The sequence below is a fragment of the Chiloscyllium punctatum genome, chromosome 45 (assembly GCF_047496795.1).
Source record: "Chiloscyllium punctatum isolate Juve2018m chromosome 45, sChiPun1.3, whole genome shotgun sequence".
In the NCBI taxonomy this organism is placed as follows: domain Eukaryota; kingdom Metazoa; phylum Chordata; class Chondrichthyes; order Orectolobiformes; family Hemiscylliidae; genus Chiloscyllium; species Chiloscyllium punctatum.
The window spans coordinates 26,047,631-26,119,719 of record NC_092783.1 but is presented as its reverse complement, the minus strand read 5'-3'; the positions used below and the strand labels follow the sequence as shown (position 1 = coordinate 26,119,719).

General features: G+C 45.1%; 1 protein-coding gene across 1 annotated transcript; it reads right to left on the bottom strand.

The window, feature by feature from the left end:
- Positions 1 to 25,404: 25,404 nt before the first annotated feature.
- On the bottom strand, positions 25,405 to 53,028 carry LOC140467245 (uncharacterized). The gene is made up of 5 exons (XM_072563481.1): positions 52,922 to 53,028; positions 48,568 to 48,654; positions 47,409 to 48,482; positions 41,878 to 42,582; positions 25,405 to 28,173 (listed from the first exon to the last, which is right to left on the bottom strand). The coding sequence occupies exons 3-5, from the start codon at positions 48,459 to 48,461 to the stop codon at positions 27,712 to 27,714; spliced, it is 2,220 nt and encodes a 739-aa protein (XP_072419582.1). The 5' UTR covers positions 48,462 to 48,482; positions 48,568 to 48,654; positions 52,922 to 53,028; the 3' UTR covers positions 25,405 to 27,711.
- Between the last annotated feature and the right edge of the window lie 19,061 nt (positions 53,029 to 72,089).

The window sequence follows — 72,089 nt, the reverse complement described above, 5'->3', positions numbered from 1 at the left end:
ACTTGCAAGCTTACACCGTTTGTCCAATTGTCTCTCGTTTTAACATTCCTAATCCTCTATCTTATCACTAATCTTTGCCACATTTGTATTTTCTTTCAATTTGCTATTTAACATAGGAGAAAGTGAGGACTGCAGATGCTGGAGATCAGAGCTTAAAATGTGTTGCTGGGAAAGTGCAGCAGGTCAGGCAGCATCCAAGGAGCAGGAGAATTGACATTTTGGGCATAAGCCCTTCAGGAATGAGGGGGGTGTGCCAAGCAGGCTAAGATAAAAGGTAGGGAGGGGGGACTTGGGGGAGGGGTGTTGGGAATACGATAGGTGGAAGGAGGTTAAGGGTGAGGGTGATAGGCCGGAGAGGTCGGGAAGAAGATTGCAGGTCAAGAAGGCAGTGCGGAGTCTGAGGGTTGGGACTGAGATAAGGTGGGGGGAGGGGAAATGAGGAAGCTGGAGAAATCTGCATTCATCCCTTGTGTTGGAGGGTTCCTAGGCGGAAGATGAGGCACTCTTCCTCCAGGTGTAGTGTTGCTGTGGTCTGGCGATGGAGGTGGCCAAGGATCTGCATGTCCTTGGCGGAGGGGGAGTTGAAGTGTTCAGCCATGGGGCGGTTGGGTTGGTTGGTGCGGGTGTCCCAGAGGTGTTCTCTGAAATGTTCCACAAGTAGGTGGCCTGTCTCCCCAATGTATAGGAGGCCACATTGGGTGCAGCAGATGCAGTAAATGGTGTGTGTGGAGGTGCAGGTGAATTTTGTGATGGATATGAAAGGATCCTTTGGGGGAGAGAAGTGAAGTGTGGGCGCTAGTTTTGCATTTCTTGCGGTTGCAGGAGAAGGTGCCGGGAGTGGAGGTTGGGTTGGGGGGTGGGTCTGACGAGGGAGTGGTTGTTCCGGATGGATATGGAAGGATCCCTTGGGGCCTTTTTAACATACCTGATTAATGTTTATCCACTTTAATCCTTTTTACACTACTATATCTTTATAAATTAAACTTCTTCCATTGTTGCTCCTAAACCCCTTCAGTCTACCACCACCAGGTCTCCCCCTCATTCTTTGCCCTTATTTAAGTTGAGCACAGCTGTTTCTGACCCATATTTCTCCCCCTCAAACTGAATGCTAGATCAGTGGTATGATCACTTTCCCTAAGGAATTTTTTGAGGTTATTCATTAAACTTTCCTTGTTAAATGTCACCAGATCAAAAATAGCCTGATTGCTGGTTAGATCTCGTTTTAATTTGAGGAAATTGTCTCAAATATTCTTAGTTTATTCCTTATGTTACCTCTGCTAATTTTGACTCTATGAATCTGAAAGTCATCCATGATTTAATCTATTGCTTTTGTTAATGCCGTCTAACTCCTGACTTTGGTCCTACTGTAAAGTTGCTGTAGGAGGATCTAAAGATTACTCGTTCTGCCTTTTTATTTTAACCCTCCTAAAATTATACCATGCAGTGTGATATGGAGGGGAATTTGAGTGGTTGTTTGCCATGGGTTTGCTGCTGTTGTGCTTCTAGGTAATGTGTTGAGGTGCTAGTCAAATAAGCCTTTCCATGTTTTTAGTGCACCTTGTAGATTGGACACAGCCTTCACAGTACTTCTGGAAGGACTGCATATTCATATAGGGAATGAGGTGCTAGTCAAAAAGGCTGTTTTGAGTTGGATCATGTTGCTGGAACTGTTGGTATTTTGTGCAGGTCAGGTTATCCTACTTTGTCTGTTGACCTTGGGAATTATGCAGGTGAGCTACATGTTTTCAACCTTGGCAGTGCTTACAGGCTTGGTCTGGTTCAGTTCCTGGTCAAGGGTAACCCTGGGGAAATCTGACTAAGAGAATGCCATTGTGAAGAGTTGGTTACACTGGTTTGGTTTGGCATTTGTGTGGTATCTCTTTTATCACTGTCAAAGGCTTACATAACATGTTTACAGTTCAGATAATGAAACCGAACCACACTTCTACAGGAACTAAAAATAGCTTCTGACCTGCATGGAAGGCTATTGAAGAAGCTGAAGTCTGAGACTGGGTTTCCTGTCCTGTGAATGGTCAGGTGCTGAGATGGTTGGCCTTCAAACCACCGCTTCCTGGTGGAGAATTTATTCCCCGATTCCTATCTTAGGTTACTGGTCTCAACTGATCATGCACCTTTTTTGCAATAAGTCAAGATTAGAGTAGAGTAGTGCTGGAAAAGCACAGGTCAGGCAGCATCATAGGAGCAGAAAGTCAACGTTTTGGGCAAAAGCCCTTCATCAGGAATGAGCCTGAAGAAAACATCAGTCTGAGTCAATCTGGGTTCAAAGACCGTTTATTACACAAGGAAACACCAGAGCTCCAAGGAGAGACACCAACTGCACAATGGTCAGCTGCAAGTCTTGTGAGCACAAATCAAGAAACTTTTATACATCTTGTGATACAATAGGTCTGTGAGGTTATTGTCTCTGTAACAAGGTTTGCTTATGGCAATCATTGCAGAATCATAGTTTCAAATACAGTCTTTCAGTTCAAGCGCAGGCTTTGTTAATTTCTGCTTGGTCATTATCAGTTTTTGTGCCTGCACGGAAGTCCATTGCTGTAGTAATGGTTGCTAATCGCTTTTCCTGAGAAGGGCAGTTACAAGTGTCCTTTCTGTTGGCTTTCTGTATTGAGTCTGCATCAAGCTGTTAGCATTCTCTACAAGAGGTGTTGCCTAGACCCAGACACTTCAATGGGCAGTGTTCGTTACTCATGTATTCTCTTTCCCCCAGCCACCTTAAACTAATCAAATGGGTTGTGCATTGTGCTGGCATTCTGGTGGCCCCAGGCAGTGTCTAATTCTGTTCTACTGTTTCTCTCCATATTGTGATCTGAAGGCCATCTTGTCAAGTTGGTCAGCTGATGGCTCAGTGGCATGTGTGTGGTCACCCTGCCCTGTGCCATCTCCCTCTTCACCCCTCCTCCCCTCCCCTCCCCTCCCACTCCTTGTCGTGAAGGAGGTGACTTTGGAGATCACCGGCTGACCACCCAATTTACATGTAGAGGTAGGTAATCTCTAGGAGCTCCCCCTCCATAGGGGTATCATGGAGGGCCAATTTCACTGGAGGGCTTGTCTGTGGTGACACTTACTGCTGGTACAGTTCTTGTCAGTAGCGCCTTAGCAGAGCTTTAAACACCTGAGGCGTCCACAGAATACCAGCATGAGTGCAATGAAGAGAACTGTCCTGTGCCAAATAGGGTCCCCAAGATTTACCTAGCAACCAGTTTAGCCAGCTGTCTGTAATTGTGGTTCCCTGTCACAGTCTATTGCTCTGATATTCTTGATGGCTTCTGTAATGTTATAGGAGGCATCAATATCATGGGTACTTTAATTGTCACCAATAATTGTACAAGCTCTCTTTTTCCCCCCCCCCCCTTGCTGTGCTAACTGATAATCTCCTGCATAACGTGTCTGCTGTGTGCAGGGTCTGAGTTCAGCCAGCTCTGTATTAGTTGCTTCCAGAGCGTTTGTGGTACTGTTGCCAAGGAGAGTCAGGTCTCACAAGATAATTTCAGTTTTTAGTGCTGACCACCCCAGAGATAGAGATCCCAGAAATCCATATCCCAGTGATGACCCCAAAGTGATAGGGGCCGACCAGTCAGCACAGAACTCCTGACTGATGGAGCGGGTCACTATCCTTCTCCGAATATGTCCCCTGTTGGGGCATGGTACAGTTAGGGGTGCAATTGTCCCTACGGCGAACAGGTCTGGGGGGTCTGTTGCACATTTTCCCCTTAACTACTCATTGCCACTGAGTAACAGGCATTGTCCTGTCCTTGTTTGTCTGTCCACCCATGTCTCCCCTGATCCCCCTGAGCTGGTAATTATTGAATGGGTACATCCATATGGCTGAGCTGACATGGGTGTCGTTGCACTGACCACATACTGTCTGCTGACTGTCACATTCAAGCATACCTGCTCAATGCAGGTACAGGTAAACTGTCCCCTGGTGACCGTGCAGCACTGATAAGTGCACAGTGTCTGGGCACATGAGTTGTGTTTGGGAACCAGAGCATAAACTCATCCCCATCTCTCTCCTGTGAGCCAGTGGGTAGTTACTGGGTTTTAAATGGGTCTTCCTTTCCCTAGGCTGGGGAGGTGGGGGGCGTGCCCCTCTGGGCTGGTGGTCCTGCCCAGCTTCACACTTGTCCTGGTGGTGATTGGAGGGGCTGCTTGTATTTCCCTATCTGCCCCTTGCTACTGAGGTGTCTACTGTATACAGGTCACAAAGGGTCCACACCGGGATGGCCACAAATAGGGCTCCCACTGATCGCACCAGTGGGTAGCAGACAGCTCTGTCCCCATGCTGGCTTCGGTGGGTTTTATAGAAGAGATTACCCTCCAATCCAAACGTGCTCCTGACAGCTGTGACACCTAAATACAATGAAATACAGGTAGGTATGTACATCTTACAGTTAAAATAGAGTTAACAGGTAAAGTCTCTTGCTCCCGTTGAAAGGTGCAGTCATGCCTTGTTCTGTTCTGTTGTGTTTTTGGTATTCCCCCCGGGATGACCATCTTGTCCCTCTTTGCTTGCCCCTGGGGAATGGTCAATGACATTAGTTTGGTCACAGAGTCTTTAAATAGTTGGGCCCAATACTTCCATGTGCCTGTTCCTTTATTGTCCAGGTGTGCCCATTTATTACCACATCGTATGGTCCACTCCATTTTGGGGCAGAGCCTGGTTTGTTGGGCAATACTGGCACCAGGACACAGCTTCCTGCTGCTGGGACCTCAGAAGATTCCGAGTTTCCCTGCCTTGTCCTTTGTCCTGTTTCAGTTAAATTTCTACATCCCTTTCGATTGGGCGCTTAATTCTTATACAAAATTTGGCAGTGTGTCGTTTAGTGGACCCACATCGGTGCCACCTGTGATTATTGTCTCTGACAATTACATTGCTCACCCAGGAGTCATTAATTCAGATGGTGTTAGCCTGATTTGTGATGGCTCTTAATCTCATTGGCTGAGGTGCTGGCAGCTATACTAATGTTCTGCCTGAAGCTTGCATTGCCTTAGCTAAAGTATTTTGAGCGTTCTAATCTTTCTCTCCACCATCCCTGAGCTCTGGGGGTGATTGGGGATGTGGAATTTTTGTTCAATGCTGAGCAATTGGCAGACAGCCTTCATGACCTTGCCTGTAAAATGTGTCCCTTGGCCTGAGTCAATCTGGAGAGGTCCCCCCCACCACCACCACCCCACCCAGGGATTACCACCTGCTAATATTCTGGCTGCAGTGGTCACAGTGCAGCTTTTGGTTGGGAATTGGTCTATGATGACCAGGGGAAGGTGGTAGTGGCCCTGTAAAATCCATCTGGAGGCGTTCCCAGGGTCCCCAAGGTCTGGGCTGGTGTCCCATCCTAACTTTTATGGGTCTCCCTGGGTTATGTTGTGCACAAACCATGCATCTGTAGCAGTACGTGGCCATTTCTCTTCCCATTCCCTTCCACCACCCCTCTCTCCCGCAGCTTGCTATCATGGCCTCTCTACCTGGATGGGAGAGCCCATGGTGTAGTTTGAGCAATGTGTTCTGTGTACACACTGGTGCTACCACCCTGTCTGCTCCCCTCCAGACACCATCCTCCCCTTTTGCCTCCTGCAGTTTTCATGGTTCGTTCTCTTCCTGCTGGGTGTCCTCCTGCAGCTGCTGAATTTGGATAGCATCTTTCGCTAATTCAACAGTTGCCATTGCAGTCTTGTTAATGGTTTCTCCGAGAGCTTTCTGAGCAGCTCAGCCAGCTGCCCGGTTTCCTTTGAATTGTCACCAACTTGAACGGTCTTTTGCTGGCTCTTTTTGATGGGCTGTTATTTTTATTACTGCAGCCTCTTGGCTGTTCACTGGCATGCAATAGGATTGGAATTCTTAATAGGGCTGATAGGGGCTCCCCCTGTGGTGGTGAACCCTCTTTTACCCCATGCCACCATGAAGTCATGGACGACACTGAAGGCATATTGACTGTCTGTAATATATTCAGTTTTTTCCTTTTGCTAGTTCCAGTTTTGGTGAGTGCAGTTCAGCTGCCTGTGGGACTGACTTCCATCAATCCTTCTCGACAGAAGTTAGCAACAGTTATCATTTGCCACAGCCTGTCCTGTTCTGGGTGACCCTGCTACATATTTTCGTGACCCATCCACCAAGAGGGTCTCCTCGGCTGTGTCTAGGGGGATCTTTTTACTTGACCCCTATCCTCATCCCCATCTATATCCCCAAAACTGTGCAGTTTCCCCTGTCTAGAATTCCCTAAGCTGGGTTTTCTCCTGTATCCCTGACGATTACCATGGATTGACTTGGGGGTAAAAGAACTGCCTCCCACTTTGCCCTTCTCATATTGGAGCTGGCCCTCAGTTTCCCTGTGTTTAGCATCTTCACCAAGGTGTGTTTAGTGTGGAGGATGATGTTCCCTGTCATTACTATGGGCTCACTAACCCTAACAGCCCAAGCAGCACAATCTAAGGCTGCTACGCACCTGAGCAACCCAGTGACACTGGCCCTTCTGTCATTTAATACCCTATAAGCCTTCTCCTACCATGGTCTTATGATCACTGCGGAGTAAAGCCCCTCCCTCATTATTACAGTGGATGTGGAAATCCTTGCTGGGATCTGGCAGCCCGAGCCCAGGGACCGATATGAGTCGAGTTTTAAGCTGACTATTCCTCCTCCCTGTTCTGGCCCCCAGGTTACAGGTTCCAAGGTGGGCTTGCCTCCTTTAGTCTCTGGATTGGTTCAGCCAATTTTGTGAACTCTGGTATAAAGTTTCTGCTGTAGTTGAATAGCCCCGTGACCTTTCTGACCCCCCCGACAGTGACAGGTCGTGGCATCAGTTGGATTGCTGCCTTGTGGTCATTGGGCATTTCCCTGGGATATGAGGTGTCCCAGGTAGAAGTCTTGTCTTTTGCCAAATTGTACCTTTGTGGGGCTGACCTTTAACCCTACGGTTGCCAATGCTTGAAATACTAGCCCTAAAGCTTCCTGGTGTCTGACCTGGACTCTGAGGCAATTAGGATATCACCTACATATTGGAGGGTAGTGCTACCCTCTGGTAAATCTACTCTCTTTCGGATGTTGCTCCTCACCCTGTGGGGAAAAACAGGTGGGGCTGTTGTGGAAGGAGAGTCCACATGTATTGTCTGCCCCTTACTACGAAAGCAAATTCGTTCTGGGACTCGGGGTGTAACGGAATAGACCAGAAGCCATTGGCTATGTCTAAAACAGTACAAACCTTATGTTCAGGGGCCATGCCATTTAAAATGGTGGCTACAATGGGATGCAATTTGGGGCTGACCTTATTTAGTCCTGTATAATCAATGGTCAGCCTGTAGCTCCCATCAGGCTTTATTACTGGCCAGGTTGGGCAATTAAATTGTACTTGTGGTTTCTCTCAGGATTCCCTGTTTCACTCGTCCTTTCATTATCTTGTTCTGCTTGGGGTTTTATTGGGTATTGCTGATGGGGCTTGCACTCCAGTCCAGGAACCCTTATGGGGTCTATGTTAACTAGACCTGTATCTAACATTGTTTCTGCCCATGTTCAGGGGATGGAGGTGCAGATGGCTCCAAATCTCTCCCCACCCCCTTTTCAAGTTTCCAGTCCCGACTGGGGACAGTTGCCACTTTGGGAAACTTACAAGATACTTTGAAATTATTAATCTGTCTTCCAACCGTCCTGTCTGGGCCAAATCAATTTCCCTTTGCACAATTGATTAGAGCATTATATTCGTTCATGAGGCCATTGCCCAATATGGTGCCCTCGTTATTTTTGGCATACATAGAATCTCATGGGGATGTGTATGATTATTTCTAAGAGGCTAGTTTTGCTGAGGTAAGCTGGTGTTTTATCCTCTCCTACCCCAGTTAAATCCATCATTTAGTTTGTGTGGGGTAAGGGTAGGTTTGTGATGGATACAGCAGCTGCTGTGTCCACTGGCATCTCTCATTTCCTCCCTCCTATTACTGTGGCTATGTAAATTCTCCCCCCTCCTTTTACCCTCATGGGGGCAGCTGGTTGTCAGCTCTGCTGACCTGGACTCCTGCGGTTCCTCAGTATTCCAGGTAGTGTTTAGGGGTACCCCATGCTTTTCCCAGCACGCTGCTTCTGTGTCCTGTTCTTTTGCAGTGGCTGTGTTATTTTACATTATTCCCTGGTCTATCTCCTGCTCGTGGGACCTGACACTGTCCCTGCCGGCCACAGCTGTGGTAAGATTGCTCTATTCTACTCCCCTCCATTCCGATAGATCTTTTCTTTACTGCGGGAGCTTCTGCATCCTGCATCCCACTAGCCCACTTGACTAGGTCGTCATAATCCTGGGACACTATTCCTCCCATTTTCAGGATGGCTTGGTGGGCACGGGAGAGCCCATCTTTTAAAAGCTTGGATGGATGCCTGATCCCCCTGATCTGGGTTTGCTTGCCCTGAGCATTCCTGATAGGCCCTAAATAATCATTCCCCATGTTCGGAAGCTTCTTCCCCTTTAAGTTGCTTCCTGGTCATGATCCTGCCCCAGTCTGGGAGCATTTCCTAGCACCTTCGGGATTCCCTCTAAAGTCAGTGAAGGGGACCTGCTGGGCATCTATCTGCTGTGACAGTGACAGCAAGTTTCCACCATCCTCCCCTAAAGTCTTCAGCTGCTGTGGCATCGGGTCTGCCAACTACCTGCCTGCACTTGTCTGCTGGGCCAGCTGCCTGGACCAGCTGGTGTATGCCCCTCGGGTGTAGTTGATGCCCTACCCATACACTATCCAGCTCTTCCCAAAACCTGGTGTTTGCACTCCAGGACTGTAATGTACCCAGGGAGGCCATAATCTGCTGCCTGTCCCCTGGGGTGAAGGGTTTATAATTCACTTTAGGCTGAGACCCTGTGCCTCCTCTGGTAACGGGCGCCAAGTGATACTCTGCACAGTTTGCCCAACAGAGGGAGCAGTTGGCTTCTGGACAGTTTCTGAGGAGGGGAGACCATCCACTTCTCTCTCCCTCCCCCTCTGCCTCCGCGCCCCCCCCCCCCACCCCCACCCCCTCTAAGGTAAATTTGACATTTTTTATTCTGCCCTCCAGTTCTCTAACTTGCTCCTGGTCCTTTCTCCACCTACTGGAGGCACTCACTTGTTCAGTTAGGCCAGGTAATTGGTGTACTAACATTACCCAATCTTTTTTAATTTTATTCCATTTTCTGATTCTATATCCACTCTGTTTTGCTAATGTCTGGGATGGGTCCCAACCCCCCTCGCCTTGTGCTTCTCAATAAGGGGACCTGCAGTATCCCCCTTTGAACTCTGACCTGCCATTTAACAGATTGTGTACTCCGGATACCACGCCAATGATACTGTCCCAGCACAGTCCGTACGGCCATAGCAGCCTCCTAGAAAGATGTGCTGTCTGCTGGTGGGACCTCGCTACCCTCCTGGCCACCTCTACTAGTTGGTACCAACCGGTTGGCTTGGATTGGAATGTTGGCTCGATGGGGTGTGCTCTCTACAGGGACGACTCTACCCTCCCGGCCACCACTACTGACCAAACGATAGGCCCAGAGCTTACCTTTAGCCTGGTGTGCTCTCTACCGGTGGGACTCTACGCTCCTGGCCCCTGCCACTATTCAAGCTCTGTCGTTTTACTATGGGCTGACAGGGTATCATGGTTACTCAACCTCCACGCTCCCCATCTTGGTAACGTGCGCTCCACTGAGGTTTAGCTCTTGGTCAGTGATCAGCTCCTCCTCTTCACATTGGAAGTTACAAGTACAGATAGCACCCAACATTTAACCTGAACTCTGCGTTGTTTACCCTTCGAGTCCAATGTTACCTGACTTTGCCACTTTTTTGCTTCACAGCTCCTCGTGCCCTTGGCATCTCAATTCCCACTTCAAATCCCAATCTTGTTGGGGGAGGGGCTACCCATCACAGTTTAGGGCAGAGCTTTTGAGACAGGCAGTACCTTTGTCCTCTCCTGTTTCAGCATGAGCAGATTTTTACAGCAGTTGATAGTTAATTTTCTTTTCTCCACGGACATGCACTTTAAAAAAAATTTAACTCCGTACTGTAGCAAATCAGACTTTACAATCAATATTGGTTTTAAACTGTATCCTTGGCCTGGTCTGACTCTTCCTGTTTGCAGGTACAAATTGGTTCTTAACCTGGCTCCCAGGGCACCTGTAATAAGATCCCTGCTCACTGCGCCAACTGTTGTGCGGAGACTCGCCAGCCTCTGAGTCAGAATCGGGGTTCAATGATAGTCTATTATATAAGGAAATACTGGAGGTCAGGGGAGAGAGAGACATGAACAGCACAGTGGACAGCTGCGAGTCTTCTCTCGACCCTGAGCATATATCAAACTTTTAGTACATCTTATGATACAATAGATCAGTGAGATTATTGTCTTTGCCATTAACTAACCATGTTACAATCATTGTAGAATCATAGTTTCAATACAGTCTTTGTCAGTTCCAGTGCAGCCTTTTTTAATTTCTGTGTAGTCATTCAGTTTTAGTGTAGACGTTGTCAGTTTCAATGTCTGCACAGAAATCCATTGCTGTAGTAATTGGCGCTAATAGCTCTTCCTAAGAAGGACAATTACTGCAGCCCTGGCTATTAGCATTTTGTGTTGAGTCTGTATCAAGCTGTTAGCACCTCTACAAGAGGTGTTGGCTGGACCCAGACACTTCGGACAGTGTACATTACTCACGGTCGTCTTATTTACTCTTTCCCCCACCCGCCTTAAACTAATTAACTGGATTGTGAGTGCATTGTGCTGCCATTCTGGTGGCCCCAGGCAGTATCTATATCCATGCTTCAGGCTCACTGCCTTTATTCCTGATGAAGGGCTTTTGCCCGAAACGTCGATTTTGCTGCTCGTTGGAAGCTGCCTGAACTGCTGTGCTCTTCCAGCACCACTAATCCAGTATCTGTATCTGCTCTGCTGTTTCTCTCCATAGAACATAGAAGAATACAGCGCAGTACAGGCCCTTTGGCCCTCGATGTTGCGCCGATCCAAGCCCACCTAACCTACACTAGCCCACTATCCTCCATATGCCTATCCAATGCCCGTTTAAATGCCCATAAAGAGGGAGAGACAACCACTGCTACTGGCAGGGCATTCCATGAACTCACTACTCGCTGAGTAAAGAATCTACCCCTAACATCTGTCCAATACCTACCACCCCTTAATTTGAAGCTATGTCCTCTCATAATAGCTGACTCCATACGTGGAAAAAGGTTCTCATGGTCAACCCTATCTAAACCCCTAATCATCTTGTACACCTCTATCAAATCTCCCCTAAACCACCTCTTCTCCAATGAAAACAGCCCCAAGTGCCTCAGCCTTTCCTCATACGATCTTCCTACCATACCAGGACTCCTCTGCACCCGTTCCAGTGCCTCCACATCCTTCCTATAGTATGGCGACCAAAACTGCACACAATACTCCAGATGCGGCCGCACCAGAGTCTTATACAACTGCAACGTTACCTCAGGACTCCGGAACTCAACTCAATAAAAGCCAGTATGCTTCACCGCACTATTTACCTGGGTGGCAACTTTCAGAGATCCCTCTGCTCATCCACACTACCAAGTATCCGACCATTAGCCCAGTACCCCATCTTTTTGTTACTCATACTAAAGTGAATCACCTCACACTTGCCCACATTGAACTCCATTTGCCACCTTTCTGCCCAGCTCTGCAGCTTATCTATATCCCGCTATAACCTGACACTTCCTTCCTTCCTCACTATCAACAACGCCACCGACTTTCGTATAATCCGCAAACTTTCTCACCCAACCTTGTAACCCCTCCTCCAGGTCATTTATAAAAATGACAAAAAGCAATGGTCCCAAAACAGCTCCTTGCGGAACACCGCTAGTAACTGCACTCCAAGATGAACCTTTACCATCAACTACTACCCTGTCTTCCAGCCAGCCAATTCCTAATCCAAACCTCCAACTCACCCTCAATGCCATACCTCCGTATTTTTTTTTTTTGCAGTAGCCTACCATGGGGAACCTTATCAAACGCCTTACTAAAATCCATATACACCACATCTACCACTTTACCCTTGTCCACCTCCTTAGTCACCTTCTCAAAGAATTCAATAAGGTTTGTGGGGCACTCCCTTCACAAAACCATGCTGACTATCCTTGATCACATTATTTCTATCCAGATGTTCATAAATCCTATCCCTTACAATTCTCTAAGACTTTGCCCACAACAGAAGTGAGACTCACCAGTCTATAGTTACTAGGGTTATCTCTACACTCCTTCTTGAACAAGGGAACCACATTTGCTAACCTCCAGTCTTCTGGCACGATTCCTGTAGACGAGGACATAAAAATCAAGGCCAATGGCTCTGCAATCTCCTCCCCTGCTTCCCAGAGAATCCTAGGATAAATGCCATCAGGCCCATGGGACTTATCTATTTTCACCCTTTCCAGAATTTCCAACACCTCTTCCCTACGTACCTCAAAGCCATCCATTCTAATTAATTGTGACTCAGTATTCACATCGGCAACAATGTCCTGTTCCTGAGTGAATACTGACGAAAAGTATTCATTCAGTGTCTCCCCAATCTCTTCAGCCTCCACATGCAACTTCCCACTACTATCCTTGACTGGACCTATTCCTACCCTAGTCATTCTTTTATTCCTGACATACCTATAGGAAGCCTTTGGGTTTTCCCTAATCCTACCAGCTAAGGACTTTTCATGTCCCATCCTTGCTGCTCTTAGCACTCTCTTCAGATCCTTCCTGGCTACCTTAAACTCTCAATCGCCCCAATTGAACCTTCACGCCTCATCTTTACATAGGCCGCCCTCTTCCCTTTAACAAGGGATTCCAATTCCTTATTAAACCACAGCTTTCTCTCACAACCCTTTCCTCCCTGCCTGACAGGTACATACTTATCAAGGACATTCAATAGTTGCTCCTTGAACAAGCTCCACATATCAATTGCGCCCTTGCCTTGAAGCCTACTTTTCCAAGCCACGCATCCTAAGTCGTGCCTCACCGCATCATAATTTCCCTGCCCCCAGCTATAACTCTTGCCCTGCAGTGCACACTGATCCCTCTCCATCACTAGAGTAAAAGTCATTGTTCCCCAAAGTGCTCACCTACCTCCAATTCTAACACCTGGCCTGGTTCGTTACCCAGAACCAAATCCAGTATGGCCTCACATCTTGTTGGCCTGTCTACATATTGTCAGGAAACCCTCCTGCACACATTGGACAAACACCGACCCATCGAACAAACTCTAGCTATAGCATTCCCAGTCAATATCAGGAAAGTTAAAGACCCCCATAACAACCACTCTATTACTTTCAATCTTCTCCTGAATCATCCTCGCACTCCTTCCTTCTACGTCTCTCTGACTATTAGGAGGCCTGTAGAAAACTCCTAACAGGGTGACCTCACCTTTCCTATTCCTTACCTCCGATGGAGAGTCTTCATCCATTGTCCTTTCCACCGCTGTAATACTATCTTTGACAAGCAATGCCATACCTCCCCCACTTTTACCCCCACCTCTGACCCTACTAAAACACCTAAACCCTGGAACCTCCAACAGCCAATCCTGTCCCTGTTCTACCCATCTCTCCGTAAAAGCCACAATGTTGAATCCCAGGTACCAACCCACGCTGCAAGTTCACCTACCTTATTTTGTATACTTCTTGCATTGAAGTATACACACTTCAAGCCACTTTCCTGTTTACAGGCACCCTCCCTTTGAGATTGATGCCATGTTCCTAACCTCCCTACACTCCAGGTCCTGCACCCTAAAGCTACAGTCTAGGTTCCCATGCCCCGCAGTGTTAGTTTAACCTCTTTCCCACCCCCTCACCCCCACCAAGAGCACTAGCAAACCTCCCCCCAAGGATACTGGTGCCCCTCAGGTTCAGGTGTAGACCATTGTCAGGTATAGACCATATTGTGATCCGGTGGCTATCTTGTGTGTCAAGTTGGCCTGTTAATGGCTAAGTGGCCATCTTGTGTCCATGTGCCTATTGTCACCCTGCCCCATGCCATCTCCCTTTTTACACATCCTTGCACCCTGCTTCCTGTAAGACTCTATTCCATTTTCCCTGTTGCATATTTCTAGCTAGGCCAACTTTGATAAGGGAGGCTCGAATGTCCTCCATCTTCCTGAACTGAGGTTTTCTCAGCACTGTTGAGTCCTCTCTCAACCGCTATAGGGTTCTCCTTGTCCTTGCCTACCATCACACCATCACACCAGCATCCACATAAGATCAGCTGTTGTTTCTGCTATCTCCAGCAAGATGTCACCATTAGACACTTATTCCATTCCCCTTCCCTCGCCTTCCACAGCAACTGGGCCCTCTTGGGCACCCTGGTCCACTTTGCTCCCAGCAAACCCATCCAACCCCATGGCTGAAGGTGTAAATCTGCCCATTACCACCTCCCTCTGCATCCAAGGGCCCAAAATACCTTCCAGGTGAAGCATCACTTTACCTGCACTTCTCTCAATCTAGTCTACTGCACTAAGTACTCTCCATGTGGTCTCCTCTACATTTGGGGAAATGAAGTGTAGATTGGGTGGACCACTTTGCAGAACATCTACATTCTGTCTGCAAAAAAAGACACCGCTCCCAGTTGCCTGCCACTTTAACACACCGCCCTGTTCCCTGGCCTACGTCTGTATTAACCTTGCTGTAGTGCTCCAGCAGAGTTCAGCATGAGCTGGAAGAACACCTTGTTTCCTGCTCGGGGACCCTGCAGCACTCAACTCTATAGAGAGCTCAATTACTTTAAAGCCTGAACTCTCCCATGCACTAGTCCTGAACCCCACATAACAAGCCTTTGTTATAACAGTCTGCCATTACAATATCTATTGTTAGCCACTAACTGTTTTGTGTCGCTGTGATCATTTTACTCCTTACCCACCCACCACCAATACTTCACAAGCCGACATTTTTCTAGTTCCCATCAGTTTTGAGCAAGGGTCGCCTGAGCCAAATGTTAACTGATTCTTTTTCAATGCTGCCAGACCTGAGCACTTCCAGCAACTTTGGCTTTTGTTTGTGTGCCCTCCTGGAGCTGCTGGCTGCCTCCTAGTGATCAGGCCATGTGTAGTGGGCACTCCCCCTGCCTCCCCCTTCTGGAGGAGGACCCCCACTCCCTTGAATCAACCCTTTTTTTTTTGTAGGTGACCACTTCACTTACTAGCCCTCCCCAGTCAACATCCCCATCTTCCTATCCCTCAAGGTGGCGTCGCAAATGCATGTTTTGTTTTGTGCTAATATCTGATTCTATAACTTTTTTAAACTTTTCTTCATACACTTTTTATATAATCAGAGGTCCCTTTTTTGCTCATGTGTTGACTTATGCACTACATTCACAGCAGTTTTCAATTTGCAACATTTTTCTTCTGTCTGCATGTGAGCCCTTTTGGTTTCCCCTCATCTTTTCTCTTCCCTCATAAATTTCTCTCTGCATTTGATATTGGTTTATGTGCATGAGGTCTGCAGCTCTCTGGCTTTGTACATTCAAGACCTTTTCAGCCAGTCTCCAAGCTCAGCTACCTCTGTTCACAGTTGAAGCTGTGATCAGCATTGAGACCACGTGACTCTTGAAGAATATAATCCACAAGCTTAATCAGACCACTCAGATTGAGGGAGCAGAGGATGTAGATAGGTGAGTGAAATGGTAGATGAACATTAATCTGGACAAATGTGATGTGTATTTTGAGAACTAATGTGGGAGAGAAATTGACAGTTAATGGCACAACCTTGGAGTATTATCAGAGGGATCTACGTATACAGGTCCACAGTTGCCTGAAAACGACATCACAAGTGGAGAAGGTGTCAAGATGTATGGCACGCTTTCCCTCCTACTTGGGGCAGAATATAAAAATTGTGCAAGCTACATCGAACTTTACACAGGTTTTGTTTCTCTATTCATTAACAGGATAAGGGTGTTGCTGGCTAGGCCAGTGTTTATTCTGCATCCCAGAGAGCGGTTGAGTCAACCACATCGTGGGTCTGAAGGTACGTGTAGACCAGACCAGGTAAGGATGGCAGTTTCCTTCAAGAAAGACCATTTGTGAACCTGATGGGATTGTCCTGGCAATCAATGGATGCATGGTCATTTCAGATTCTCATTGAACTCCAATTCCATCATCTCCCATGGTGGGATCCAAACCTGTCTCCCCAGAATGTACTTGGGTCTCTAAACAATCCAGTGATATTACTAGATTGTCACCTTGTATTTTTAGAATATAGTGTAATGAAAACCAGAAAGAACTGCAGATGCTGTTAATCGAAAACAAATTGCTGGAATGCTCTGCAGGTCTGGCAGCATCTGTGGAAAGAAATCTGAGTTAATGTTTCAGGACCAGTGACACTTCCTCAGAATTGAACAAGATCTGCTGAGCTTTTCCATCAATTTGTTTCTTGTTTGGAATATTGCCCACTGTTCTAGTCACCACCAGAAGGACAGGTACAAACTGGCTTTACTAGGATATTGCTGGAAAAGCACAGCAGGTCAGGCAGCATCCAAGGAGCAGGAGAATTGGCATTTCAAGCATGAGCCCTTCTTCCTAAAGAAGGGCTCATGCCTGAAACGTCGATTCTCTTCCTTGGATGCTGCCTGACCTGTGCTTTTCCAGCAACACATTTTCAGCTCTGATCTCCAGCATCTGCAGTCCTCACTTTCTCTTTTTTTACTAGGACATTGCCTGGATTGGAGGACAGATTGGACAAACTTGGTTTGTTTTCACTTGAATGTTGAAGTGGAAATGCTGGTGTTGGACTGAGGTGGACAAAGTCTTGATACCAGGTTATTGTCCAACAGGTTTATTTGAAATAGTGCTGCTCCTTCATCAGGAGTTGAAGACTGAAGGACAACCTAAGGTTTACAAAATTAATGGATAGTTGGAGACATTTTCCACCCCACCCTCTGGATGGAACTGTCAGTTCCTTGGATGTACCTTTTTCAAGCAAGGGGCAAGTCTTTTCTCAAGGTGGTAGAAGCAGATACAATAACAATGTTTAAGGGGCATCTTGTCAGATACATAGAGGCAGAGAATAGAGGAATATGGACAGTTCAGAGACAGAATTTTAGTTGAGGAAGGTAATGTCAGTGCAGGTTTAATCCAAAGGGCCTGTCCTTGTGCTTCATGGTGTTTTTTTTTGTTCTTTTGCATTAGGCCTCTGCTTAGTATATTTAAAACCTTTCCAACACTTTTTTTCAGTTCTGAAGTCATGCCTGATGAGATCTTAACTGTTTCTCTCCATAGATGCTGCCAGACCTGAGTTTCTATTGTTTCAATAATCAGGAATCTGGGGACATTGGCTAAACAAATTGGTATAGTACTGATATGAGACTAGAGTTTTGAGTTGACCAGTTTACAGTACAGACTATTCCAATTTTGTCATTAAGATACTAATATGATTTCTGGAAGGCAACAGTGAAACTGTTAAGAGGTTTCTTTATTCTGGCATTCTTGGGTCTTGCAATGGCAGTGACAGGATTGGATGCATTGATTTATAATCTTCCGCATTATAAATGGTAGGTAGTTTTTGGGAGTCAGGCTAAAAGTTACTTTTGGGCTCTTAGTCTCTGTATGGCTATTCCAGTTCAGTTTCTGGTTTATAGCAGGACTCTAGGTAGAACTGAACTAGTAATGCTTTTAGAAATAAAAACACATTTAAGGCACCACAAATGTTGCTGTACAAGACTAGCACATGTAGGGGTAACATCAGTTTTAAATAATTTGTTTGCTAACAGGAAATCCAATAGGCATAACTGGATCGATCTTGGATCTGCAAGCTGTAGTTAATGCCTCAGGAATCAATGCTTGGCCTTGTGTACAATCTTGTAAATGATTTGGTTTGGGACTGAATAGTAGCTAAGGTTGTCAATAGTACTAGGATGGCTGGAAAAGGAGGTTATCAAAGATATATGTTGAAAAACAGCATACCATTGAATGAGATTGCAGAACCAGCAGAGCTGGGATTGAATGTTCTGGAACACTAAAGGTTGGTTTGCAGGTACAGCATTTAACTGAAGTCATGCAGTAAAGGCCCATGGTGTCTGCACTTAATTCCCTCAAAGTGCACTTAAACCCAATTTCTTGCACTTGTCACATCCTCGAATGTTATACTTGAAGTACTCCAAATATTTTTAAGATTTGTAGTGTTTCTGGCCTCCACTAACTTCCCAGGCAGTACATTCTACATACCCACTGAATGTTTTTCCTCAAATCTGTTCTGAATCTCCTGCCCCACCTTTAAACTTTGTTCCCTTCTGATTGACTGCTTAACCTATTCACCTCATCCATACTCATCTTTTATACTCTCTCTCCCTTTTTTATATAAAATAGGCAATCTAATCCTATCTGTCGCTTTCTCCATTCCAGGCAACATCCTGGTGAACTTTCTCTGTACAGAGTTTAAAAATCACAACATCCGGTTATAGTCCAACAGGTTTAATTGGAAGCACACTAGCTTTTGGAGCATCATTCCTTCATTGGGTGATAGTGGAGGGCTCAATCCTAACAGAATTTAAAGCAAAAATTTAGTGTGATGTAACTGAAATTATACATTGAAAAATTGACAAGTCTTTCATCTGTTTGCATACCACGATAGTTTCACTTCTCATGTGTAAATCACACCACCTTTTTTAAAAGTTGAATTCCCAGGTTAGCTGTTAACAATGGGTGATAGCTAGACAATATGTTGAAGGTGTTAGCCCCCTGTGTTCAACGCTCTGAAAGCTAGTGTAATTCCAATTAAACTATAACTTGGTGTAGTGATTTTTAACTTTGTACACCCCAGTCCAACACTGGTATCTCCAAATCATTCCTCTGTACAGCAAGTGAGGACTGCAGATGCTGGAGATCAGTTGTGTGGTGCTGGAAAAGTGCAGCAGGTCAGGCAGCATCCAAGGAGCAGGAGAATTGACGTTTCGGGCATAAACCCTTCAACAAGAAACCTGATTTGAAACATTCTTGATAAACGGCTTATGCCTGAAACATTGATTCTCATGCTCCTCGGGGTGCTACCCGACCTGCTGTGCTTCTCGAGCACCCCACACAACTTTGAACATCCTCTGTACCCCTCTAGTGCCATCACATCCATCCTGTAGTGAGGCAATCAGAACTGCAAAATTGTAGGAGGGCAAATGGCATTTGAAAAGGAAGGTTTTTAATGCAGCTGAACAATATTGATGAAACAACATCTCGTCATGTGTACATTCTCTCTTTATTTTTACAAAAGTGGCTGCTAACCTGCTTCCTGCAGTCAAAGGGTCACCTGACTTTCCTGGGATAAAGTCATATGGAAGATTGAACAAGTAGGCTTGGCCTACTCCATTGGAGTTAAGAATGAGGTGATATTATAACATCATACACACACCTGAAAAGACATGATTGGGTTGATACACAAAGGATGTTTCTTGCAAGCAAAATTTAAAGATGGAGAACATGATATCTGAAAGATGCCTCCTTGAAGATAGGTGAGGGTAGCTGGTGTGCTCAATTTACTTTCTCTGCAGAAGGTAGTGGAGGCTGGGTCTTCAAACATATGTACCTTTTGATAGACAAAGGAGTCGATGGTAATGGGAGGCAGACCAGGTGGAGTCATGAGTGATCATGACTCCAGCTAACTCATTGGATAGTGGAGCAGACTTGGACGTACCAAAAACTTCTGCTTTCAAGTCCCATTTGTGCTGGAGGACTTTTCAGGTTGACTTGGTCTGTAGTGTCAAATTAACATGACAAAGGCGCAGGGTGGTGTCTGATTTGTTTTTTTTTAGGGGGAGGTTTCTTGTAAAACCTCTAGGGGAAATGGCCTCATTTTAATTAAGTAACCTAATAGCTTGTTTATATGCATGTTTTAATCCAAATAAGTCAACACTGCATGTAACTGTCCTAATTTCTTTGTATGATATTGGTTAATGACTACATATGGTCATCACTCTGGGAAATTTTCTGCCACTTTGATTTTATTGTCATGTCTGTGCCAGGATCAGCAGGATTCTTGTTTTCTACATTATTCTCCACTCCCAGTGTGGCTTTATTGCCACACTGACCCAGGCTGTGCAGTTTAGGTTTGAAGGTAGAACAACACAGTCATAGAGATGTACAGCATGGAAACAGACCCTTCGGTCCAACCGGTCCATGCCGACCAGACATCCAACCCAATCTAATCCCACCTGCCAGCACCCGACCCATATCCCTCCAAACCCTTCCTATTCATATACCCATCCAAATGCCTCTTAAATGTTGCAATTGTACCAACCTCCACCACATCCTCTGGCAGCTCATTCCATACACGTACCAACCTCTGCATGAAAAAGTTGCCCCTTAGGTCTCTCTTTATATCTTTGCCCCCTCACCCTAAACCTATGCCCTCTAGTTCTGGACTCCCTAATTTTGCTCTATTTATCAAGTTCAGGGGCACTCCTTTTGCTGCAAAATGCTTATTCACATGGCAAAATATGATGCAATTGCTCAAATGTTGACTGAGTCACTAATTTACTGGCTTCATATATACCACATCCTAATCACTTGTTTGCACAAATCAACTTTGCCACATGGTGTGTAGGAATTTGTTTGATACCTAATGTCTCTATTGTTCAATAGTTAAAGTAATAGATCCTAGATTTTTAAATTGTCCTTAAGACTCCTGACCATCCAAAGTTTAAGCAGAGAAAGCAGTTCTGAGGCAGTCACTCCACCTGAAATGTTAACTCTGATTTCACTCCACAGATGCTACCAGACTTGCTGAGCTTTTCCAGCAATTTTTGTTTCCAATTTGCAGTTAGAATCAGTAATGGATGTACAGCACGGAACAAACCCTTTGGTACAACTTGTCCACGCTGGCCAGATTCCTAACCTAATCTATTCCGTTTGCCAGCACTTGGCCCTTATCCCTCTAAGCCCTTCCTTCCTATTCATATACTCATACTCATTAATTCATATGCCCAACTCATTCCTTACACACCACCCTCTGCATGAAAACATTTGCCCCTTAAGTCCCTTTTTTAAACTTTCCCCTCACCCTAAACCTATGGCCTCCAGTTCTGGTCTGTCTCTTTCTCCTCTCTTTCCACCCCTCCTTCTTCTCCTCTCCCCCCACCCCCCCCACCCCCCCCCCCCCCCCCCCACCCTCCTGGCCTCTAAATTTTATAAATCACTAAGGTCACCCCTCAGGCTCAAACACTCCAGAGAAAACCACCCTAGCCTATTCAGCACCTCCCTGTAGTACATATCCTCCAACCCTGGCAACATCCTTGTAAATCCTTTCAAGTTTTACAACATCTTTCCAATAGGAGGGGGACCAGAATTGTGCACCCCATTCCAAAAGTGGCCTAACCAATGTCCTGTACAGCTGCAACATGACCTCCAACTCCTTTACTCAATGCTCTGTCCAATAAAGGAGAGCATACCAAACACACTCTTCACTATCCTATCGACCTGTGGCTCCACTTTCAAGGAACTATGAATCTGCACTCCAAGGTCTCCTTGTTCAGCAGCCATTGTGTAAAAATCCTGCTCTGATTTGCCTTTCCAAACTACAGCACCTCAATTTATCCACATTAAACTCCATCTGCCACTCAGCCAATTGGCCCATCTGATCAAGATCCTGTTGTACAGAGGTTAAAATTGCTGTTCACTAAACCTCAGATTTTGGTGTCATCTGTAAAACTTACTAACTCTATCTCTTATGTTCACATCCAAATCATTTTATATAAATGACAAAGCAGTGAACCCAGCACCAATCCTTGAGTCACACCACTGGTCACAGGCCTCCAGTCTGAAAAGCAACCTTTTTACCATCACCCTCTGTCTTCTAGCTTCAAGCCAGTTCTGTATCCAAATGACTAGTTCTCCCTGTATTCCATGAGATCTTGCTAACTAGCCCACCATAAAGAACTTTGTCAAATGCCTTCTATAGTCCCTATAAATCATGTCCACTGCTCTACCCTTGTTAATCCTCTTCATTATCACTACTTCAAAAAAACTCAATCAAGTTAGAGAGACATAATTTCCCACAACACAAAGCCACGTTGACAATCCTTAGTTAGTTCTTGCCTTTTCAATCCTGTCTTTCAGGATTTCCTCCTACAACTTGCTCACCAATGTCAGGCTCACTGTTCTATAGTTCCCTTGCTTTTCCTTACCACCTTTCTTAAATAGTGACACCAAACTTGCCAACCTTCAGTGTTCTCGCACTTCTCCTGTGACTATCAATGATCCAAATATCTCAGCAATGGGCCCAGCAATCACTTCCCCAGCTTCCCATAAAGTTCTAGGTTAGGTCCTGGGGATTTATTCACATTTGTGTATTTTAAGACCTTCAGCACTGCCTCTGTAATATGGACATTTTTCAAGATGACACCATCCATTTCCCTGCATTCTATATCTTCCAAGTCCTTTTCCACAGAAAACATATGCAAAATACTAGATTAGTATCTCCTGTAGTTCTACACAGGCTGCCTTGATGATCTTTGAGGGGCCCTACTCTTTCCTCAGTTACTACTTTGACCTTGACATTTATAAAATCCCTTTTTTGAATTCTCCTTAACCCTATTTGACTAGACTAGATTCCCCACTGTGTGGAAACAGGCCCTTCAGCCCAACCAGTCCACACTGACCCCTCTGAGTAACCCACTCTGACCCATTTCCCTTTGACTAATGCGCCTAGCATTATGGGCAATTTAGCATTGCCAATTCACCTAACCTGCACATCTTTGAACTGTGGGAGGAAACCGGAGCACCGGAGGAAACCCACCCAGACACTGGGAGAATGTGCAAACTCCACACAGGCAGTTGCCTGAGGTTGGAATCAAACCTAGAACCCTGGTGCTGAGGCAGCAGTGCTAGCCATTGTGCTGCCAAAGCTATGTTGTCTCCTTTTTGCCCTCCTGATTTCGCTCTAGTGTATTCCTACTACTTATACTCCTTGAGGACTCTCTGTATCTCAGCTGTCTACACCTGACCTATTTCCTTTTTCTAAACCAAAAACCTCAATTTCTCTAGTCATTCAGCATTCCCTACCAGCCTTGCCTTTCACACTAACAGGAATAAATGGTCTCTGGTCACTCATCGTTTCCTTTTGAAGGCTTCCCATCTTCCAGCTGTCCCTTATCTGTGAACATCTGCCCCAGTCTGCTTTTGAAAGTTCTTGACTATTACTGTCAAAATTGGCCGCCTTCCAATTTAGAAGTTCAATCTTTAGATCTTTCTTTCAGTCTTTAAGATCCTAAAAGGAGTTTGACAAGATTTTGTGGATGTTCCTTTCAGGGGAATCAAAAGATAAGACACACAGGAATATCTTTGGAACTGTGAATCTTTGACATTCTCAATTCCAGAAACCAGTGAAAACCAGATCATTGTCTACCTAAAAGTAGTGTAATTGTGTCCCACATATGAAGTTGAGGGGTTCATGGGAACAAAGTGAAGTTTCAGGTCAGACAAGAATGACCAAAGTAGGCTTGAGGGGTCAAATGGTCTATTCCTATTTCTTGTGCACCTATGTCAAGGTTGTTTGTAACTTCCCAGTGTATAAGCTGTAAATATATTGCTCAACTTTGTATTGTGCCAATACTTGAATGAGCCATAATCTTAGCAAGTTTTAAGATTTGTAGCTCATGTTGAGGTTCTGGATGTAGGTTTGCTCACTGAGCTGGAAGGTTCATTTCCAGATGTTTCTTCACCCTACTAGGTAACCTCTTCAGTGGGCCTCCAAAGCACTGCTGATAATTCTTGCTTTCTATTTGTTTGGGTTTCTTTGGGTTGGTGATGTCATTTCCTGTTCTTTTTCTAGATGGGGTCTAACTGTTTGTTGATAGAAGCATGGCATTCCAACCAGAACTCTATTAATTCTAGTGTCTGTTTGGCTTGTCCTAGGATGGATGTGTTGTCCCAGTCAAAGTGGCGTCCGTCCTTATCTGTATGTAAGGATACTAGTGAGACAATGTCATGTTATTTTGTGGCTAGTTGATGTTAATATATCCTGGTGGCTAGTTTTCTGCCTGTTTGTTCAATGTGGTGGTTATAGTTCTTGCATGGTATTTTGTAAATAACATTAGTTTTGCTTTGTTGTCTCAGATATTTCAAGTTCATTAGCTGTTCTCATGTGATGGTGGGTTTGTAGGCTACCATGATGCCAAGGAGTCAGAAGTCTAACATTTCAGATGTTATAGGGGAGTGTGGTGAGGGTTTCTGGACATGTTTGGTTTTTGTGTGCTTGTTTGAGTTTGTTGAGAAATTGGGTACCCATTCTTTTTGAATACACTGTATAGGTGAATTTCCTCTGCTCTGTAGTTCCTCTGCTGCAGTGTGTTGGCTTGGCGAAATAATGTTTCGATGCAGCTTCATTTGTGGATGTTGGGATGATTGCTTTTGTCATTCAAAATTTGGTCTGTGGTCTTTTCCTGTAGATGCTGGTTTGAAGTTCCCCATTGGCTGTTTGCTCTACTGACATCTCAGAATGGCACACAATAAGGAAGCATACCACTTTGGGACAACACATCCATCCTAGGACAAGGCAAACAGACACTCTAATTCCTAGAAGCATGACATCCTGACCAGAACTCTATCAACAAACACATTGAGTTAGACCTAGTAGGGTGATGAAACATCTGGAAATAAACCTTTCCAGCTCAGCAAGCAAACCTACATCTACAGCCACAATCTCTAATTTAAGGTTAGCATAGGTCTTCCAATTGTATAGATTTGTAGGTTAGTTATCTTCTGGATCTAATTGAGATTCTCAGCAAAATGTTCCTTAAGTTTACATTTCTAGAGATGGTCTTCTCTAAATCAGTGAGACCAAACACAAACTTAGGGCCCAGTGGATTATGCTCCTTAAGGGCCAGCCTGACCACCTAGTCATTGCCCTTTCAATTTCCATTCCCACTCTCTCTGGCATGTCCATCCTCAGCCATTTCCACTGCCAGTGAATCAGACCACAAATTGGAGGAACATCTGGCTTGTCAGCCTACATCTAGAGGACTCCACATTCAGTTCTCCAATTTCAAATAACCTTCCCAAAATTCCCCTGACCACCCCCCATCTCAAATAGATGACTTTGCTGTTGGGAGCAGGGGTTAGTAAAAGCAACAATGTTCATACTGTCCAGAATGATGGCAGTTCAAATACCATGTCCATAAAAATTACTATGCAAATACAATCATTAACTGTCACTTTTTTTTGTCCATGTTGTTAAAAACATCTGCTGAAAAGATCTCACAATGCTTGTGCTCTTTAGAGGTGCAGACCAGATTAAGGATAGGCGACACGGAATTACTATGCCAATTACACAGGAGTCTGCTGTGCAGTAACTTCTAATAGTGGATACTGATGGCAGTAATAGCAAATTTACTAAATGCCAATCTTGCTTGTGAGGTACATATCTTTTAATGTATAATAAACAGACTACTGAAAGATCAATATGTTCATGAAGCTGAAGTTACAACTTGGATTGTGAAGTAGGGCTAAGACAACATAGTGATATGGCAGGACCAACATATGAAGAGATACTGGATTAGTTAGGAATATATTCACCAGTTTGGAAGGATATAACAATAAACACTAGGATGTTCCCAATGAGCAGGAAGTCAATCTCTAGGGCTCTCTGATATGGAATGTCATTTAGCACAGATGAATTTTGTTTTTCTTCATCCAAAGAGTGGGAAGCTTATGTAATTCTTGATTACAAAGCCATTAAAGTCAAACATTGGATGCTTTCATGGAGTTCTATAGTAGACCAGGTTTTAGGCCAAATGCCCATTCCTGCTATGTTTCCATCTTTCCCAATTGAGTAGTCATTCCTTCTGCTCATCATCACTACACAATCAGTGAATGGATTTGTCATTCAACCATTGAGTATATGGGTTCAAGTTTCATTAGATTAGATTCCCTACAGTGTGGAAACAGGCTCTTCAGCCTAACAAGTCCACACTTCCCTGCTGAAGACTGAGCCTCCAAAGAGTAACTCACCCCCCTCTGACTAATGCAACAAACACTCTGGACAATTTAGCATGGCCAATTCACCTGACTTGAACATTTTTGGAATGTGAGAGAAAACCCATGCAGCCATTGGGAGAATGTGCAAACTCCACATAGTCACCCAAGGCTGGAATTGAACCTGGGACCCTGCTGCTGTGAGGCAGCAGTGCTAACTACTGAGCTGCCCAAGTGGGGACTCAAACCCAGGACCCTCTGATTAAGAGCCTGATGCTCTACCAACTGAGCTGTCCGGGCTGACAAAAGCTTACTTTCAGCTGGGGTGTTAAACAAAGAGCAGCCTACCCTTTGCTTGAGACTAGCACAAAATTCAATAATAACCATGAAACTCTCATTGGCATATGATCCACTGGCTGTAACACAAAGTTAACTATTCTCCTCCCCCTACCCTTTTTTAATATTTACACCAAGGAAGGTGGGTGGGATATACACAAGTTGTGGTTTTCTTTCATGAAACCAATTTATCTAAGGGATGGCTTCAAATCCCTCACTTTACAAGGCTCTGACTGTGTAAGAAACCAAACTCTCTCCTAATCCAGCACCCAGTGATGTTTTGCATTTATTCTAGGGTTTGATTAGTATCTAAATTCCTGATATGAAAGTGCAGTGAAAAAGACAAAGTTACTCTATTGCCATGTTCTTTGAGTAAATGTTGCATTTAAATGAACAATAAAACACATCATTCTCTTCTTGTGGGAACTTCTAAAAAAAATTGGTTTTCCCTCTGGAGGTGATGACCTACTGGTATTACTAGTGGCTTAATAGGCTAGAGCCTCTAGTAATATTCTGGGACCCAGGATTAAATTCTGCCAGGGCAACTGTTGCAAGATGAATTTTAAAAAAACTGACTTGAGCCTAATAATTACTATGAAACCACTTGCTGGTTATGGGCAAAAGCCTATCTACTCTGGCCCATCCTGGTGGTTACCTCTTCATTGACCTCAGGCAGTAAATGGTAAATAATGCTGGCCTAGCTAGCAAAAACTCACATCCAGTGAATAAATTTAAAATTGTGAACAATTGTCATTGTACTCAACTTACACAGTGGTACTTCAATTGGAAAATTACAGAGTTATATAATAATCATTCAGCAGCACAGCTCCTTTATACAAGCCTTTGCAGATTATATTGTGCAACTAACAGGGGCTCCTTTTTACTAAATAGTCCTCCGGGGTTAAGTGACATATGAAACCAAAGACAAACTTGCAGGATACCTGTACTGAAGATGGAACAAAATTGCAGCCAACAATCACTAGTTTCTTATAAAGCTGGAATTAAACATTTGATTTAGCCCTTACCTCTTAGCCTTTGATAAAAATCATTAAGTGCCAAGACAAAAATCAACTTACAAACCTCCCGATTTCTAGAATTTGAGATGAAACTGCATTCTTGTCCACGCTAATCTTTATTCAACACAACAGATGTATTTCAGGAGCACCAACTTGATGAACAATAAGAAATAAAACATGGTTTTGGACAGTGGAAGCAATATCTCAAACACCCAATATTCTATATATACACATAGCAAAATACAAATCAAGATCCTGGAATTACAAAAAAAAGTAGAAATTCTTTTATTTTAAAATAGTGACTACTCAACTATTGATTTTAAATATACAGGTACACATGGTCACTACTTTTGTGTGAAATATCAAACTTACAGTACTCCTGAGGAAGCTGTCATTAATTTTCCACAAAGCTTATGTTTAACATTGTTTTATGTGTAGTATACAGTTCACTCCAGCAACTACAGTCTACAAGACTCCAAAGTTGAAAATGAGGCAGTATCCGAAAGTGAGATTTTCTTCCTCATCTGATCTAATGCTGCCTGTTTCTCCTTCAGCATTTCTTTGAGACGGTTTATTTTTTCATCTCTGATCGTTTCATCTACCTCCAGTGGATTCGAAAGATCGGCAGTGTTTTCACACTCAGTAGGATGTGATTTATGAAAGGATGAGGATGTCCTTTCTTTGTTAGTAACCAGACTGTTCAGCTCAAGTGCTGATGAAACTTCAAGACAGCTTGGCGATGTTGGAGGGGAATTTTCATTGTCGACCTTTTCCAGGTTTCCTATGTCAGGGCCCCTACCAGACTCCATTTCAGAATCAGCAGAGGTTTCAGGACCAAGATCCACTTCAGGCTGCTTTCTCCTCTTGGCAGTTACAGATTGATCGATCCAATCCAAGCCTGGACACCCAGGCTTTTCAACCTAGGTAGAAAAGTGTGAAGTAATTACTTTTCTAATCACTTACTGTAGAATAGGACAGAGTATATGGAAAAAGCTAATGTGTTCTCCCCACCCAACTTAAGCCTCAAAGTTTCACTTTAAGGATAGTAAGTTGTGATTTTACTAACTAAAATTTGGTTTCTGACCAATTAAAAAAACTCAATGCAAATAATCTGCCTTCACAGGAGAATCTGTTCAACTGGCAAGGATATTGTAAGCAACTGACATTAACTTAACTCCACAAACTAAACCAAAAATGAATCAAACTATAAGAACTCTCAATGCAGATCTACCCAATGTAAAGCACACTCTTAACAGTTTCCATTTTAGCATACCAACTGTACATGTACCAACAGCCATTGAGTAAGGAGCATGCTTAGCAGCTTACCTCACCTCATCTCACCCACTCTCATTCTTCCGTTTGTGACCTTTTGCAAATTCCCATACTCATGACTCCTGCCTCCCGCAGAATCTTCACTCCCTGCTGTTCCCCTCACTCTTCCACCCCTTTATAATAAAGTATGGGGAACAACAATTATTACCCCATGGAGAAGAGGGTCCTAAGAAAGTGGACTCTGCTTAAATTTAACCCCGATGAGTCAACATGGACTGATTTAGGGATGGATGCTTGTGGCACAAGCGTAGTGTCCCTACCTCTGAACAAGTTGATTCAAAAATATCTAGATTAGTTAGAATTGTCAGGAAAAGGCCAACCCCCCAAACTGTTCAGTTGAACAAAGCATAATGTGAGAACATTTGAATTCAAAATAAAACTTAACAGTTCTTCTTAGAATTTAGAATGTTTTATTGTCACGTACTCAAATGAGTAGTGAATAGTGTACAAGTCACTACTTATGGTGCCATCTTAGGCAAAATGTACCAAGATACAGAATCTTAAGTACAAATCCATAGGGTAAAAAAAAATTAGAAAAATAAAAAGTTAGCATTACAGACCATGGAATAAATAAGTAAAATTAAGAAACAAGTTCTGTCCAATAATAGTCTGTCCAACCCCATCCACATTGGGACCTAGCAGCTGTAGGACCTTGATTCCAGACCATGTCAGGCTTCACCTCAAGGCCAGGAGGGTCACTCTAGAATCACCCCGAGGCTGGAAGTTTCTAGTTAACTGTTCCCTGGAACAAACACAGAATGCTGGGGCAAGAAACAGAGTTAATGTTTCACGTTGGTAGGTTGAACCTAAGAAGTCACGTTACATGAAATATTAAATCAGTTTCTCTCGCCCCAAATACTGACTATTTCCAGCATTCTTCTAAATTGTTTCAGATTTCCAGCAGCCACAGTATTTTGCTTTTAAATGTTCACTGGTGTGGTCTCTGTGGCAAAGCTTCTATCAATCACAGTCCAATCAGCAACCTCATCCTCAAAGTTACAGAATCATGTAGTACAACAGTAGCCCTTCAGCCCATCAAAAAACTAAATCTACATTAGTCTCACTTTCTAGCATTTGGCCTATTGGTCTTGAACATTATGGCACTTCAAGTGTAAATTATCATTTCCTTTGAGATTAGGTATTCTTGCAATTTTGTCTTGATGAATCAAAGATGAAAACCTTTGACAGCAGGTCTCATTTTTTCAGAAATACAAGGGGTTCCCAATTTACAATCATCTAACTTGTAAACAAAGAAGAACAAAGAAAATTTACAGCCCAGGAACAGGCCCTTTGGCCCTCCAAGTCTGAGCCAATCCAAATGTACTGTCTAAACCTGTCGGTCAATTCCTAGCCATCTGTATCCCTCTGCTCCCCACCTACTCATGCATCTGTCCAGATGAATCTTAAATGAATCTACAGTGCCTGCCTCTACCACCTCTGCTGGCAACATGTTCCAAATGCCCACCAACTTCTGTGTGAAATACTTACCGTGTGTATCCCCCTTAACTTTCCACCTCTCACTTTGAAAGCATGACCTCTCATTTTGAATCCTTCACCCTGTGGAAAAAGCTAGTCTCTATCCACCCTGTCTGTCTATAACCTTCAATCTCCTTTCTTCTAGTGAAAATAAACCAAACCTACTCAACCTCTCTTCCTAGCTAGCACCTTCCATACCAGGCAAAATCCTCAAACCTTCTCTGCATCCTCTCCAAAGTGTCCACATCCTTTTGGTAATGTGGCGCCCAGAACTGTACACAGTATTCTAAATGCAGCTGAACCAATGCCTTGTACAATTTTAACATGACTTGCCAGCTCTTATACTCAATACCCCGTCTGATGAAGGCAAGTATACCATATGCCTTCTTGACCACTCTATCCACCTGTGCAGCAACCTTCAGGGTACAACAACCACTGATACTTACGAGTGCAATCTCAAACATGGGTGTAATTTTCATATTCCCAATTCCTCTACCTCTGCCATATCTGCTCCCAGGAAGACTGATTCCACCACAGAACACACCAGATGGCCTCTTTCTTTAAAGATTGTAATTTTCCTTCCCATGCGACTGAAGATGCCCTCAAACTCTTCTCATCCACGTTCTGCACCTCCGCACTCAAACCCCACCCCTCCAACCACAACCAAGACAGAACATCCCCACCAACCTCTGGCAGAAACCACATCATCCACTGACATTTCCACCACCCACAAATAGACCTCACCACCAGGGATATATTTCCCTCCCCACCCCTATCCGCAAAGACAGTTTCCTCCATGACTACCTGGTCAGGTCCATGCCCCCCAACAACCCAGCCTCCCCTCCTGGCACCACAGGAATTGCAAAGCCTGCTCCCACACCTCCATCCAAGACCCCAAAGCAGCCTTCCACATCCAAAGTTGCATCTGCACTTCCACACGCCATTTATTGCATCCGTTGCTCCTGATGCAGTGTCCTTTACATTGGGGAGACTGGACACTTCTCAGAGTGCTCCAGGGAACATCTCCGAAATAAGAATGTGGAATACAGGTTTAACGGTCGGGTTCTTAGTAAGGTGGAGGAGCAGAGGGATCTTGGGGTCTATGTTCATAGAAAGTTGCCACTCAGGTGGATTGAGCTTGTAAGAAGGCCTATGGTGTATTAGCGTTCATTAGCAGAGGGATTGAATTCAAGAGTCGTGAGGTGATGTTGAAGCTGTATAGGACCTTGGTAAGGCCACATTTGGAGTACTGTGTGCAGTTCTGGTCGCCTCACTTTAGGAAAGATGTGGAAGCTTTGGAGAGGGTGCAGAGAAGATTTACCAGGATGCTGCCTGGAATGGAGAATAGGTCGTACGAGGATAGGTTGAGTGTGTTAGGCCTTTTCTCATTGGAACGGCGGATGATGAGGGGTGACTTGATAGAGGTTTATAAGATGATCAGAGGAATAGATAGAGTAGACAGTCAGAAACTTTTTCCCCGGGTACAGAGTGTTACAAGGGGACGTAAACGTAAGGTGAAGGGTGAAAGGTATAGGGGGGATATCAGGGGTAGGTTCTTTACCCAGAGTGTGGTGGGGACATGGAATGTGCTGCCTGTGGGAGTGGCAGAGTCAGAATCATTGGCGACCTTTAAGCGGCAATTGGATAGGTACATGGATGGGTGGTTAAGCTAGGACAAATGTTCGGCACAACATAGTGGTATTCAAACACAGGAATACTGGATTCACCAACCAAAGGATTTGGCAGTAACTGACAACTACCAAGAGGTTTTCTCACAAATGATTGATCTGATACCAGGACACTATGTGGGGCTTATAGTCAGTGACACTGAAGGCCACACTTTTCTAACAGCACATCATTGTCAACAACTCTGGTGGACTCTTTCCATGTGATAGGACATGTTGTGCATCCTGATCCAGCAATAGTGATCAAAAAATCTGGAACATTGGAGATTTCAAAAGACTTTCTCTCCAAAATGTTGCAAATGGGGATGTTTGCTAATGTTTTTTGCTTCGTTCATAGGCCAGCATTTATTTCCTATCCCTAACTGACGTTGAGAAAGGTATGTGAGCTGCTTTCTTAGGGTGTTGAGACACCAAGTGTTGGTAGAGAGAGTTTTGACCTAGTGATACTAACAGAACAGTAATATAGCTTCCAAATCACTACACTAAATGAGCTGTCGTGGTTCAGCACTACGATTCACCACCACTTTATCTAAGACAATTAGGAACGTACAATTGATGACCACACCTATGAATAAACAATCAAATACAGTGCTAAATTGGAATAGGCCACATTGCCAGGCAGTGAGAGATAACCTTGCCTCCAAAAGAGTTAACATATATAAACGGTGCTGCGAATTCATCTCCATGATTGTGACATAAAGCCCAAGGCTGAACACACTGCTGAGCGACTGCACTCCGAACAGGAAACTGATGTCTGTGTGAGACTAGCCCCAATTAAAGTTTGCTTCAATTTCTGAAAGAAGGTGCATTTTACTGTGGCAGATGTTGGAAATGGTTGACCGACTCAACACAAACAAACCAAAGCAATGGTACAAATCAGAAAGAAGGTCCCAGGCTCTCAGCATTGAAGATATTAGTGCAGGAAGTGGAACAGAGAAGAGAAATAAATTGCCGTTCAGCAAGAAGCTCTTAAAACATGCTTTGTAAAGGCTTTAGAAGCAGATAACCAGAGTCAACATCACATCATCTGACCCCAAGGAGTAAATGTTATATTCATTAGACTTCCCAACACTTATGTATAATCCTATAAGGAGAAGGTAAACAAGCTATTTCCCCAGGGATATAATCTGAGGATAAGATATGGGGCATTTAAGACTGAAATTATGAGGAATTTCTTTACTTAGAAGATTGTGAATCCATGGAATTCTCCATGCAAGACAGCCACGGAAGCTCAACCATTGAACAAGCTCAAAACATTAATTGATAAGTTTCTAGAGCTAAATGACATTAAGAGTTATGGAGATAGCGCAGAAAAGTAAGGTAGCTGCTCAGCCTTGATATAACTGAATGGTGCAACAAGTTTGACGGGCCAAATGACCTACACCTGTTCTTGTATTTCACTGTCACATCATCTTACACCTGTAGCTTCCAGCTCCAAGACTGATATACCTTCATGTATCATATTAAAGCATTGGTGAGTCACCAGATATGGACTACCCACAGTAGGTTTCCCCACAGGGCAAAGTTGCAGACAATTTCAGCTGTAGCATAGTTAGATCAAGATTTTTAACTTGACCTATTGGAGACCTATCAGACAGCCTGTTGTCACAAGGTCATGGAGGTGCCTGGTTCCAACTTGGCAATGACTCTGTACTGGACTTACAGCCCACCTTTCCAACACAGAAACAGCAGCCAACTGCAGGAGAACACTTACAGATCTAACGGTTGCAGTGACTGATGGTCGAGTCCCAGTTTCCATTTCAGCAAAGCTAAAGGTCACCCAATATCAGAACTGGCATTCAGCTTTAGACTGTTGCCAACATACCTGCAGATACAAGGTGTCAGAAGGGCTTGCACAGCTACAGATCAGTAAAGCAATCTGTCCTCCAACAGGGCAATGGCAGCTGCTGCTCTCTCAGGAGGACAATCTTTATGCCCCAATTAATGCCATTCTTGCCAGCACCTCTGTTGTTGCTTCTCAGCCAGTCAGCTCAGAGCAACCCCCCCCCACCCCCAATGGCCCAGACAGAAATGGGGCAATTTTATGGCAGAACTTGAAGGATCTGCTCAAGGTTTTGTGCAAAAGCATCTACAATTCTCCACACAAAGTACCAGAGTCAGAGTTTTACAGCAGGGAAAAAAGCTCTTTGGGCCACTGTCCGCACCAGTCTTTAAGCATCTATCTACTCTAATCCCATTTTCCAGTACTTGGCCCATAGCCTCAGAGCAATGACATTTCAAGTGCTCATTTAATAACTTAAATGTCTTGAGGATTCCCATCTCTACCACACTTTTATACAGTGGGTTCCAAATACCCACCACCCTCTTGAGTAAAAAAATTCCACAAGTCCTGTCTAAACCACCTTCTCCTTATCTCAATTGTGCCCCTGGTTATTAAACCCCTCTCCTAACAGGACAAGTTTCTCCCTATCTACCCAGTGTTTGCCGTACTGAACTTTGTGCACCTCAATCAAGACTCCCATGTCAGCCTCCTCTGCTCAAAGGAAAGCAGCCCCAGCTAATCTAGTCTCTCTTCACAGAGCACGCCAGCCCAGACTACATCTTGGCAGACCCTCCTCTGCATCCTCAGATTAAGACTTCCAGTCACAAAAACAACTTTCAACCACAAGTCTCTGCTTCTTGCCACTAAGCCAATTTTGGATCCAATTAGCCGTGGGCACTTAGCTAACTCAGTCTTCCAGTAGAGTACTGTTTGTATTATTAACAGTGTTGCTGATAATGTTAGATGAGGATTTTCATCAAGAGAACACTAATGGTCTGCAATAATGGGTTGCAAAAGTGTGTAACTGTGATCTAGGAATTCTTTTTTAGGGTAACTACAGTGCAGTGAGAAGGGCATTTTGTGAAAGGGCACAAATGGTAGCTGGATAAACTGTCCCTCCCTCCTCCAGTAATTTTCAGGTCATACAGGATGCAGCAGACCACTATGTAGTGCAAAATTACTCTACAGCACATGCTGCAGGACTCTCCCACTATCCAGACAACAAAACTAGTTGTTTCAGGATGCCAATGTTCTGCTTCACCATAAAAAAATTATGTCCACCTATGGCTGGGTGTCAGAGCAGAATCATAAACCACAGTGTGGGTAATCATTGATACCAAGGAGCCACCAACCAGTTCAACACGGTGGTTCAGATATGGTGAAATGACAGACTAGCATAAGATGAAAGTATCATGACTGTTGCCAAATCAGAAGGAATTCGTCATCATGACAACCTGACTTCAGTTGCACATCAACTGCACTTTCGAAGAGTGCAGCCTTGAGATTGAAGTATATTTCCCAAATGAGAGGCAGACATGTTCATGAAATCAGAGGCTCTGTTCAGCATTATTTGGAATCCTCATGTCTCCTCCATTGCCTATGTAGAAAACACAGAAGTACCTACGTCTTGTGCACAGGGTTTCAGTGGCCTCTTGGTAATGTCATCATTTCCTGCCTGGAAGCATCAGTTGATGTAGAAATCAAGGCCCTCAAGGATTTAGCAGCAGCACAGAAATAATCCTACTCTGCAGTTGCAGTTTCAGTTCAAGGACGTTATGCAATTCTACAACCACTTCCTTTTTGAAACTCAACTGCTGCAGACACTGCTCCAGGTTGAGTGGCAAATAAGCGCTTTCTGAAGACAGGAGGTTTATAAGGCCTTTTTGTTGGGAGGCTTTCACCTTTTATCTTTGCAAATAGCTTCCCATTTTTGTTGCCGCCACACCACTTCTACATCCCAAGAGGAACTGCAATGTTATCCTCCATGACTGGGGACAACCTCTTCTCAGAAGCTTTTCTTATGCACCCCACTCCTTCCAAAGTGCATCACCACCCCTTCAGATAGAATGATCTTCTGTCAATTTTTCTACCTCTGCAGCAAACCAAAAGGAAGTCAAATTCACATCACCTGCAATTTATATGGTGATCCCTTTATACAGTGGCAGTGAAGGTGTCAGTCTGTAGCTAAGAGACTTTAAATGAGAGTGTTAACAGGATAGATTGGTGCAACATGCACTAAACTATTGAGAATGGATGCTTTACCATCTTTTTTCCCCCAAATTAGCACAGCAGCACAAAAACCAACAGTGCTAGAGCTGAATTTGCAATGGTGGAATCAGGGAACAGGAAGTAGAATGGATAGAGAACAAAGTATAAAACAAAGAGCAAAGATTAATGGTAACTTCAGAAACTAGCAAAGGGTAGGAAGTGCTGTACCACAAGAATAGGAATTTGGACCACTATTACTGCATTTCTACTAATGATTTTGGACATGGGGATTGGAACTGCAAACATCACTGTATTAGGACATTTACTTCTTCCTAAAAAAGAATGCAATTAAAAAACATTAATATCTACAGAATGGTCATAAAATTGGCAAATTACATTCAATATACACAAGTGTCAGCACATTTTAGTCAAATTGGTCACTGTGGTTTGGGATCAGATTTCTACAAATTGTATAAATGACTTGGATGAAGGGACTGAAAGTATAGTTGCTAAATTCGTTGATGTCACCATGATAGGTAGGAAAGTGAGATGTGAAGAGGATATAAGGAGGCTACAAAGCATTATATTAATTGATTGGACAACTATCTGGGAGCAAATGGGAGCATGTGGGAAAAATGTGGAATTGTCCATTTCAGCAGGAAGAATAAAAAAGCATGTCATGTAAATGAACAGATTGCAGAATTCTGAGATGCAGAAGAATCTGGGTGTCCTCAATTACAAATTACAAAAGGTTAGTATGCAGGTACAGCAAGTAGCTAAGAAATCAAAAAGATTGTCATTTACCATCGAGGAATTTAACACAAAGGTAAGCAAGTTCTACTTCATTTAGATTAGATTACTTACAGTGTGGAAACAGGCCCTTCGACCCAACAAGTCCACACCGACCCTCTGAAGAGCAACCCACCCAGACCCATTCCCCTACACCTAACACTACGGCCAATTCACCTAACCTGCACATTTTTGGACTCTGGGAGAAAACCCACACAGACATGGGGAGAATGTGCAAACCCCACACAGGCAGTATAGAGGGCATTGGTGATATCTTCCTAAGTTCCAGTGAATGTAATAAAAGGTGACTTGATTGAAAAATATGAAGTCTGAAGGGAGACAGGGTAGATATAAAAACGATGTTCATTCTTGTGAATCTATAATAAAGTGTCATTGTTTAAAGGCAAGGACTTGCTATTTTGAGAGAGTTAGGCAAAATTCTTTTCTGAGGGTGACAAGTCTTTGAAACTCTCTTCCTCAAAAGATGGTGAAAGCAGACTCTCTGGACATTCAAAAAAGGTAAAAAGTAAAAACACATTCTTGATAAGAGGATGAGGGGTTATCATGGTGAGGCAGGAATATGGAGTAAGGTTAAGATTAGCCACAATCTTACTGAATAGCAGAGCAGGCTTGAGGGCTGAGACTTCTATATCTGCTCCTAATTTGTGGACCATAAAGAGGTTGGAAATAAAAGGGATTCCCCTTACTCAGTGATGAATCTTTGGAATTCTCGATCCCAAGACAGCTGTGGCGGCTCAGTCACAAACAAACTCCTAATAAAAGAGTTTGATAGTTTTCCAGATATTAAAAACATTGAGGGACCGTGCAGGGAAGTAGATTATTAGGAATGATTTCACTGAATCGAGGATAGAGCTTGAAGGTCTGAATGGCCGACATGCTCTATTTCTTAAATTCTTAAAGTTTAGAGGATCAAAGGATTCTAGAGACATATAGACACACAAACTACAAAAGTGAAGGTTAATAAAGCTATGAACCAAAGCACTGGAGCCCATTATTTTCCACAGGGAACTAAAATCTAAATATTACAGATCTTTAGTTAGGTTGCACTTTTGTAACACGCACTGAACCTTATATTTTACCAAGTGTATAGAAGCATTATTTTGGTGCAAAATAGATTTACAAAGATGATACCAGGACTGAAGAGATTGAACAAGTTGGTGCTTTTCTAAAAGGAGTACACTACGAGTGACCTGAGAGAGACCCATTTCTAAAATCTCTTCCTTCTCTCAACATTCTGAAGTATCAGCTCTCATCCAATTCTGCCCTCTTGAGCAGCCCCAATTTTCATCATTTCACCATTGGCAGCTGAAGGCTGCACTATCAATGTCTTAATCTCTGCAATTTCCCCACTAAACCAATCTCCCTTTATTTCTTTTGAGATATCCCTTAACCTGTCAAAAGGGACATTTGTGTTGCAACTATCTGTGAAATTCAGACCTGGAAAACTTATACACAGACCCCAGTAGAAACAGGACAGTTCCATGCAGTGTAAACTAGGGAGTTGCTAATTGAATCTACAGCAAGCCTCTCGCTAACAGTTACATTATAAGTACCCCCAGAAGACAAATACAAAGTACCAGCACAGTTTGCTCCAGGTGAGCTGTAAGTCATCATTTGCAGTTTGACCAAAAGAAAAACCATCTTCAGTTTTCCCTTATTTTCACCCTGTTGACCAAACAGCCTTCAATGAATCAAAGGGAAGTCAAAGTAAGGGATTTTGAGTGAAACCAATCAATCATCGCTCCACCTTTATTAACTGCTCCAATCCATGAAGTAGCATATTAAACAACCCAGTGTAGGGATTCTATCTAAAAAAGTCAACTTCAGAGTAAGCAGTTTTCAATGAAAACTTGGCTTCATACTTGGGCTTTCAACTGATCCTACATTAGCTCCTTTTTGCACAGAAGACTACAACAAGCTCAAGAAAATATTATGCATGCAAAAACATTTTCGATCATTCCAAGGGCAAAATAGATGTATTAAAAAAGTAAATAAACCAGTATTCGACTCATCTTTGGCACTGATACCTACTTCACACACCAAAGTGGCAAAGCCGGGCATGAAAGGACATTGAAGATTATAATTTGTGCTTCTCTCCAACATGTAACCATAGGAGGAGCCCAACAGAAGCATAACAGCAAAATCAAAAGTAAAAGTTAACTTGATAAAGAAAACAAGCTAGTCACAGAAGAATCATATTAGATTACTTACAGTGTGGAAACAGGCCCTTCGGGCCAACAAGTCCACACCGCCGAAGTGCAACCCACCCATACCCCTACATCGACATCTACTCCTTGCCTAACACTAGGGGCAATTTAGCATGACCAATTCACCTGACCTGCGGGAGGAAACCCACGCAGACATGGGGAGAATGTGCAAACTCCACACAGAGTCGCCTGAGGCGGGAATTGAACCCGGGTCTCTGGCGCTGTGAGGCAGCAGTGCTAACCACTGTGCCACCGTGCCGCCCACGGAAATAAAAGATAGAATTTATTGATGGATCTAGACAGATAGCTACATGCAGAAGTTGGTACTGCAGGTGCTGGAGATCAGAGTGGTGTTGGAAAAGCACAGGAGGTCAGGCAGCATCCGAGGAGCAGGAAAATAGACGTTTCGGGCAAAATCAGTTTATCAGCCCTTCCTGATGAAGGGCTTTTGCCCAATTTTCCTGCTCCTCAGATGCTGCCTGACCTGCTGTGCTTTTCCAGCACCACCCCAATCTTGACAGATAGCTACATGCATTTAATTGAATGTTGATGAATGTTATAATAACCCATGATTTTTCTTCATTAGCTACACTCCACGTGCCATCATAGCCTGTTTATTTAAAAGTCAGCAGTTTACATAATGCAGACACCTCACCGCTGCAGTGCCAGCAATAACATTGTAGGTATACTGACAGCTGCAGGGGCAGGGGCAAGTACTGCCATTTTGCAAAAGATATCTCCTCTGCCACTACACTAGCAAAAGAAATGTGCACTGCTGACATCATTAATATATGTATATGCACCATTCCACTGATGCCCAAAGAACCCTTGCCACCCTGCTTGCTATTACCCTAGTTATTCCACTCCCAGTTTCTCTCCTGAAGATGGTGAAGAGAGAAATAGCATGGTGGTGAGTGGGAAGAAGGTAACGAGGGGTAGAGAGTGAGCAAACCACAACCCAAAATTTGAAATTATTTAAACATCCAAAAAAACCTATTTCATTGCTTTTCTTCCCTAATGCAGGCAGCTCACTGTTGCAGTGCTGGCAGTGGCATCACAGGCAGAGATTAATGGGTGGCAAGTGTCCCTACAGACACAGCAGCAGCAAACACACTCTTAACAAAACAATAATCATCATAAAACCGGACACTTGCTGAGGTAATTACCATGAGAAAGTTGCAACGTGGGAAATGAAACTAAGACAGCCAAGATCAACATTCAAGGCACAGGGAAAATCTTTACCTTCTATTAGAATGTTCCCATAAAATTTCATTATGGGCACCTTACATTGACCAGCAGTAGTGACTCTTTCTTCGAATTACAAAGGGGAATAAAAATCCAGCCTATCTAGAATGTTTTTGATATCATTATTACATTAATGCAAATATATTTGCAGCACAGTGGCTCAGTAGTTAGCACTGCTGCCTCAAAGCACCAGGGACCCAGATTCAATTCCCACCTTGGGCGACTGTGTAAAGTTTGTAAATTCTCCCTGTGTTTGCGTGGGTTTTGTCTTGATGCTCTGGTTTCCTCCCACAATCCAAAAAAGATGTGCTGGTTAGGTGAATTGGCTAAATTGCCCGAAGTGTGCAGGGATGCGTAGGTTGGATACATTAGTCAGGGGTAAATGTAGGGGAATAGGTCTGGGTGGGTTATTCCGGAGGTTCGGAATGGACTTGTTGAGCCGAAGGGCCTGTTTCCACACCGTAGGGAATCTAATTTATTTTCCATCTTCATAGGTAGTAGGTCATCAGTTGGGATGGTTTGCTTGACTACCCAATATTTACATGTGGGAATTCTAAAAGGGGAAAGTTTTGTTTGTTTATTCAGATTCTAAAATTAGCACCAAAACAAGGTGTCAGGATTTAACTGGATAATGCTTTCCCACTACAAAAACAAGAGTACAGAAAGAGAGGAATTCATTTTACCACAGTCCTGTCTAAGTTGGTCCAAGAATGGTCTCTGACAAAGTAATCAAAGTGGGGCATGTACCTACCTTCACCTTGAGGAGACTCCACCCACGCTCGATTCGCCACAAGATTCAGAGTTAAAATTGTTAGTCTATGCAATAAACCTCTCAGGGACCCGTTAACCGTATGTAAAAAGCACGCAGCACAGAACCTTTGTCCAGTGTGTGCCCTTGGAATACTTCTATAATCTTGTTACAGACTGGGGTACACCCCACCCTTGAATTGGTCGGCAGGGCAAATAATTAGGTGGGCTGACACCATAAAGATTTATTTTGTAAGGATTTATGATCTGGGATAAAAGGGTCATTGTTGACAGTCACCAATTAAAGCTTTTAAGTGGTCAATTAGTGACAACTCAAGGGCCTCATCCTATCACCAGCCCAATTAACCTTGCTCCTGGCTATCAAGAAAATTGGCAGCCTCTCTCGTAAAATGACAGCCTGCTTGCCAGGTTGGGGGTGCTCATATGCCCCAATCCTCACTGCAAGTCACCCCACAGCCCTTGTTTCTCTAATCTCACTCCCAAAATATGTCACATCCCTTCCCATTGTTCCGGGTCTTCAGCATTGCTATGCAACCAGCAACCTCAACCTTAAGTTATGCTGTCCTTCTCAGTCACTGCAGCCTCTGATTGGCTTGCACCTTCAGGCACAGTGAGATGTCAGTGCCGAGGAAATAATTGACCAAGAAGTCCACCAGGTGACAACTTCAGTGTCTGATTGACACTTTACTCAGTAGGTGCTCTCTGTGGGTCAATTGCTCACTCATTCCAAAGGACCATCACACTAAATTTAAAAAAAAGGAACATTCAGGCCAATGTTCCAAATATCATTTTCCTGTGCACCTTCTGGATCCAAACAAAGTCACAAGTACTCCAATCCTGATGGCAGAATTACTTACCAATCCATTCACTTAGAATACTATCAATTCCCTTCCTTTCCATTCTGATTTAATGGTGAATCATTGGCATCAAGAGGATACTACCACTGCTATACAACCAACAAACACTAAACCCCTAAATCCTTGCAATCTTCCCACAATGAAATATGGCCTGATACGCTCTCACCTTCTCTAATTTTAGTTTCATCTCTCCCAACTTTCCCACACCACTGAATATTAAACAGATCACCATATTCTCAGTAAAAATACATACCTCTTTCCTCTTTCTTTGGCGTTTACTATTGTCTCTCTCTTCAGATTCAGAAAGAGGGTCCATCAAATCTGCTGAACTCAAACTCACAGCAGGGTCTGAATGTTCTCCAAATTCCACTGTGCTTGGTACGATGTTAGAATCAACACCTTCTAATCCTATTGTGACACATGTTTTGGAATAATTGTGACATTCTTCCAATGTTAGTGAACCAGGCTTCAAGATTGCTGGGCACTTCTCCAGTTTTGGTGGGCTAAATGCTCCAGACACGGCTGCATATTCTTGCAATGGAAGTTCTTTGCACAGAACCGGACATTCTTGGGATGCTATCACATCAGGCACCCTCAATGCATCCAGACCTCCTCCTAAATCTGCTTGGGCAGACTCTTTAAAAAGCTTTGGACACTCTCTGAATTCTGTTGGATAGTGCTCTCTGATAAGCTCTGGACATTCCTCTAGTTTTGCTGGACCAGGTGCCAATGTTTGTTTCAAATCCATTGGATCAGACTTCTTAGAGAATTTTGTAATGTATTTCATGTGATTTTCCAACCGACATCCTGAAATTTTAGTAAGATCAGCGCAAGATATTCTGTCAAGGCAAACTCTGACATCAGAATGGATTCCTGCTTTTAACAACAAGTCTCTGTCCTTAGAAAACCAAGGATTGTGAGCACATTTCCCTGAAAGGAGATTTGATAATTTTATAACCTGTGAAAACAAGAGGCAAAAAGTTTAGGCAAAGAATTGAGTTAGAAAACATTACGAAATATACAACTGCCCCAAAATGTCTCAATAACCAACAAAAATTGAGACATTTTAGCTAACTAAAATATATTTCCCTGCACTCACGAAGACGTGTCATATTATACAGGGAAACAGCTAATTCACTCTTGCTATAATAAATGGCGATGAAGGGAGGGAAAGAATCACTGCATACTCAGGTACATAAAGTTCATGGGCAGACAGAAATTCTGAAATGTAACAAACTATTTTCAGGCTATGAATTCAGCAGTTTGTTGACCCAATTACTCATACACTGGTCCAAAAGAAAAGAATGAGAGCTCAATGCAACTTAACCAGTGTAGTTTTACAGGTGCCCAAAATATCAAGTGGCTGAGCTGCATTTTTTCTAAATAGCTTTGAATGAGCACCAGTATCCTTCTTTATTCTTTTATGGGATTTGGGGGTCATTGGCAAGACCAGTATTTATTGCTGTTTCCTGATTCCCCTTGAATTGAGATTCTTGCTAACGTCTTTTCAGAGTGCAGATAAGAGTCAACCAGCGAGCGTGCATTCACATGTAGACCAAGAAAGAACATCAGTGTCCTGATTAATCAAATAGCGAGGGCTGCAGAGAGATCTTAAAGTAATTGAGGAGGGTTTGGGGTCTGGAGAGGAACAACAGAAGCTTACAAATCAAAAGAATGGTGCATCATTACAGGACAGGTATTTGGATAACAATACACAGAGTGAGACAAGATGATACAGAATGAACAAACATACAAAAACAAAAGATGGAGCAGAAGGTTGGAAGAGTGAAACGGTAAAATTAATGGCTTTTCACTTCAAGATATTAGCATTTGCAACAAAATAAATAATGGTACATATATGGATTAATAGATACGATCTTATAGCTATTACAGATGTGGTTATGAGGAGATCAAAGCTAGGAACTGAATATTCAGGGATATTGATTTTTCAAAAGGGCAGGCAGGGAGAAAAAGTCAGTGAGCTAGCCTTTTTAGTACAGGATGGAATTACAAAAGGAGGAAATGAATTTCGATCAGAATTCATATAAGAGACTGCATATAATTGAAAAAGGGGAAAACACTTGAGTAGTCAAATAGGCTCTGTAACAGTAGCTATACTTGTGGACAGAATAAATCAAGAGATAATGAAGACATGTAAAAAATAGGCAGTATATCACATGCATATTGGCCAAGTCAGATTTGGCAGTTCTAGCCTCAAGGAAGAATTCATATAGTTTCCTAGGTGGATCTAACCAGGGATCAGGCTATTTTGGATCTGGCAAAATATAATTAGGCTAGTTTAATAAATAATCTCAGAGTAAAGACGCCCCAGAAAAGTGAGCATAACAGGCTAGAATGTAACATTCAGTTTGAAGGAAGGAAAGTTGTGTTGGAAACACCTGTGGCAAACTTGAATAAGGATAATTACAAAAGAATGACAGCAGAACTAGCTGAAGTGGACAGAGAAAGATCAGCAGCAAAAATAGTCAAGGAACAATGGATAAAGTTTAAGAAAGTAATTCACTGTTCGCAACAAAAATATCCCAGTAAGAAAGGAGGATTCTAGAAAGGGGATTACCTAAGCACAGCTAAGCAGGAGGATAGCATTAAATTGCAAGAAAAATCATACGTGGTAAAGATTATCAGTAAACCAGACAGTTTAGTGAAAAAGCAAAATATGACCAAAAAAAATAAAGAAAGCAAAAATAAACTATGAAGCTAACCTTGCAAGCAATGTCCAGATGGACAGCAAGAAATTGTTTAAATATGTAACAAGGAAAAGAGAAACCAAAACTAAATGAGAATGAGGTTAGGGGAATAACAATAGGGATCCTTCCCACCCTTGTAATGCTCTCTCCTACTAACTCTTCCGATACGCAGAAGACACAGAATTTGGAACACACACGCCAATAGGTTCAAGAACAGCTTTTTCCCTGCCATTAGACTGACGATTGAAATCTCCAACTTCAAATAACATTGATCCTGCTTAGCACACCTCCTGTATGGTGTAATCGGTTATGCTTCATTCTGTCCTTTTTTTTCCCCACCCTAATCTATACGTATTGCATGCAAACAAAGCTTTTCACTGTACTTAGGTACACGAGATTAAATCAAATCAAAATCAACTGATCAAGATCTTTTCATACTCTTAAGAGAACCTTCTCCACTGTCCATAAAACCACCAATTTTGGTGTCAACTGCAAACTTACTAACCACACCGATTCGCTCATCCAAATTATTTATATAAATGATAAACTAAATTGGACTCAATACCGATCCGTGAAACACCACTGGTCAAGGACCTCCAGTCCGAAAAATAACCCTCCACCACCCTCTCTTAACTTAAAGCCAATTTTATATCCGATTGGCAAGCTCACCCTGAATCCTATGTGATCTAACTTTATTGATTAGTCTACCATACAGAACGTTGTCAAACACTTTACAAAAGTCCAAGTTAACCGTGTAAACCACTCTAATCAGCGACCAGCTGGACTTACTTTAGAATCAGTTATTATTTAGTTATATTTTCAAATCAGTCATCACTTTTTAACATTATAATTCAGACACCAACAGTTGACATTTCAACAGGTTGAAATAGAGGTATTTGCAGACAAACTGACAGAAGATAGTTATGGAAGAAACCTATAGCTAAATTGCAGGAGGTGATGAAAAATAATTTCAGCTTTAATACAAAACCAGTACGTACCTCGAAAAAGACCATAACTAAAAAGGGATAAAAGGACAGAGTACACAAAATAGTGCAGATCCAGGGAATTAAAGATCTGTAACTAGAAGCAAGGGAAGACAAAGACAGAGGGAAGGAACTGCGTTAAAGGGTAACAAGTGTTTTATGATTATATGGGTGGGGGGAAAAGAAAACAAAGAAATAGTAGTCAAGAATAATGACAGCCATTTAAAAATAGATGGGGCTAATACTGCAAGTTAAAATAAGTTAACACAGTCTTTCTGAACAATTAGTGTCTGTTAATCATACAAGAGCAACAGGACATTCCAGGGAAATTAATATTCCATTTAGAACTTAAATCCATTAAAATCAACAGTAGCATGAAGGGCTTCAAAAATTATAATCTAAAGATGGGCAAACTTTCATGACCCGACAGCTTTCACCTTTAAGTTTTAAAGAAATGGGAAAACTATGGATGTCATAATCTTACAAAGTTTTCTTCCAAGTGCAAATTTGAATATAACTTCCATTATTTAGAAAGGGAGTGTTTAAACTGGTTAGTCATAGATCTGTCATGGATATACTGGATTAGTGGTGCTGGAAGAGCACAGCAGTTGCCAGGAACGTCAATTTCGCTGCTCGTTGGATGCTGCCTGAACTGCTGTGCTCTTCCAGCACCACTAATCCAGTATTTGCTTTCCAGCATCTGCAGTCATTGTTTTTACCTCATAGATCTGTCATGGCAAGCTCATTGGAATCTCTAATTAAAATGCAATCATGCTCATTAAAGTAAAATGGCGGGTGTCTATGAACATGATTACATGGACTCCCAGAAAGTATTCCAGTAAGATTCAAAGTTCAAGACTACTAGGCAAAACACAAAAACAGAAGGAAATTTATACACCAGACAAGAAGTAAATGTGTCACATTGGAAATAATTGTCTTGTAGCTTCACACATGGAACAATCCAGACGCTTCACATAATATACTTAATTATGTATCAAATAGTAATTTATGATACGTAATGTGCATGGGACCCTAGAATTATGAAAGGACGTCATTAAGGTGAATGGGCACATAAATGTAAATACAGGGAAGTACTAGTTGGGAATGGAAGACAAAATTCCAGACTTTTTTTTAAAAAAAGATCAGGAATACAGCTGAAAAACCATTTGTGCTCCAGCTGTGGAAATCAGCTTGGTACTGAATGAAAAGCACGCTTTTCTGAGGCTCTTCAACACAGATAGCGTCAGTAGCCAATTGATGCAAGTGCACTGAAAGCCTCCACATCATCTGAGCACTGAGCTTGTCAACTCTCACACATCAGCTAATGATCACAACACAGCAGTACAATTTCCAAGCCATACATTTGACATAGAACATTACAGTGCAGTATCAGCCCTTCAGCCCTCAATGTTGAGCTAACCTGTGAAACCAATCTGAAGCCCATCTAACCTACACTATTCCATTTTCATCCATATGTTTATCCAATGACCATTTAAATGCCCATAACGGTTGGCGAGTCTACTACTGTTGCAGGCAGGGCATTGCAGAGACTGAATGTTCTGCTCAGTTCTTGTTTATTCTAAGTCCAGACTGAAATTGCCAGCAGATGGCACTCCAGACTTACTAATGCTGAACAGTGGCTTTTGCAAAGAACATTATTTTTTAACCGATACTGTACATTTGATGCTTTTACCCATAGTTGACGCAAGAATATAGGCAGTGAAGCAGTAATTCAATGTGCCTTTAAGCCAATCAGAATAATAATTACAGTACATCTCAAAAAGCACCTATTAAAGCAGCTTTAGCTCCTTGTTTATGAGTCATCTTAACACCCACTGCCCACAAATGAATTATATTGGAATGCAATATATAGTGAATATATTGCTATAGTGAATAATGATTGTTTGTCCAAGGTTACTAATAGCATTGATAAACTGATAAGAACAGGGATTGCTAAACAATCTCACCACCCATTACAACAACAGGCACCCATTATAACAAAAAGCTCAATTCTGATCATTGGCTGGATGGTCCCACAGCACCCATCTGTACAAGTGTATACATATCAGATACTTCTTTCCAAAACTTTTCACCTCTTGTCCCAAATTCGACCCATTCTCAACCGGATGTGTACTTGTGTCGTGGTCAGCCACGTTAATCCCACGAGAATTATTTGAACATTTGTTTCTCTTTACTCGCTTTTCTTTTCCTTTTGTGTCACGTTCATGGCTCTTGTCAGGGAAATCACCATCCTGCCTGGTGCTTGAAGTATTAAGCAAGTTATGACTGGCATCAATCGTCTTTGCCAGTCTCTCTCCATCAGCATGGACCGCCTTTCGGTCACGTGATCTTGATTTCCTTCCTTGTTGCCGTCCTTTTTCAGCACCAGTGGGAATCTCAATGCCTTTTTGGGCTAGGAAGTATAGCTGTCCATCAAAGAGGAGCAGTGCATTATCCTTGAATGAACTCCCAAACTTGGTTTCCAGTGGGCTATTGCAGTAAGCCTTCATCAAGCTATCCATGCTGGCACCCTTTGCTTGCTGCCTCACAAATGTCTTCAGCACCTGAGAGGCCAGATTGTCACAAAATTTTACAGAAACGGGCGTGGGAGTGGAAGCACATGCCTTACCCACTCTGCTTGCTTTGGTGTCTTGTCTTCCTGAAGATTCTTTGCTGGTTGCCTTGGTCACTGGTGAGGCAGTAGGTGTTTCCTTAGCTGGAACATTCAACCCACTAGCCCCCCGGGTCAGTGGTAACGGTTTAGGTGCCAAAGGCAAGAGGCGATTCGCCTCAGTCACCTTCACTGGGTTGACCGGGTAAATATAAATGGCCGTGGTGGGTTTGCTGCTCTCCCCACCCTTGGGCAGGTTGTTCGCTCCTCCAAAGATCTTATGTTGAACTGCAGTAGGCAATGAGAATGTGGAGATCCAGCGAACCTCAGCATTTATTGGAATCTGGATGTAGGTGCCAGGGCTGGATACGCCCTGCGTCAACCCCGAACCACTGATGGGGGATGGGCCAGCAGCTGAACGACTTCCAAGAGAGGCAACAGAGGAATCAATTTGTTCGTCAGCACTGGCAAGGCTGCCAGAGGGCTTTGGGATATGGGTCACCTGGGGCTGAGGATCCAGCTGGTTTTGGTTCATAGCTCCCGTGGATACAGCCACCTGGGAAGAAACGTGCGAGTGTCAGGTGATTGTTAGCTGGAGGTTCTTCACAAAGCAGAAAGCAAAGAGCCAGATTCTACACAACCTGCACGTCTTGTAGGCCACTTGGTGTTGACAGGATGAAGGAGTGACTTTTCTTTAAAGTTAGAACACAGGACAACGTAGCTAGTTCCTAAGAGCATGAAAAGGGAAAAATTAATTGCAGATACTCTCCAAAATTGACAAGTAGTACTATAGTAGAGAGCAGTAACATATAGCCAAAACAATTCAGGTTAGAGCAGCATTGAACATAAAAAATCCAAGCAAATAATCCAATCCAAACAACAACAATTATACCATGTTTGGGGGTGGGGAGAAGAGGTAGAGGGGTAGGGGCGACATGTGGAGAGGTGTGGGGGGGGGGGGGGGGGGAGAAAGGGAGCAAGGGGGCACGATGGAGGGAGGAGGGGGCAGAGGGGGAAGCGGGGGAGGCAGAGAGGGAAAGCGGGAGGGGTGGGGAAAGCAGTGGGGGGGGTAGGGGTGGGGGAAGGGTGGAAAGTGGGGGGGGGGGAAGAAGAAGCGGGGGGGGAGAAGAAGCGGGGGGGGGGGAAGGGAGAAGAAGCGGGGGGGGGGAGAAGAAGCGGGGGGGGGGAGAAGAAGCGGGGGGGGGGAGAAGAAGCGGGGGGGGGGAGAAGAAGCGGGGGGGGGGAGAAGAAGCGGGGGGGGGGAGAAGAAGCGGGGGGGGGGAGAAGAAGCGGGGGGGGGGGAGAAGAAGCGGGGGGGGGAGAAGAAGCGGGGGGGGGGGAGAAGAAGCGGGGGGGGGGGGGAGAAGAAGCGGGGGGGGGGGGGAGAAGAAGCGGGGGGGGGGGGAGAAGAAGCGGGGGGGGGGAGAAGAAGCGGGGGGGGGAGAAGAAGCGGGGGGGGGGAGAAGAAGCGGGGGGGGGGAGAAGAAGCGGGGGGGGGAGAAGAAGCGGGGGGGGGGAGAAGAAGCGGGGGGGGGGGAGAAGAAGCGGGGGGGGGGAGAAGAAGCGGGGGGGGGAGAAGAAGCGGGGGGGGGGAGAAGAAGCGGGGGGGGGGAGAAGAAGCGGGGGGGGGGGGGAGAAGAAGCGGGGGGGGAAGAAGAAGCGGGGGGGGAAGAAGAAGCGGGGGGGGAAGAAGAAGCGGGGGGGGAAGAAGAAGCGGGGGGGGAAGAAGAAGCGGGGGGGGAAGAAGAAGCGGGGGGGGAAGAAGAAGCGGGGGGGGAAGAAGAAGCGGGGGGGGAAGAAGAAGCGGGGGGGGAAGAAGAAGCGGGGGGGGAAGAAGAAGCGGGGGGGGGAAGAAGAAGCGGGGGGGGAAGAAGCAGCGGGGGGGGAAGAAGCAGCGGGGGGGGAAGAAGAAGCGGGGGGGGAAGAAGAAGCGGGGGGGGAAGAAGAAGCGGGGGGGGAAGAAGAAGCGGGGGGGGAAGAAGAAGCGGGGGGGGGAGAAGAAGCGGGGGGGGAAGAAGAAGCGGGGGGGGAAGAAGAAGCGGGGGGGGAAGAAGAAGCGGGGGGGGAAGAAGAAGCGGGGGGGGAAGAAGAAGCGGGGGGGGAAGAAGAAGCGGGGGGGGAAGAAGAAGCGGGGGGGGAAGAAGAAGCGGGGGGGGAAGAAGAAGCGGGGGGGGAAGAAGAAGCGGGGGGGGAAGAAGAAGCGGGGGGGAAGAAGAAGCGGGGGGGAAGAAGCGTGGGGAAGCAGGTGGTGGGGTGGGGGAAGCAGGTGGTGGGGTGGGGGGAAGGGGGGGAGGGGAAGGGGGGGAGGGGAAGGGGGGGAGGGGAAGGGGGGGAGGGGAAGGGGGGGAGGGGAAGGGGGGGAGGGGAAGGGGGGGAGGGGAAGGGGGGGAGGGGAAGGGGGGGAGGGGAAGGGGGGGAGGGGAAGGGGGGGAGGGGAAGGGGGGGAGGGGAAGGGGGGGAGGGGAAGGGGGGGAGGGGAAGGGGGGGAGGGGAAGGGGGGGAGGGGAAGGGGGGGGAGGGGAAGGGGGGGAGGGGAAGGGGGGGAGGGGAAGGGGGGGAGGGGAAGGGGGGGAGGGGAAGGGGGGGAGGGGAAGGGGGGGAGGGGAAGGGGGGGAGGGGAAGGGGGGGAGGGGAAGGGGGGGAGGGGAAGGGGGGGAGGGGAAGGGGGGGAGGGGAAGGGGGGGAGGGGAAGGGGGGGAGGGGAAGGGGGGGGAGGGGAAGGGGGGGAGGGGAAGGGGGGGAGGGGAAGGGGGGGAGGGGAAGGGGGGGAGGGGAAGGGGGGGAGGGGAAGGGGGGGAGGGGAAGGGGGGGAGGGGAAGGGGGGGAGGGGAAGGGGGGGAGGGGAAGGGGGGGAGGGGAAGGGGGGGAGGGGAAGGGGGGGAGGGGAAGGGGGGGAGGGGAAGGGGGGGAGGGGAAGGGGGGGAGGGGAAGGGGAAGGGGGGGAGGGGAAGGGGGGGAGGGGAAGGGGGGAGGGGAAGGGGGGAGGGGAAGGGGGGAGGGGAAGGGGGGAGGGGAAGGGGGGAGGGGAAGGGGGGAGGGGAAGGGGGGAGGGGAAGGGGGGAGGGGAAGGGGGGAGGGGAAGGGGGGAGGGGAAGGGGGGAGGGGAAGGGGGGAGGGGAAGGGGGGAGGGGAAGGGGGGAGGGGAAGGGGGGAGGGGAAGGGGGGAGGGGAAGGGGGGAGGGGAAGGGGGGAGGGGAAGGGGGGAGGGGAAGGGGGGAGGGGGGAGGGGAAGGGGGGAGGGGGGAGGGGAAGGGGGGGGAAGGGGGTGGGGGGGAAGGGGGTGGGGGGGAAGGGGGTGGGGGGGAAGGGGGTGGGGGGGAAGGGGGTGGGGGGGAAGGGGGTGGGGGGGAAGGGGGTGGGGGGGAAGGGGGTGGGGGGGAAGGGGGTGGGGGGGAAGGGGGTGGGGGGGGAAGGGAGTGGGGGGGGGAAGGGAGTGGGGGGGGGAAGGGAGTGGGGGGGGGAAGGGAGTGGGGGGGGGGAAGGGGGTGGGGGGGGGGAAGGGGGTGGGGGGGGGAAGGGGGTGGGGGGGTAAGGGGTGGGGAAGCGGGGGGGGAGGGGTGGGGGAAGCGGGGGGGGAGGGGTGGGGGAAGCGGGGGGGGAGGGGTGGGGGAAGCGGGGGGGGAGGGGTGGGGGAAGCGGGGGGGGAGGGGTGGGGGAAGCGGGGGGGGAGGGGTGGGGGAAGCGGGGGGGGAGGGGTGGGGGAAGCGGGAGGGGTGGGGGAAGCGGGAGGGGTGGGGGAAGCGGGAGGGGTGGGGGAAGCGGGGGGGGGGAGGGAGGGGTGGGGGAAGCGGGGGGGGGGGGGGAGGGGTGGGGGAAGCGGGGGGGGGGGGGAGGGGTGGGGGAAGCGGGGAGAAGGGGTGGGGGAAGCGGGGGGGAGGGGGAAGAAGCGGGGGGGGGGGGAAAGAGAGGGAGAAGCGGAGGGAAGAGACAGCGGGGGCCGATGTGAAAGAGATGGAGAGCGGCGGGCTGTATTAAACAGGGGGCGGTTTGTGACCATATCCCCGGGAGGGGGAGGGGAGCTCTGAGCCGCGGGCTGGCGGTTATGTCCACGCCGTCTCCAGAGTGTTTGCGCACACCCTCGGCGCCATTACTCTCTCCCGCCGCTGCCCGTTCCGAGTCAGGGTCTGGCGGTAACACGGTGTAGCCCCGATTACCTGAGACGGCCCCCTCCCCCAGGCCCCGCCGAGATATCAGGCCCAGTCAGCGCCTCGGTTACCGGATCAACCTCACTGCGCAAGCGCGCTTGCCCTGTTGCCCTGCTGTCAATCACTGTCCGGCGTCATCTGGACCCCGCCCACTTGCCCATTTGTTCACGCCCTTTGTCAATCGCCATGAGGGGGTTGGGCGATGACACCTGTCAATCAGACTGTCTCCTGTTGTGACAGCTGTCAATCAAACCAGGGGTTGCGACATTGCAGACCACATGCAGATTCAAGTAGGGAGCGTGCAACAGGCTCGAGGGACCTCCTGCTGCTCCTGATTCCCATATCCAAGTGGACAGGAACCATTTAAGGAAGTCAGAGAAATTTCGAGAAACATTGCATAGCCGAGGGTTGGGATCCAGAGCGCCAGACAGCAACAGGGTGAATGGGTGTATTCCCCGGGGGGTGACTGGACCTGGGACAGGGATACACAAAGGGCTAACAGTTGGAAGAGAGGCATTGGACAAGAGTAGGGTCTCATGTTAGAAATTGACGGGTTTGACAAAAAGGAAGCCTATGCAACAACAGCTTCACGCGCTTTCAACATCAATAAAATGAGCGTGAGACAGTTACAAACAAAGCAAAGTCACATACTGGAGGAAATGGCCCGAAGCCTGGCCAAACGGGCCAGTTTACAGGCGCGTCTTAAATGGGAGGGAAAGGAAGCAAGGTGGGGATAATAAGGATGGGATTCCAGAGCCGAGGCAAGGTAGACATAGCCAGTCAAATCAGAGCAAAAGTTCGGTTTGGGGATCAGTTGTTCAAAGTGTCCGGATAGGAAGCAGTTCCTCACCTCCTGACCTGGAGAAAACACCGAGTAGGCTGCAGGGGGACGCGGCCATTGAGGGCCAGGTTTCCATCCAGCAGGTACTAGCCGTGCCCACCGGGTGGTGTCCACTCGTACCCCCCTCAGCTACAGCACGGCATCCTGTCCTGGTCGGGGGGGTGGGGAGAGAAGAGTCAAATGCAGGACTCAGTCCCAATCTATACCCAGGCTGAACGCGGAGATCGGTTTTGACATCAGGACATGTAACTGCTACAACGTGTTTACAGAGTGCGCTGTTGCATTCTTCAGGAAAGTGACTCAATTCTGTGAGTTTCAGCTCCAGTTAAAGTTGCTCCGAATTCCTTCCGGGCATAGTGTTTTTTTAAAAAATACAGCTTTTTTTCTCTCTCTCCCCCTGTTAAATTGCACCTTTTTGTTTTGCTTGTCGTTGGATATAGCCACGTCCTAATTGTGTAAAAGCGAGATTTAAAAGGCGGGACAGAAAGAGATGCATTCACTTTGTACTCACCCATGCGACGCTGCAGCCAGTGTTGCAAATGCAGCTTGCCTGGTCTATTGTTTCTGCTGCATCTTCTGCGCATTGTGGGGTGGAGCCCAACCAGGTCCCTCTGACACACGTGATTCCCCCACCCTTCCTCAACCAAATCGCCCATTAGCTCATTCACAGTCGATTAGCTCCCAAATCCAATCATGCATGTTATTTCTTCGACATACATGTTGACAGCAGCCATTGCTTGGGGAAAGAGAATGTCTCGTTCATTTTCCAGATCTCCTCCCTGTTTCTGGCAGGCACGTCATATCCTTGACCAAATTGCTGCGCACTTTGCAATTGTAACTTAGCAAACTCTATCACAGGATGGTTGCGGAATTGAAGTCAATTCGAGTCGTCCTGTCTGTGTGGGTTCTACAAGCTCTTCCATAGCTTAGTTCCCCCTAAGCCTTCACCTTTTTAATTCCTGAATGCCTTTATTGACCCTGCCTCCACAATATTCTCAAACAGCATTTTCCAGATCCTAGAACATAATAAGAATACAAGAAATAGAAGCAGGAGTAGACCAACAGGACTCCACTATTCAATAAGATCATGGCCGATCTTTTCATGGACTCTGCTCCACTAAGCTGCTAGCTCACCATAACCCTTTATGCCTTTATTGTTCAAAAATATATCTATCTTTGCCTTAAAAACATTCAATGAGTTGGCTTCAACTGTCTTAGTGGACAGTGAATTTCACAGATTCACAATTCTTTCAGTGAAGAAGTTCCTCCTCAGACTTAAATCTGCTCTCCCTTATCTAGAGGCTATGTCTCTTTGTTCGAAGTTCACCCACCAGTGAAAACAACCTTCCTGCTTCTATTCTTTTCCCCTCATAACTTTATATGTTTCTATATGATCAACCCTCATTCTTCTAAATTTCAATGAGCATAGACCCAATCTACTCAATCTTGCTTCATAAGCCAACCCGCTCAACTCTTGGATCAACCTACTGAACCTCCTCTGCACACCCTCACTTGCCTGTACATCATTTCTCAAATAAGGAGGCCAAAACTTTACACAGTACTCCAGGTGTGGCCTCACCAGCACCCTATACAGCTGCAACATAAGCTCCCTGTTTTTAAACACCATCCCTCTAGCAATGAAGGACAAAATTCCATTTGTCTTCTTCATCACTTGCTGCAACAGCAAACCAACTTTTTGTGGTTCATGCACAATGACACTCAGGTCCATCTGCGCAGCAGCATGCTGAAAATTTTCACCATTGAAATAATAGTACATTTTGCTATTATTCCTACCAAAATGGATAATCTCACATTTGCCAACATTATACTCCCATCGGCCAGACCCTTGCCCACTTACCGAACCTATCAATATCTCTTTGCAGACTTGCAGTCCTTTGCACACTTTGGTCTACCACTCATCTTAGTGTCATCTGCAAATTTTGGCACACTACATTTGGTCTACATCTATATAAATTGTAAACAATTGCAATCCCAACACTGATCCTTGACGCACACCACCAACCAGAAAAAACAACCACTCTTTGCTTTCTGTTAGTTAACCACTCACTGCGTGAAAAGTTTTTCTTCATGTCACCATTCTTCCTTTTGCCAATTCCCTTAAATCTGTGCCCTCTGGCTCTTAATTCTTACAATATGAACAGTTTGTCCCTATCTCATCTGACCCCACCCAATCCACTTCTATTAAATCTCCTCTGCAAGGAAAACAGTCCCAATCTCTCTGTACTGGATTAGTGGTGCTGGAAGAGCACGGCAGTTCAGGCAGCATCCAACGAGCAGCGAAATCGACGTTTCGGGCAAAAGCCCTTCATCAGGAATAAAGGCAGTGAGCCTGAAGCGTGGAGAGATAAGCTAGAGGAGGGTGGGGGTGGGGAGAGAGTAGCATAGAGTACAATGGGTGAGTGGGGGAGGAGATGAAGGTGATAGGTCAAGGAGGAGAGGGTGGAGTGGATAGGTGGAAAAGAAGATAGGCAAGTCGGACAAGTCCGGACAAGTCAAGGAGACAGTTACTGAGCTGGAAGTTTGAAACTAGGATGAGGTGGGGGAAGGGGAAATGAGGAAGCTGTTGAAGTCCACATTGATGCCCTGGGGTTGAAGTGTTCCGAGGCGGAAGATGAGGTGTTCTTCCTCCAGGCGTCTGGTGGTGAGGGAGCAGCGGTGAAGGAGGCCCAGGACCTCGGCAGAGTGGGAGGGGGAGTTGAAATTTGGGCCACGGGGCGGTTTGGTTGATTGGTGCGGGTGTCTCGGAGATGTTCCCTAAAGCGCTCTGCTAGGAGGCGCCCAGTCTCCCCAATGTAGAGGAGACCACATCGGGAGCAACGGATACAATAAATGATATTGGTGGATGTGCAGGTGAAACTTTGATGGATGTGGAAGGCTCCTTTAGGGCCTTGGATAGAGGTGAGGGAGGAGGTGTGGGCACAGGTTTTACAGTTCCTGCGGTGGCAGGGGAAAGTGCCAGAATGGGAGGGTGGGTCGTAGCGGGGGTGTGGACCTGACCAGGTAGTCACGGAGGGAACGGTCTTTGCGGAAGGCGGAAAGGGGTGGGGAGGGAAATATATCCCTGGTGGTGGGGTCTTTTTGGAGGTGGCGGAAATGTCGGTGGATGATTTGGTTGATGCGAAGGTTTGTAGGGTGGAAGGTGAGCACCAGGGGCGTTCTGTCCTTGTTACGGTTGGTGGGGTAGGGTCTGAGGGCGGAGGTGCGGGATGTGGACGAGATGCGTTGGAGGGCATCTTTAACCATGTGGGAAGGGAAATTGCGGTCTCTAAAGAAGGAGGCCATCTAGTATGTCCTATGGTGGAACTGGTCCTCCTGGGAGCAGATACGGTGGAGGCGGAGAAATTGGGAATACGGGATGGCATTTTTGCAAGAGATAGGGTGGGAAGAGGTGTAATCCAGGTAGCTATGGGAGTCAGTGAGACACCAGATGGCCTCCTTCTTTAGAGACCGCAATTTCCCTTCCCACGTGGTTAAAGATGCCACGTGGGAGTCCAGAAGAAAACTTTGGGGCTTAGCCATTCAGTGGTGATATCAGGGAGAACTTGTCTAATTTAGTGGAAGTTAGCCGCACTCACTATCTCCACCCCATCATAAAAAAGGTACTACCAAGGTCAGTCAAATGAAAGCTTCAAAATTCATATTAACCATTTGTTTGGAAAAGGATATTAAAAGTTACAGAGCCAAGGCAGAAAATTGGGATGATATGCAAATAAGTAATAACCTAATTAAAACAGAGAATGGAGGCGAGAACTGAACGCCCTCATCCTATTACCATGGTCACTGATAAACAAAGGTGGATGACGCTTGCCAGCCTTCAGTCTCAATTTATTCTTGGTTCCAGCCCACGGAAATCCAGATTTATTGAATAAAGATTCAGCATTCCCACTAGACACTAAATTCCTTCTGGCTTGTCTGTTGTCAATTGAATAATGGGAAAATCCAAGCCATCACATTTGGAAACAATGCTCCCTGCTGGAATGTACCCACTCTTTCAAATGCCCAGGACATGATGTTTTATATTTGCAATATTATTTTTGGCTGAGGTCAACTATAAACTCCAAACATTACATTTCATTCTTGTACCTTCTCCTTCAGGACAATCAGAATTAATATACAAAAAGTATAACTAATCTCCCCTATCATTACTTCCAGTTGTATTATTTATTTCATGAGTTGTGAGCATCATTGGTAAGACCAGCATGTGTTATCCATCTCTAATTACCCTTGAATTGAGTGGCTTGCTTCACCATTTCAGAAGGCAGTTAGGACTCAGCCAAATTGTATACCTGACCAGGTAAAGATGGCAAATTTCCTAAGGCATTAGTGAACCAGTTTTGTTTTTACAACACACAATGATAGTTTTACAACTAGATTTCAATTCAGATTTGTCAATTAAATTTAAACTCCTTGATCCGCCACAATGTGATTCACATTCATGTCTCCAGAACGTTAGCCTCGGCCTCAGGGTTACTTGTCCAATGACATTACCACGACACCACTGCCTTCCCTATAAACTGTGCAACCTTACTCTCTTCTGTCCATCCTCACAGCTACCACTGTTGAAGCTTTCGCCTGTGATCCATAATATTGCTATGACCAGGCAATTTCCCAGACTGCAAGCTACATAAGTATTCATTTCAAATATTCAACCAATGCCCATCAAATGCTATCCTTAACCAGAACTGATAGCCCAGCTATTGTAAGTTTTTTTTAACAAATCACCTTATATTTTATAGCTGGTGTTAACTTTGAAATTACTTGTAGAGTTACAAATTTATACCACTATACCACTACCCCCTCCCACCCCGTCCCTGTGACTAACCTCAGTCCCTGCATTCTACTCACTATTAACCCTCCCCCACAAACTGGTTGTAACTGCAGTGATCAAGTCATCAACTCATCACACAAGACCAATATACTGTATTGACAATATTGGAAATCTGAAATAACAAGAAAAAGTTGCAGAAATGCTCTGCAGGGATCAGGAAACTGAGTTTATATTTAGGTTGACGACCCTTCTCCGTTTAAATTTGATAATGGCCCTTCTGTATTCTCTCCAGCTTTCCACCTATGACAATGAAGAGCCATGACAGAGTAGACGTTGAGAAAATGGGAATTTAGTGACACAGTAAGGGAACTTTCAATTAAACCTGAAATGTGAAGGAATTTCTCCTCTCAATGGATGTAAATGTCTATAATTCTCTACCCCAGAGATTTGTGAAGGCTAGATCACTGAGTCATAGAGATGTACAGCATGGAAACAGACTGTTAGTCCAGTGTAGAAGGAATGCAGAGTGTAGAATGGAATGATTGGAAGCGGCAAAGTTGGGTTGACAGGCCCGGGAGCCAGTTAGACCTAACCATTCTCCTCATATCATAGGCCGATTAGATATCCTCAATTAATCTAATTCCATTTGCCTGCATTTGGTTTGTATTCCTATAAACCTTTTCTGTTCATGGACCAATCTAGGTGCCTTTTCAATGTTGTAATTGTACCAGCCTCCAATACTTCCTCTAGCAGCTCGTTCCATACACACACCACCCTCTGCAAGGAAAAGTTGTCCATTAAGTCCCTTATATATTTTTCCCCTCTCACCTTAAACTTATGCCCTCTAGTTTTGGACTGCCCTAGCCTGGGAAAAAAAGACCTTGACTATTCACCCTATCCATGCCTCTCATGAGATTATAAACCTCTATAAGATCACTTCTTAGCCTCCAACTCTCCATGGAAAATAGCACCAGCATATTCAACATCTCTATTTAAAGTAGAATGAGATAAGTGATTGATACATTGAGGAAGTGAGGACTGCAGATGCTGGCGATCAGAGCTGAAAATGTGTTGCTGGAAAAGCGCAGTAGGCCAGGCAGCATCCAAGGAGCAGGAGAATCGATGTTTCTTGCATAAGCCTCCTGAAGAAGGGCTTATGCCCGAAACATCGATTCTCCTGCTCCTTGGATGCTGCCTGGCCTACTGCACTTTTCCAGCCACACATTTTTCAGATATATTGAGGAGTCAAGGACTATGAGGTTCTGGCATGAAAGAAGAGTCGAGGCATGGGACAGATCACCATGATGTTGGAAAATGGTGAAGCATGCTCGAGAGACTGAACTCCTGCTCTTTTTTTTATGATCTAACACAAGTTCTTTCTTGTGGTTTTCTGTTCCCCACCTCTCATTTTAATTTGCTTAAATGGGTGGCCTTTTCCAGTTTAAAACAAAGTTTTGTTTTGCACATGTATGCACCATGCAGAGTTTCTGTGACCTGTATGTGAAAGTAAGGTTTTAAAATGGTTGATATGATTTGATTTATTATTTTCAGGTACCGGGATACAATACATTTTATGCACTATCCAGACAAATCATATCTTATATAGGTACTTCAAGGTAATAGCTGAAATTGTGTTGCTGGAAAAGCACAGCAGGTCAGGCAGCATTCAAGGAACAGGAGAATCGACGTTTCGGGGCATCAGCCCTTCTTCAGGAATGCCCGAAATGTCGATTCTCCTGCTCCTTGGATGCTGCCTGACCTGCTGTGCTTTTCCAGCAACACATTTTCAGCTCTGATCTCCGGCATCTGCAGTCCTCATTTTCTCCTTCAAGGTAATAGAACAGGATGTAAAATATGGTGTAACAGCAATAGGGAAGGTTCAGAGAAAGATCAATTCTAATACATGAGCGGTCCATAAGACTTAGGAGTGGAAGTAAGGCCATTCGGCCCATCAAGTCCACTCCGCCATTCAATCATGGCTGATGGGCATTTCAACTCGATTTACCCGCATTCTCCCCATGGCCCTTAATTCCTTGTGACATCAAGAATTTATCAATTTAAACATCTGATAATAGCAGGGAAAGAGCTGTGCTTGAACATGTTGGTATGTGTTTTCAAACTATGTAGCTTCCGCCCGATGGAAGAGTGTAGCTGGAATGGGAGGGTATTTAATTTTGGTGGCTGCTTTCCTGAGGGTGGAGCGCCTGGACTGAGAACTACCTCCGCCACCTAGAAAAGGGTCGATATTTTCTGATCAACCTCTCCAGCAATGTTATTACACGCCTGTATAACAGGTAGGACTTGAACCTGGGTTGTCTGCCTTAGAAGTCACTACATTAACACCGCACCACAATGTTCCCCAAAATCCACCAATTTCAAACTCCCCAAATTGCCAATCATGGAAAGGGAGGATTGTGTGTGAAGGGAGGAAATGGTGTATTATGGAGGGCAGATCTCTGTTGAAATTACCTCCCTGGAGTGTAGAAGGAATGCAAAGTGCAGAATGGAACAGCAAAGTTGGGTTGACAGACCAGGGCAGCCAGTTAGATCTAACCGTTCTCATCATATCATAGGCAAAAACAGTTTCAGCAAGACTTTGTGAAAGGGACCAGACGTGGTTGGCTAATTGACCAGGCAAAAGTGAGGACTGCAGATGCTGAAAACCAGAGTTTTAGATTAGAGTGGTGCTGGAAAAGCACAGCAGGTCAGGCAGCATCCGAGGAGCAGGAAAATCAACGTTTAGGGCAAAAGCCCTTCATCAGGAATGGAGGCAGGGAGCCTCCAGGGTGGAGAGATAAATGGGGGGAGTGGGGCTGGGGAGAGGGTAGCAAAGAGTACATTGACTGGCCAGTGGTTTGTAAGGCTGGGGCGAACATACACTTCCCTAACATTCCGGGAGAACCTACTGAAGCAATCAAATAAAATGCGAGAGTGGAACATTATAGATGGGTTCAGGACCATAGAGCATCTAAATCGTCTGCCACCCGTTGCAGTACTTGGGTAAAATACTCTGTGGCATCAATTCCTGTTTGTATCCGTCTCTCCCAGTTTCAGCTTGCAGAGCTGCCTTCCACAATACCCTCTGGTAAACCCTCTGTCCACGACACGGTCCGTTCCTTCCCTGCCTGTGTCCCCCATTCCCGATGTGGAACCCAAGCTCCCTTTCAGCGCTGCACCGATTTCCCTTCCACATGAGCTCTGCTGAACTGCCCACTTTAGGCTGGACCGGAAGATTATTCGCCGTCTCTCCTCTATCGTTGCTGCCCCTTAGTTCTTCAACAGTCTGACCCGTGAGCGTTGCAGAGCTGGTACAGGGAGCGTGAGGATGTGAGACTGACCTGCAGTACCTATAGTGACAATTAACCTGGGAGAGGTAATCAGACACGTGTTCGGTGAACGGGAGAACACACCAAGGTTTTACACGGTCGCTAACATTCAATCGGGAGACAGGGTAGTTTACCTTTGAATAGAGGAGGCCGAAGGGGTATCTTAACATGATGAGGGGCGTAGATAAGGCAACTAGAAGACCTGTCTTCTCCTAGCAGGGATCGGGGCACAGAGTTAGAGGGGCGTGAGAAAAATCTTTCTCACCCAAGCGGTGCCTGGAACTCACCGCCCAGCTTGATGTTGAGGTGGAAACCCTCAACTCATTTTAAAGGAATCTGGATCTGCTCAGAAACATTGGGAACATTGAAAGGTTACATAAGACATAGGAGCAGAAATTAGGCCATTCCGACCATCGAATCTGCTCCGCCATTCAATCATGGCTGATAAGTTTCTCATACTGGATTAGTGGTGCTGGAAGAGCACAGCAGTTCAGGCAGCATCCAACGAGCAGCTCTGCCTGAACTGCTGTGCTCTTCCAGCACCACTAATCCAGTATTTGATTTTCAGCATCTGCAGTCATTGTTTTTACCTTGATAAGTTTCTCAACCCTATTCTCCCGTTTTCTCCCAGTCACCTTTGATCCCCTTCACAATCAAGAACCTATCTCCATCTTAAATAGACTCAATGACCTGGCCTCCACAGCTTTCTGTGGCAGTGAATTCCATAGATTCACCACTCTCTGCCTGAAAGTGTTTCTCCTGATCTCAATTCCAAAAGGTCTTCCCTTAACTCTAAGGCTGTGCCCTGGGGTCCTAGTCTTTCCTATCAATGGAAACATCTTCCTAACATCTACTCTGTCCAGATCATTCAGTATCCTGTAAGTTTCAATTAGATCCCCGCATCCTTCTAAACTCTAACATTTACAGACTAGGAGCTGGAAGGTGAAATTAGAGTGGTCAGTTTCTTTTTGCTTTGGCTAGTGATGACAGCACATGCTTTTAAATCTTGCATCCACCATTTTCTCTGGCACTTCATTCCACACAGGAACCACACTCTGTGTAAAAAATTTGCCCTTCATGTCTTGAGGGACAATATTATGGATATTGCAATATTATGGATATTATGGTCATAGCAATATTATGGATCACAGATGAAAGCTTCACCAGTGGTAGCTGTGAGGGTGGACAGAAGAGAGTAAGGTTGGACAGTTTATAGGGAAGGCAGTAGCGTAGTGGTAATGTGTTAATCTAAAAATAAGATGTTTAAATCTTTCTCCTCTCACCAGAAAAATATGCCCCTTAGTTTTGAACTTCCCCACCCTGATCTGCTAATAGTTCTATTCACAAACTGTAAGATAAATAGAGATGTTTGGAATTTCAAGATTAAAAAGACACTCCGAAAAGTCACATCCAGAGAGAAAATATCAAAATTTCAACCATTTGATCAGAGCTGATTAGCTGCAGAGATTTCTTCCAAAAGGGCAAAGTGGAGGGCAGCAGAAAGTAGGGTTGACCTAAGTATATTTAGATGATGAAGGTTACAGTGGAGTTGTAGGTGTGTCTCAGTAGATGTGCGAGGATGTGCAGGTCAACTAAGAGTGACATACCATGACAAGAGATCTCCTGGCAAGATGAACTCCAAGTAACAGCAGAAACTGATTAGTCTTTGTCATTGCAAAGAAACCCAATCTTCATCCTGTTCCTGGGTAGTGGGGTGTTACCAAGTATACACCTTATGATTGTTTCATTCCACAATTCTGGTCACCTTCCTATCGGAAGGATGTTGTGAAACTTGAGAGGGTTCAGAAAAGACTTACAAGGATATTGCCAGGATTGGAGGGTTTGAGCTATAAGGAGAAGCTGAATAGGCTGGTGCTATTTTCTCTGGGCGTTGGAGGCTGAGGCATGACCGTATAGAGGTGTACAAAATCATGAGTGGCATGGATAGGGTAAATAGACAAGGGCTTTTCCCTGGAGTGGCGGAGTCCAGACCTAGAGGTGATTGGTTTAGGGTGAGAGGGGAAAGATATAAAAAGGACCTAAGGGGCAACATTTTCATGCAGATGCGTGCATGGAAGGAGCTGTCAGAAGAAGTGGTGGAGGCTGGTACAATTACAACATTTAAAAAGCAACTGGATGGGAAGGGTTTAGGGGAATATAGGCCAAATGTTGGCAAATGGACTAGATTAATTTAGGACATCTGGTCGGCATGGACGAGTTTGAAGGATCTGTTTCCATGCTGTACACCTCTATGACTCTATTAGGTCCTTGTTAACTTTATTGGAGAGAAGTAAAAAAAGTCGTGGAAGGACTTTGCCTCTATTTCCCTTTACATGCCCACAGGTAGTTCATAGAATTGCAGGATTGCATCACAACTGATTTGCTGTTTATTATCTGATCTTGGAATGTGTGTGTGTTACTGGCTAGGGACAGAATATATGGCCCATCCCACAGAAGGAACAATGATATAGTTCAAGAAGAACAACAAGGAAAGTACAATATTGTTAGATTTTGTAAGTGGGTAAATACCTGGCAAATGGGGTGTAATGGTCTCACCGGTGCCCTACATTACTTCTCTTGTATTCAGCAAACTTCCTATCCCACACCTCAGATTAGCCAAAAGTTTAAACGGTTATCTCATCTCAGGTGTTGTCCCAGGAAGCAAATTATTTTTTTCAAAGGGTTGCGCTGAAAAAAAATTGAGGGTTATTTCTTGATTTTCAAGGACTACCTTTCAGTTTAGATGGGTTCTCTTTTCATTGTCAGTTACACATTTACTAAGGGATGCAGAGTACAATACCTATTTGCTATAACGCCTGTGGTGCTATAATACCTTCTGTATTTGTGTTGAGGTATGGGATATTTGAACCCACATAAAGGCAGAATTATAAGAATCCATTAACATCTTCAATAATTATCAAGCGTTTATTAAACTTAAAGCCATGCCACACAAAGGTAACATTAATTTCCTAGACACCACAGTGTTTAAATTAGCACATGACAACAGGGCCAAACTATTAATCAAAGTTAGTTTTAAAATAACCGACTCAAGCATAAATGTGAAAAAGAAACATCAACTTAATCATCCTTCCACAAATTGTTGAAGTCATAGCTAATGTGTTGCCATTTTTTTCTATTCACTCATAGGTGTCACTGGCTGGGGGTCCCTAGTTGCCATTGAGAAGGTGGTGCTGAGTTGCTTTCTTGAACTGCTGCAGTCCATGTGCAGGGTCAACTGTGGTTGTATGCGTGGTTGACCCACAATGCCATTAAGGAGGGAGTTCCAGATTTTGACCCAGTGACCATGAAAGAATAGTGATATATTTCCAAGTCAGGATGGCCTGTGGCTTAGCAGTGGTAATATTCTTATGTATCTGCTGCCCTTGTTCTTCAGGATGGAAGTGTCATGGGTTTGGAAGGTGCAGTCTGAGGATCTTTAGTGAATGTCTGCAGTGCATCTAGTAGATCGTACATACCGCTGTTGCTGAGCATTGGTGGTGGAGGGAGTGGATGTTTGTGGATGTGATGCCAAACAAGCAGCTGTTTTGTTCTGGATGGTGTCAAGCTTCTTGAGAGTCGTTGGAGCTGCACCTATCCAAGCAAGCAGGGACCCCTGACTTGTGCCTTGGAGATGGTGTACAGACTTTGGGGAGTCAGGAGGAGAGTTACTTACCACTGTATGCATAGCCTCTGACTTACTCTTGTAGCCACTGCATTAATGTGGTGAGTCCAGTTGAGTTTCAGGTCAATGGTCACCCCAAGGATGTTGATAGTAGAGGGTTCAATGATAGCAACACCATTGAATGAAAAGTTGGCAGTGGTTAGATTGTTTCTTATTGGTGATGGTCATAGCCTAGCATTTGTGTGGTGTGAATGTTACTTGTAACTTGTTAGCCCAAGCCTGGATATTGTCCAGATCTTGCTGTGTTTCCTCATGGACTGCTTTAGTATCTGAGGAGTCATGAATGGTGCTGATCGTTGTGCAATCATCAGCAAACATCCCCACTTCTGACCTTGTGATGGAGGGTAGGTCATTGATGAAGTAGCTGAACATGTGTGGCCAGGACACTACCCTGAGGAACCCCTGCAGAGATGTGCTGGAGCTGAGATGACTGACCTCCAACAACCACAACCATCCCCCTATGTGCCAGGCATGGCTCCAACTAGCCTTCTGATACCTATTGTACATTCAGAAAACTGGAATATTTTAATCAGGCAGCTACTATATGATCTATTGTATCTCAAATCTCACACTCACATTTAAATTTAACAATTGACATAGTGTTCATTACAACAAAAAATATAAATACAAATAAAAAAATCTACAAAAAGAACTACTTCAGTCAATGCTTCACAAATTTTTCCCACTGTAACCCCATTTCAAGGCTAGAAATGAAGTGAGAATTGTAACCCCTTGGTGAATGGCAGAGAGGGAGAAAGGACCAATGAGAGTACAGGGAGGAGATTTGTTTCTACCTTGGAGCTCATTACACCAAAATCTCAGCCACATTCCAATCTCAGTTTGAAAAGCCCTCAACTACGTTTTCCCTCAGAAAGTAGCTCTTCAATTTATTCAGCCTTAAGAAAGAGATTCCACATTTACGTGCAAGCAATTCACTGTTTCAGTAATCATTCCTGGCTCCTGTTTCATTTAATAAATGTTTGACTACTTTAAAACACTTTCTTCAGTTTGCAAATCCCCTCTCTCCATTCTCTTTAACTTCCTTCTTCTCCCCTACTCTTTGGAGTCTCATTCACACACCCCCTTGCAGCTTCCCTTTCTCCAGCACTTGCAGCCTTACCTTTGCAGTCTGCCCCTCCTCCCTTGCAGCTTCTTCCTCAATCCTCTTGTAGCTTCCCTCCATTCCCCTAAGTCAGCCTTTCTCCCAACCCCTTTACCCTCCTTCTTCCCCATTTGTAGACTTTCTCTCTGCATCTCACATAAAGCCTCAGTTTCTGCCTGCCATTCTTGCCTCCCTCTCCTTTCCTTACTCCCAGCCTGATAATTCCTGATTGGTCACCCACATTATTAATATTTTCTGGCTGTTTGTGGCTTTGTGGGGTGGGGAGGGGGGGTAAATTCATCCTCCTCCCTCGTGCATTTGGAATTCCGTGTTGTCTCTCTTACCTTTAAATCTGTTGGTATCACCTGTTGATTCAGATGTTGTCACTGGGGAGTGGCCTGAAGATAAGAAGAGGCATCACCCATTAGCAACACACATTGATTCAAAAAACTCACTCTTGACTCCACCAGCTTTGCAAAGTACTTTCCCCATCTCTAACCTCCCTTTCCTCTCTAAAGTCCTTGAAGTTGTGAGAGCATGGAATGCGATGCCAGCAGCAGTTGTGGAAGCAGGGTCATTGGGGACATTTAAGAGACTACTGGACATGCGTATGGTCACAGAAATTTGAGGGTGCATACATGAGGATCAGTGGTCGGCACAACATCGTGGGCTGAAGGGCCTGTTCTGTGCTGTACTGTTCTATGCTCTAAGTTTTTGCCTCCCAAATCTAATCCCATCTTTTCTGGTGCTCCACATATGAATCCATCCAATGAGGTGTCTGGCCGCAGCCACAGCACTGAAAGAGCTCTTCTCAGAGTCACAACTGACAGTGTGTGTGTGTGTGTTAGAAAGAGAGAGACAACTGTGAACTTTATTTCTTTATTTTTCTCAACTTGACACCGATATTAGTAATATTATAATGCTTCAGTGTTACAATTAGAAAAACAAAATACCGGATGAGTGCCCTTTCATTTGAGTTCACAATTTAAACAGGATATTAATCAGACTATCGACTCCAATTTTACACGAGTTTCTTGATGTACACTCGGTTGAATTCTTAATGTCAAGGGCTGTCACTCTCACCTCATCTCTGGAATTCAGCTCTTTTGTCCTCGTTTGAACCAAGGCTGTAATGACGTCAGGAGCTGGGTGACTCTGGTGGAACCTAAACTGGGCGTCACTGAGAAGGTGCTGCTTGAGAGCTCTGTTGATGGCACCATCTATTATTTTACTGATGATTCAGCCAGAGAGTGGTAGGCCTCAGAGCGCAGTGGAGGCCAGGACGTTAAATGTCTACAAGGCAGAGATTGATAAATTCTTGACCTTGCAAGGAATTAAGGGATACAGGGAGAGTGCGGGTAAGTGGAATTGAAATGCCCATCAGCCATAATTAAATAGTAGAGTGGACTCAATAGGCTGAATGCGGCTGAAAATGTGTTGCTGGAAAAGCACAGCAGGTCAGGCAGCATCCAAGGAGCAGGAGAATCGACGTTTTGGGCATGAGTCCTTCTTCAGGAATGCCCGAAACGTTGATTCTCCTGCTCCTTGGATGCTGCCTGACCTGCTGTGCTTTTCCAGCAAAACATTTTCAGCTCTGATCTCCAGCATCTGCAGTCCTCACTTTCACCTCAATGGGCTGAATGGCCTTACTTCCACTCCTATGTCTTATGGTCTTAGGGGCTTATGATTGAGAGTGGACTGATAGGGTGGTAATTAGACAATAGACAATAGACAATAGATGCAGGAGTAGGCCATTCTGCCCTTCGAGCCTACACCGCCATTCAATATGATCATGGCTGATCATTCCTAATCAGTATCCTGTTCCAGCCTTATCTCCATACCCCTTGACTCCACTATCTTTAAGAGCTCTATCCAATTCTTTCTTAAAAGAATCCAGAGACTGGGCCTCCACTGCCCTCTGGGGCAGAGCATTCCACACAGCCACCACTCTCTGGGTGAAGTAGTTTCTCCTCATCTCTGTCCTAAATGGTCTACCCCGTATTTTTAAGTTGTGTCCTCTGGTTCGGCACTCCCCCATCAACGGAAATATGTTCCCTCCTGCCAGAGTGTCCAGTCCTTTCAATTGACTGGGTTGGATTTGTCCTGTGTTTTGCTTACAGGATAATCTTCCACATTGTCAGGTAGATGTCAGTATTGTAACTGTACTGTAAAAGTTTGGTTAGTTCTGAAGCACAAGACTACAGTATGATTGCTGGAATGTGGTCAGGGCCTATAGCTTTGCAGTAAACAGGGATTCCAACCATTTTTTGATATCATGTGGAGTGAATAGAATTGGTTGAAGACTGGAATCTGTATCTGTGGAGGAGACTGAGATGGATCATTCAATTGGAACTTCTGGCTGCAGCCTCGAAAGTGCCCCGGGCTTATCTTTTGCACTGATGAGCTGGGCTCTGTGATGTACTGTGTATGTTGGCACCTGTACTGTGCCTGCTTTAGGGATTAAAAGATGTTGTCCTGATTATGTTGAAATGTTAACCGGTTTTGCCAGGTGATTTTAGAAATTTTTCTTTTTTATAAAAACAAAACAAATTACTTTTTGAGTTCATCAAAGACTCGTGGTGAAGTCTACTGTATTCTGGATAGTGATACAACTGGCATTTCTGGTGATTAAATCTTAACATTTGTAACAATGGGGTAACTTGTGAAGCAGAGTTGAAAAATGTGGTGCTGGAAAAACACTTGTGAAGCAGTGGGCCATGAATTTCAACACATTCCTTTGGTAACATATCATCCACCAGTTCTGATTCAAGGTCACTGACCCGAAAGGTTAACTCTGTTGCTCTCCACACAGGCACTTCCAAGGTTTTGTTTTGTTCTGTTTTTGTTTTATATGTTTTTAAAACAAAATTAGAACATTGTGAACAATTTCACTTTAAATAATTTGCGTTGTGTTTGGGGGGGGAGGGGGGTGAGGGGGTAGCTGAGACGAGAGCTTCACTGAGAAACAAAGCTTCTGAAGTAGGCTTTCTTCCCTCGGTTGGCTGAAGAGGTGGGGGTGGGAGAAACGACGCTCGATATTGCACGGCTCTGATTCACTGCCATGAACATTAAATGTGAAGCTCTCTGGCTTCCTCTAGATGGGTTAACATTGCCTCGGGTGAAGTCATTGTTGCTTGAAAAGGAGCACGGTCCGCTTGAGGGAACAATGAGAATTTGAAACATTGTCAATCAGGGCCAGAACACCCTGAACTCAAGTCGCTACTCTGAGGTTTAAGAACCACCCCACACCAGGTTATAGTCCGACAGGTTTATTTGGAAGCACTAGCTTTCGGAGCGCTGCTCCTTCATCAGGTAGCTGTGGAGGTTAAGATCACAGCCGCCTGATGAAGGAGCAGCGCTCCGAAAGCTAGTGCTTCCAAATAAACCTGTCGGACTATAACCTGCTGTTGTGTGATTTTTAACTATGTCCACCCCAGTCCAACACCGGCACCTCCAAGTCCTGAGGTATTAATGAACCGTCAACTGACTTGCCACTGTGCCAGGGATCAGGAACATTGACCTTATTGGCTCTCAGTCTGTCTCTGGGTTGTAATTGTACAAAGTTGGCAGCGGAAACTAGCCAAGTGTGATTCAGAAGTGGCCATGGGTCAAACAAAAATTTCTCCTAATACACTCAGATATTGCCTCCCTCTCTATAAATCTGAACCGGATCCAGCATCCAATGATCTTCCCCACTCTGTTGATATCTCTCACTGGGTTTGAGGGAAGGCCCTTTGAGCCTCTCTCACCATCCAGTTAGATCCTGGATGCTCTGCGAAGGGGAACTTGTCCCACCATCTCAAAAGACAGCAGTAACACACAGCACCTCTGCCATAATCTCAGCAAAAATTACTGGAGAAATCCCAACAGGTCTGGTAGCATCGCTGGAGAGAGAAACAGAGTTAATGTTTCGTGCAACCTGTAAAGACCACTCACCCACTGTACCCGTATGGAGGCTGTGAAGAGGTCCCACACCCCTAGTAATCCCTTTTTAAAAACTTTTTGTTCAGCTAACCACTGTCCCCTTGAAAATGATCTATTTTTGTGACTCTTTCAGGTCGTGCAAACCTGATTATAACCATCCTGCAATGCTTTCCTGAAATTCCACTGAAACTCAACAATAAAGCAGAGCTTTATCAGAATGTTGCCAGAACTGGAAAGCTGGTGCTATGCAGAAAGAGTAACCAAGTTGGGCTTTCTCTACTTGGAGTAGACCATATTGAAGGGAGAATCTGGTTGGAGGTTTTGAGAGATTTAGATAGCGTGGATGGCAAGGAACCATTTCCCTTAGCAGAGATATCACTGACTAGGAGGATTAGATTTAAAGTGATATGATGTTGTTAAACTGGAAAAGGTACAGAAAAAAATTGTAAGCACGTTGCCAGACTTGGAGGCTTTGAGTTATACAGAGAGATTGGATAGGCTGGGACTTTTTTCCCTGCAGCATCAGAGGCTGAACGGTGACATATTAAGAAGTTTATTAAATCATTGAGTCATAGAGATGTACAGCATGGAACAGACCCTTCGGTCTAACCAGATATCCCAAACTAATCTAGTCCCACCTGCCAGCACCCGGCCCATATCCCTCCAAACCCTTCCTATTTATATCCCCATCCAAATGCCTTTTAAATGTTGCAATTGTTCCAACCTCCACCACTTCCTCTGGCAGCCCATTCCACATATGCACCACCCTCTGCGTGAAAACATTGTCACTTAGGTCTCTTTTAAAGTAGAGTTACATGTAGATAAGACATTGAAGAAAGTGTTTGGCATGCTTTCCTTTATTGGTCAGAGTATTGAGTACAGGAGTTGAGAGGTCATGTTGCGGCTGTACAGGACATTGCTAAGACCATTTTTGGAATATTGCGTGCAATTCTGGTCTCCTTCCTATCGGAAGGATGTTGTGAAACTTGAAAGGGTTCAGAAAAAATTAACAAGGGTGTTGCCAGGGTTGGAGGATTTGGGGCAGCACGGTGGCTCAGTGGTTAGCACTGCTGCCTCACAGTGCCAGGGTTCAATTCCCACCTCAGGCGACTGTCTGTACGGAGTTTGCACATTCTCCCCATGTCTGCGTGGGTTTCCTCCGGGTGCTCCGGTTTCCTCCCACAGTCCAAAGTTGTGCAGTTCAGGTGAATTGGCTATGCTAAAAATGGTCTTAGCAATTTCCTGTACAGCCGCAACATGACCTCTCAACTCCTGTACTCAATACTCTGACCAATAAAGGAAAGCATGCCAAACACTTTCTTCAATGTCTTATCTACATGTAACTCTACTTTCAAGGAGCTATGAATCTGCACTCCAAGGTCTCTTTGTTCAGCAACACTCCCTAGGACCTTATCATTAAATGTATAATTCCTGCTAAGATTTCCCAAAATGCAGCACCTCACATTTATCTAAACTCCATCTGCCACTCCTCAGCCCATTGGCTCATCTGATCAAGATCCCATTGGACTCTGACGTAACCTTCTTCGCTACCCACTACACCTCCAATTTTGGTATCATCTGCAAACTTACTAACGGTACCTCTTAAACTCATATCCAAATCATTTATATAAATGACAAAAAGTAGTGGACCCAGCACCAATCCTTGTGGCACTCCACTGGTCACAGGCCTACAGTCTGAAAAACAACCCTCCACCACCACCACCCTCTGTCTTCTACCTTTCAGCCAGTTCAAACGGCTAGTTCTCCGTGTATTCCATGAGGTCTAACCGTGCTAACCAGTCTCCCATTGGGAACCTTGCTGAAAGCCAAACTGAAGACCATATAGATCACGTCTACTGCTCTACCCTCTTCAATCCTCTTTGTTACTTCTTCAGAAATCTCTATCAAGTTTGTGAGACATGATTTCCCACGCACAAAGCCACGTTGACTATCCCTAATCGGTCCTTGCCTTTACAAATACATGCACATCCTGTCCCTCAGGATTCCCTCCAACAACTTGCCCACCACCGATGTCAGACTCACTGGCCTGTAGTTCCCTGACTTGTCCTTACCATCTTAAATAGTGGAACCACGTTAGCCAACTTCTGGAATGAGGGGCATAAATAAGGCAAATAGCCAAGGTATTTTTGCCAAAGTGGGGGAGTCCAAACCTAGATGTACAAGGTGAGAGGGGAAAGATTTAAAAGGGACCCGAGGACAACTTTTTCATGCACATGATGTGTATGGAACAAGCTGCCAGAGGAAGTAGCAGAGGTGGGTATAATTACAACATTTAAAAGACTTTTGGATGAGTACATGAATAGGAAGGGTTTTGAGGGATATGGGCCAAATGC

Excerpts from the sequence above, each read along its gene's own strand:
- LOC140467245 (XM_072563481.1), bottom strand. The coding sequence starts at position 48,461 with ATGAACCAAAACCAGCTGGATCCTCAGCCCCAGGTGACCCATATCCCA. Across the intron at positions 42,583-47,408 it reads GGTCGAATTTGGGACAAGAG|GTTATAAAATTATCAAATCT; the intron begins GTGAAAAGTTTT and ends TTGTTTTCACAG. Across the intron at positions 28,174-41,877 it reads GCCAAAGAAAGAGGAAAGAG|GTTGAAAAGCCTGGGTGTCC; the intron begins GTATGTATTTTT and ends TTTTCTACCTAG.